Source organism: Salvia splendens, chromosome 6, assembly GCF_004379255.2.
Source record: "Salvia splendens isolate huo1 chromosome 6, SspV2, whole genome shotgun sequence".
Classification (NCBI taxonomy): Eukaryota; Viridiplantae; Streptophyta; class Magnoliopsida; order Lamiales; family Lamiaceae; genus Salvia; species Salvia splendens.
This window is the reverse complement of record NC_056037.1, coordinates 17,700,962-17,772,584: the sequence shown is the minus strand read 5'-3', so window position 1 is coordinate 17,772,584 and position 71,623 is coordinate 17,700,962. Positions and strand designations below refer to the sequence as shown.

The window sequence follows — 71,623 nt, the reverse complement described above, 5'->3', positions numbered from 1 at the left end:
TCCTTCAGTCCCACCAACTTTGGAGCTTGTCCAATCCAGCAATTCATTTTGTTCAAAGTAAAAACCAAGAAAGTTTCCTGGGCCCTGGTTTGCCACCACTAATTCCTTCTAATCTGAGCGTTCTCTTTGGCTTTGAGAGCAGTCTTTGGCTATGTTCCAAATCCATTTGAGCCAGGGGTTATTTAGCTAGAGAATACAAGCACAAGGTGGGCCCCTCCTGAAATAAACCTTGCTCTCCTTATCCCCTCCAACTCAATATTGCCTCCAGTCCAGCATATTTAGCTCCGGCCCCAGCTCAGCTTGCTACCGTGCAACTAGAGTTTTACCAACTTATTTCTTCTCTACATATTCGTCGTATCTGACATAAAGTAACAGATTATTAATTTATGATATGCTGATAAGGATCTGCACACACTTATTTGCAGTTCTATTCCCTCCATTTTTTCCGTTTTTTAATCCTTGTCTCTGTTTCCAGGTCTTGCGATCAAATTATGGGGATGTGCACACTTTTGCGGAGCTAAACCCTATCCAATGGACGTGTGGTGATATTCCCAAGGTTTACTTTGAATGTCTTTCTTCTTGTTTGATCTTCCATCAGTTATTATGCCTATTTTATTAAAAATATTATTGGCACTTGCAGAACATGTTTAATTGGTTTTGGTTTATATATGTGTAGTTTAGCTTATTGTGGACTGATGTGTCTTGTGAAGATTCCAAATAGTAATCAGTGACATTACAATGTGGTTCTTGTCAATCTTGAATGAGTTGACATATTAGACTGTCAGCTTCCTCCAATTTATTGCTATTAAAAGTAACGAACCATACACTGTCAGCCACTGCTAATCTAATTTCCAACTTTGCTTGTTGCCAGATTCTTGTGCCTATTGCTAATGGGAGTGAGGAGATGGAAGCTGTTATCATCATTGATGTACTCCGACGAGCAAAAGCTGAAGTGGTAGTGGCGTCTGTTGGGGAGAAACTCGAAATTGAGGCTTCTAGGAATGTTAAACTAGTAGCTGATGTTCTCCTAGATGACGTCATCAACAATTCATTTGACCTCATTGTCTTACCGGTAAGAGATGGTCCTCTGCTGTAGGTATCTTCTAATATGCAATGGCATGTTTTATCTGGTGCTTAACATTCTGTGCATAAAGGGTGGACTTGGTGGAGCTCAAGCGTTCACAGAGTCAGAGAAGCTGGTAAATCTGCTGAAGAAACAAAGAGAGTCAAATAAACTATACGGAGCAATATGTGCATCTCCAGCTTTGGTCCTCGAGCCCCATGGTTTGCTCAAGGTATGCTTTATGCATTATTTCAAATTTGAAATATTGGATTCAAAACTTTAAAATGGCTTGCATTTTGGCGACAACATAAATTTTATGCAAATTACATATTATTGCTTTTGTGGTACTGTGTATATAATCGAACAAAAATGGAAGGAAATTGATTTGATATAAGGGAATTCGAACACAATAAAATACTCAGGATTTGCCAGAATCCTCGAGTCCGCAAACCTACTACATTCACAATGAACTAAGCTAATTTTACTAGTATTTATTTGATGCCTTCCTATTTAAGATTGAGCTGTTTTGGATATAACCGCATCTAACTACTCCCATGTGATGTGGCTGCTGACTCATCGGTACCCAACTAATTCTTCTGTTAAGTCGAAGCACGTCTTTCCATTTCTGTGATTACATTTTCTTCCTCTTTCCTCAGTGCATGTGTAATACTTCCAGTTCCCAGCTAGCTCTAGCTTATTATTGTAACAATACCCTCACCTTAAGCATCATTGTCCACAAGGAAGAAAGGAAGATGACGTACACCAATTTTCTTCATAGAGATCGAATCCACTTCTGTCAAGCCATTTGATATTCCTTGTTCTTCCCTCCAGAGGCCTTAGAATAGAATTCCTCATGGCCAACTTGACCTCAATCTCCAATGGAAGCCTTCTCAGCCAACCCGACTTCTGCCCAAATTGCACACAGGGACTCACATGATCCTATTCAAATTCCCATTACTATACTACTGGCTCAGTTGCCTCACCTCTGCGCTCTCCAACTCAAGAGCCAATTGCTTCCCAAGATTCCCACCAATGGTCTTAGTAAACCAAACCGACAACCACTTCAATGCAAGATAGTTACTGAGCTTGCATTTTCTGAAGCTAATAACCAACCCAATTCTTTAAACTCACTGAAATTGTACTCCGATTGATCGACATCACTACCTTTTGCAATAACCTCCCACGGACAACTATATCTATAACCATTGCAAACATTTTAATATGATCAAACAAAGAATTAACTTCCTCAATTAGACCCGAATTAGCTGTGCAACTCATAAATATCCAAAAGCGCCAATGTTGTATAAAATGCTGACTTAGACAAAACTACATCAAGCTTTCTCAATGGGGCATTTATCGAGGTGTTGATAGGATTTCACCCTTCCTAAGCATCTTTCATATCAGAAAATCCCCATGCTCTGAAAATCAAAACCCCCAATTTCCTCCAACTCCTGGATATAGTCCTTTGATTCTTGAGAGGAACTCAAAACAACATATGGTTCCGAATCAACGCCATTCACCTTCACTTTCTCTTGATTCCATAGTGATTGATCGTCTATCGATTACATCCCATCGCCAGCGAATTCGGGAAGCTCCAAGCGAGTAGTTTTTCACCAACTCTTCCAGATTTCTCCCACAGTTAAACTACTACCTTTTGTTATCAATACCAATTACATTAGAGGAAGGGTTTGTCTCCTGAACTCAATTATCTTTTCACCAAGAAGGTTGGATGATTCCATGGAACCATCGAACCCATTGCTAAACCCTCCAACCTTTAAATTCTTAATCAATTTCTCATACCTTCCATAAAAAACTCTACCCATCATTCTCATACACTGCAGTAATTCGCCTGTCAATGTAAATTCCTCGAGCTTAGAGAGAGCATAAGCATTGGCTAAGGATTTGGGTTTAAACATTCGGACCGCAGCATCTGTAGTTCATCTACTAACCCCAATAAAAACTAACTCAATGTACCATCGACTCCATTACCAGTCCTAGAGTGTACCTCATCATTATAATTTCGAATAGTTGATACCTGTTTGAGATTCTGCAATTTGGCAAATGGATCCTCTTTACCCACGTGATTCACGGCTGCCGGAGTCTGTGTCCACTGTCGTTCTTCTTCCCTGGTTTGCGAAGCTAATATCTTGGATCAGTCGTGCTAATTCCCCTAAACACTGTTGAGGTGCGTTTGGTACCATGAAATTGACTCGGAATTGGAATTGGACTTGGAATTGGAATTGGAATTGGAATTGGAATTGGAATTGGAGGCTCCAATTCCAAATCCATTGTTCGGTATCACAAAAATATTTGGATTTGGAATTGAATTGCAATTCCAAAATTTTCAATTCCACAATTTGAATTCCATATCAAAAGTAGAAAATTGTAATTCCAAAATCCAAATAATCATAAAATTTCACTATATATCCACAAAACACACCACACACACTACACACACTAAACACATTTCACACACTAAACACATTTCACTCACTACACACATTTCACACGCTACACATAATTCACACACTACAAACACACATTTCACACGCTACACATAATTCACACACTACAAAAACTGCTCACATTTCACACATTTCAAGCATCCTATTTTTGAATTTTTTTTTCAGCTTATAGATATTTTTTTCGATCCAAACTGAACCGAATCGAAAAGCTAAAATTTTTCAAAAGTTTAAACTGAATCAAACTGAAAAATTGAACTAAACTTGAAATTTTATTTTTCGATCCAAACTGAACCGAATCGAAAAGCTAAAATTTTTCAAAAGTTTAAACTGAATCAAATTGAAAAATTGAACTAAACTTGAAATTTTATTTTGTGTGAAGTGTGTGATTTCATATAAAATTTGTAAGTGTGTGTAATGTGTGTGTAATGTGTGTACAATGTGTATAGTGTATATAGTGTGTTTATTTTGTGTGCAATGTATGTATTTTGAGTGTATGGTGTGTATAGTGTGTGAAGTGCATGAGGGGTGTGAAGTGTGTGAGGGGTGTGAAGTGTGTGAGGGGTGTGAAATGTGTGTAGTGTGTGAAATGTGTGTAGTGTGTGAAATGTGTGAAATGCGTGCAGTGTATGTAATATGTAAAGTGTGTGCACTGTGTGTATATTTACCAAACATGTCAATTCAATTTCATGTCAATTCTTCATTTTACCAAATGATTTGGAATTGAATTATAATTCAATTCCACAGAATTTCAATTCCAATTATGTGTACCAAACGGACCTTGAATAGTTTGTAGTTAGTAAATTTATTGGGGTCCTGATCTTTATCTTGCAGGGTAAGAAGGCCACTGCTTTTCCAGCCTTGTGCAACAAATTGTCCGACCCAAGTGAAGTAGAAAACCGAGTGGTGGTGGATGGGAATCTCGTCACGAGTCGAGGACCGGGAACCACCATGGAGTTTGCATTGGTGATAGTTGAGAAGTTTTTTGGACGGGAGAAAGCCCTGGAGCTTGGAAAGGGCATGATTTTCGTGCATTAGTAGAGATATTATGAGGTATAAATGAAGTCTTACTGGAATCCCATGAAGTGCTTTGCGTAAATGATGTTGTAAACACTGCTGCTGGTTGGTTGTCTTTGTTATTAATAGGCCTGTCAAATCGGGTAACCATGGATATCCGATCCGAAATTTTTGGGTACGTGATCCCGAAATCCCCAATACCCAATACCCAATACCTGACTCGGGTATCCAGTCCTGAAAAATGGGGTATCCAATCCTAATTGTGATTTTGATTTTTTTAGAAAATTAACTACTACGTATAATTTTTTAAGTTTATTTAATACTATTTAGTTCGAATTAAATACGAAGTTGAAGTAATATTCAAGGGAAAATAACTATAAATTTTTAGAAATACAAAATTCTTGTAGTAGTTCGAATTTAAGAGAAAATAATTATAAATTTTTAGAAATACAAAATTCTTATAATAGATTGAATTGTAGAAAAAAATAACTATAAACTTTAAGATATACAAAATTCATAAATAAATGAAATTATATTAAGAAAATAAATTACATATTAATATCTTTTATTCATCCACATGTAATTAAGAAATTAAATTATTTTTTCATCTTTCATCCCTCTAAAATAAGAAATTAAATTAAGAAATTAAATTAAATTGCATATTTCGTTTCATTCATCCACAATAAAAAATTAATACATATTAACATCTTTCATCCATGCACATATAAATAAAAAATTAAATTACATTTAATTATAATAAAAAATATGGCGAGAAACCTAATTTGTGTACTAAATAAGCCCTAATGGATTTGATAATTATCTACCATGTTGTAAATGATCTTCCAACGCATTCAATATTCCGTAGGAGTTGTTGTACATGTAATTTTATATAAGATGGTTAGATTAGATCAAGTGTAGACAAACATACCCTCTGAAATATGAACTCTCACATCCCAACACAAGCAACGTTTTTCTACAATGGAAAATGGATTCAAGAGATGGATTCGCTGCTCCTCACAACTCTCATCGAGAAGAAAAATTGGCGTGGTTGGGTCGATGCATGTGTTCCAAAATACGTGCTTCGTCAGGTTGTTAAGTTGATAAACTCTCGTTTCGGATCTGATCTAATCTACGGTGACATAATGAGATCCCCATCGAGTATCACCTGGTCTCTTCAAAGAAGTTTCTTGATTTTGGCCTCTACCAGTACCGATTTCCCCATTCTCTATCATTTCAACTAGTCTATCGTGCTCAATTTGTCGAATCATATCAGCCCTTTTGCAAGAAGAACCACATGTTGTGACAATCGAGATAAGATAACTGAAAAAATCACAAACATATTGATTTGTCTTGCACACGGCCACACATACCAATTGAAGTTGGTGGGCAAAACAATGGACATACCAAGCAGATGGATTTTCCTTTAAAATTAGTGCTTTCAATCCATTGCATTCACCTCGCATGTTTGATGTTCCATCGTATCCTTGGCCTCTCAATCTTGACAAAGATAACTTAAACTTAGCAAATACGGAGTCAATTGCCTCTTTCAAACAAACTGATGTAGTTTTTTTGACATGAACCAAAGCTAAAAACCTTTCAATTATCTGACCATCCTTGTTCACAAATCTTATGACAATTGCCATTTGCTCCTTTGTTGAGCAATCACGTGACTCATCAACTAGGATTGAAAAGTGTCTGTCTCCAAGTTCTCCCAATATATCAAGTGTGGTTTCCACCGCACAAGCATTAGCCATATCTTTTTGGACTGATGGAGAAGTCATTTGGTTATTTCCAGGGGCATTTTTCAAAATCACTTTACCAACTTCATCATTCCTCCAACCATACCATTAACTCAAGAAAATTACCTTTGTTCAAAGACGTAGATGACTCGTCATGTCCCCTAAAAGGCAAACCTTGAATCAAAAGAAAACGAACTATATCAACAGTTGCAGTCAATCGAATTCGATATTCCTTTTCTTTTGTTGTCATACCTCTACTTACAACATAAGTCACACTTTGTCTTTGATTGACAAAATTTTCATATTCTATCCTTGCTTTGTTGTGTGCACTACTTTTATCCCCAACATGCGCCTTGAATCTTTCTAGTGCTTTTTTCCAATTAGAAAACCCACAACTAGTGAAGGCTTCATCTCCCGGTGCCACATAACCATGCTTGAAAAGAAAACAGTAAAAGCAATATGCGGCATGTTTCGCTTCACTATATTCTAGTCAATCATAATCTTTGTACCAAGCGTCTCTAAAACTCCTATTATCTTTTCCTTGACGCGTTTTTTTGAAAAATATTACCCTTTGGTTGACAAGGGCCTTTTGCTACATATTCTCTACGAATACGATCCCGGATATTCACACCATATTCTGTAATTGGTTTTTGCAAACCAGGATCAGCCTTGATTTCACTTTCATTTATATCATCATTCTCCATCAAATTTTCTTCAGCATTCTGTGCTTCTAGTTCTGGACAAGAATCCAAAATTCTTGGTCTTTTTCCAAAATATTTCTTCATACCTAATGAAACAAAAAAAGGTATAATTATAAAATATTCCCAGAATATTATCGAGGATCAATACTCTTAGGAATAGTTAGGATGGAGAATATTACACCATGGGATTTATTATTTCAAAAACCAAAATATCAACAGAAAATGCCAGAAAAAGCAACACTTTAAGAACTCAAAATACACATACGAAAAACATGAAGAAAAAAAAAGTATCCAACACTCCAAACCATTCTTCAAAGAAATGGTAAATGAGAGTTTAATAACGAGGAAATACCTAAAAATTTCACGGTATGAGTTGCTTCACTGAATACAGGGGAGGAATGGTGGAATAGGGCATGGGGAATTGGGGATGCAACAGCCTCGCTGAAGAAGATTACAGAGGAGAGGAAACGGCGTCGTAGCATCCTTCATTGTTCTACTAGGCTTATCAAACTATTGGGCTTTCTTATTGGGCCTTCTATAATTATGTAAGTTGTGCATTGAGTGATCTTCCTATAAATATTTAAAACAACTTCCAAAAAAATAAGGGCAGACATAATCAATGCTGCTTTTTCGTAAGGATATTTTGATTTAATATTACAATTAATATTTTTTAATTGGGCTTGAGTTGAATTTTAAAATTTTATTTCAATTGAGCTTGGGAGATAATGGTTATTTTTTTTCGGTCAACGGGGCGACGTCGGAGACAACGGAGGGGGCGGATATGGAAAATATACATCCGAGATAAGGGAAAATTAGTCGCACGGTGGGGGCGACCGCCCACACCTGCCCCCTGGATCCGTCACTGCTTGGAGCCCCCTCCCAACTTGTCGTCGATCCAATTTGTAGTCTTTAGCATTATGAATGGTGTAATTTTCGTTTAGATGTGCACATGTGATGCACTTTAGGAAGTTCTATCGTATATGGCATTTCCTATGTTCTTATGCTTTGATAATGGGTAGCTTAAGTAGTGATCGACAAGTATGTATGTCATCGATGTATTAGTATTTTGGGGGTACACTTTTTTTAGTGTATTTGTTTGTAAGAAAAATGATGTAGTTGCTAGTATTTTGGGGGTACACTTTTTTTAGTGTATTTGTTTGTAAGAAAAATGATGTAGTAGCCATTGCAATTGTGCACTTACTAATCGTAATCCCTGATCTACGATATAGCTTCGATATTGATATGAAGATTCTTCGAGTTTGACAATATTTTGGAATGCAAAATTAAAAGAAGCAATTGATTGAGTAAATGGACCCTATTTATAATTCTATTCGATTTAAGAGCTTATAAGGATTATTAAAAAAAAATGAATTACCGCATTTACTTAAGACTCTATTATCATCTAGAACGTTTAATCATGATACTATCCACAACAAATATAGTAACTAAATTGGTGTTGATATGCAGTAGTATCACAAACTCTAGAGTGATGGTAATTAACCAAATTACACAACTTGTCCATGCTTCACATATTGCATGCGCAAAAAAAATACCAGTTGGCATACTACATAGTTCACTGCCACTATTTAGATACATGGATTGGATCATTGTTTAAACCATGTTGTATAACAAAATACACACAAAGACATGGACTCCACCACTATCAAATCATTCCATCGGTCTCCAGAAGATCGATAACAAATGTCGGTAGAGCAAATTCATCCTATCCCCTAAACAGATCCATAAGCTCAGGCTCCTTCACCAACTTTTTTGCAACATAAAATTGTTGTTTAATGGACAGTCCGAGCATACCTTTCAGTTGATTGATGACCTCAGTCCTCTTCGTACTAAGATCGAACTCATAACCAATTCGGGTAGAAATGTCCTTCAGGCACTCATTTGTGTCTTCATGGATGCGAGTCATCAGAGTAAGGACATTATCCATCTTGTCCTCAACCTTCCTCTTCTTCGTTACTTTGTTTGGCACCCTCGGAGTAACTCTCACAGGTGCCGAATTGCTCTCATCTACCATCTCTGGTAGAACACCGTTAGGAAAAACTTCGTCAGTGAAGAGTTCCTCTAAAGTCATTGGAGATGACCTTTGCAGAATTTTCATTCAAATCAACGTTAGAGCCATAAATTTTGCCAACCGCATCCCCTGTGTCCATAACCTTAGCCCCTTCCGCACGGTCCTTGCCGAAAATCTCTTTCCAGTCACCGAACATTGGCTAAGACTTGTTCCTCATATATTTGGCATTGTTATCTCTCTGTCAAAGATATTAACCAAAGAACACAAATTACAAATGTATTAACAAATAAAGTATGCATATGGTATTAAGTATGTAACCAACTTGACTCAACAACAAGAATTTGCATCAGTGGCATTGAACTGGAATCACCAAACTAACATAATCAAACAAACTAAGATAAACTAAGATAATCAAACAACATATTCACCAATTCATTCCATCGGTCTCCACCACTTTTCCTCAGCCAACATCACAACACCCTCTAACATCAACAAAGCAATCGTGGAAGACAATTTCCAGATTTTTGTAGTCGACTAAGCAAACAATAACATGTTTTCTTATAAACAATGTTATGGCACCCGAAACAAGGGAAAACATGTCAACATGATTGCCCCTACACCTAATTCAACTTTCCCATTGTGATCAATATTACCGGACAACTTGTGCCAATTGTTCATCATCGATATCTATCTTGTAATCACCATCAGCATTGAAACCAACATAACTACGGTCAAGTATTTGCAACAGCGAATAGTAGTAATTCTTTTTCCAGGCAGTGATCTTCGACTTGATGTGAGGGTGAACACAAATATCAGTTTTTGGAAATTCACGTTTGAGTGCCTCCAGTGCACGGGTGAGATAACCTGCACGAAAACCATTATCCGACCTCCATCCGGTTGCCGCCAACTCCTTCATGGTTGACAAAAGGATCGACTCCTCGCGTTGTGTCCAGCAACGTCTAGACCTATCTGCTATTACCCCTCTGTAGGTATGCATATCCGGGCTACCTGCAAAAAAGTATATTGTCATATGCCCTCTGGTGTTATCACGGGGAAGAAACTACGAAGAGTAAAAGCTCTTAAATGAAGCATTACCCTCTGGTAATGGACTGCCGTCGGTGTCATTACCACTCTGTTGTTGGGATGCCATGCGGGCAAAGTTGAATTGATAAGAAGAAAATATAACCACTACGGCCAAAAAAAGAAAGAGCAATTACGCTCTAATCAATGAACTATTATGAATTCTATGTGACTGAAATAAACTAAGACAGGCTAAACATAAGGGTGGCCACAAAGCGAAGATGAATTGACTGAAATAAACCAATTGCCCAACTTGAAACCATGAATGAGCGTCAACAAGTTCATAAAATGCAAACTATACAAGCATTCTTATGCAATTCAATTGAAGTCCAATTGTATAAAATCACGAAATGAGAGTGTCGAGTGTCAGAAGTAATATTCTACGGCTATAATCGTCGAATAAATATGAAAATAGATACCCACATCTACGAAAAACATACGAACTGATTAGATTAATCGTCAGCTCAGATGATAGCGTCCATCATTGTGAGTTTCGCCGTCTGATAGAGAGGGCTATATCTATATTTGGAGGAGACGTTGAAATGGGGGGCGGGAATTAGGGTTGATGTGAAAATTTGGGTTCACCTCCAAAAATAGGTGAATGGGGTCAATATCGGAAATATGAAATTTAATGAAGGATAAATTTGGGAATCCATGTATGTATCTAGCTTTTGGATACACCTCATACCAAACATAAAAAATTACAAACAAACAGATTAATTTGATTGCTATCACTAACTTAAAACATGATGTTTGAGTTTAATGTATATTGTAACATATGTTGGGCCAACATGAAAAACAAATGAGCCCTAAAAGAATTATGCTAGGATTAGGATTTGAATATAGGTCTCCAAGAAACTATCCCCTGCCTCGAAATCAACTGAAAAGTATGCAAAAATGATGTAAAGCATATGGAGTGATAAAAATATCATTTCATTCATTCTTAGTCAAAATATCATTTTATTTATTCATAGTCAAAAATATCATTTCTGCTATATACAGGTAGTATTATTGTTGATGGTTTGTTGTAGTGTCATTTATCCTTATTAATACTAGATTTTAATGAACACTTTGCTTGTTCGATTTAATTTGATACTAGTAAATTGCCCAACAAATCAGTTATGAGTTTTATTAAATGGCAATATATAGTTTGATTTGAATAACAATCAAACAACACTGCAACAACGTTTTATTTTTCATTCGAAGTGTATCATTTTCAATCAGCAAAATTATCATTTCTTACCACTAAAAATGTCACTTTTTATTTAAACAACCAATCAACACTGCAACACAATATCATTATTCATTCAAACTATATCATTTTCAATCATTTAACAAAATTACCATTTCTGATTAAAATACGCTTCCAATATATTTTAGACGGAAATGATAATTTTCCGGAATCAATATGGACCACCAATTTTCAAATTTTATACAATGTGTGTTAATAAATTTGATTAACTTTTTTGGTACCAAACTAATATTTTTATGACATATCTGCAGTTTTATTACTAAAAGAGTATATCCCTACCCACACCTCAGGTGCAGCAACTTCATTCAAGCCAAATTACAACAATTTATACCTAAAAATGGATACAAATCCGTCACATATTCGGGCTATATCGCAGGGGATGACGACGATGCAGGATTCGTTGCAGCCAGCGCCTGCGCGGCTCCGGAGGCAAGCAGACGAAGCACTCTCTTTCTCCAGCATCCTGCAAAATCTCGAAAGCATCCAAGTACATCTCGCTCGACTGAGGGATATCCTCCATCTCGTTCAATGATTTGAGAGCAGCGGAGATCGAGTGATCTGGAGCACAAATTGCCAATGGCTGAGGCGATAGCACTGGAACCTTCCCGCTGTTCAGCTCCACGAGCTTAGCTACACACGTCCTGAATTCGTTCATCCATGCGTCTCCTCTTGGCAGAGACTTCCCTGCAGGTTGCTGGGGGAGTTTACTCCGTAACGGCACAGGAGTTCCATAGTCATCTTCGGCTGTCTTGAACGACTGAAGTTCAAGATTACCAAGCCTCTCCGGTGGTAGCAGTTCGGCCTCAACATCCAAGCATTGCTGGGTGGAGGTTTCGTATTTCCATGGAATAGGGCCGTTTCTCTGATCCATGCTGCACCCTCTGGGATAGCTCGATATTGTCACCGTCTTATCCTTGTCTTTCTTATAGACGGGGCAGATCCGGGCGTCTATGTGGCGTTTCAGATGAGTCGTCCCACTTCTGCTCGAGCAAGTGAACAGCTTCCGGCAGTGATTACACTGGCATTTCTCACATGTTCCGTCCTCCAGGATAACCTTCGTGAAATGCAGCCAAACTTCGGATCTCAACTTCCCATCTCGCTTCCGCTTGTCCCCAATGCTTGCTTCGGAATTGTAGTTTGTCTCCAGATCAGTTTCATTATTCGCATCTTCTATCTACACACAAGAACAGAAATCAACCTAAGCAGATATCAAATGCCAATCATATTAACCTAGCAACATAAGATACGTTAGCCTTAACTTCAGCTCGCGCCAATGCACCTTGCAAATCACACGTTACAAAGATTGTTCTTTATTATATCACCAATTATGACCAGTCTCATTGATTTAGCAAAAATAAGATACAATAGCCTTAACTTTAACTCATATCACGGCAACTTACAAGTTACAAAGATTACAATTCGATACATCACCAATTATGACAAGTAGCATAAAATTCTGTACAAACCGATCTCAGTCTCAGCAACGTAGCAACATAAGAAACCATATCCATATCTTTAAATCGAGCCAATGCACCTTACATATTACAAGTTACAAAAATTGTTCTTCAATCGATCACTAGTTAGACTAACTATCTCATAATTCAACACAATATTTTGAACTCGAATGTTGTTTACTTCTGCTCATATGTTCAATCATGATTTTACAAACTACAAGTTTGGTCTTCGATATGCCAAAAACTATGACTAGTATGTTTTGAGCCAAGTCATTCTCAGTGATTTTAGCTATTATTCTTCTGCAATTACAATAGTTTTGAGCTCTAATAATTTTCACTTATGTGCATACATTCAAGCAAGATATTACTATTTCCATTTCTATTTGATTCAGAAAAAAACCACCAGATTTCTGCAAGTCACAAAACTAAGTACAGGAAAAAAAAATTCAAGAATACAATCGCCAGCAAAAAAAAATCAGATTAGCATGAGATAAATCAATCAGTTGGAGAAAATTTCAAAAATCTTACTTCAGTCATCCCAATCTTCATGATTTCTTGGCCATGATTTCCGTCCTAAAAATAAAAACAACTAATTCTGATTAAATTCTCAACAGTATAACATTATTCATTGAAACAAAAGCTTGATTCAGTTCAACTCTGTCAAATCCAACACTGAACAAAATAATCAGGTAAAACTACTTTCGAAAAAAAAAATCAGTTTCCTAACTACGATCACTAACAAAATCGCTGAAATTCAATCACACCGCATAATTCTGAATCACACACAAATTAGTTGGAACAGAATTCCACGAAAAGAGAGTGAAATTACCATGATGCGGAGTGCTACGAAGCAATAATCGGAAATCGAATCGGAGAAATGCAATAAGAACCCTAGTTGGATTTGCTTCGGGCCAATATGGCAGTGCGGTAATGGGCCTGAATAAGAATTCGGGCCCGGCTCGGCCCAATTTACTGCCCTCCATTCATCCACCAGTTTTCTTCTTCTTCTTTTTAACAGCTATATATATATATATATATATATATATATATATATATATATATAAACAGTCCATTTTCATCCCTCCAAGTTTCAAACACATCTAAATCTAATGAAGAAGAAGAAGAAGAGCAGGAGGAAATCTCGAACGGAAGAAAGAGCGGCTAAGAGCTTCTATCAAATGTCTATTATGATTATTAGTACTAACTTTATTTTTATTTTTTGAGTTAGTTAATTTTACTAAATCATATACTTTGTCCATGATTAACAATATGGGACAAATTTGGGACAAATTTGGGAGTGGATAAACGGATGTAGTCTAATTTTTATACTCCATATTATTTTTATAATAAAATATGCAAATGAGTTAATAAAATTGCAATTTAATAAAAGTGATGAATATAGGCTTCTAAATGCGAACAGATCGAAATGGTAAATTAGGTCTAACATCTTATACTAATCTTTTACAAAAATGACTCTTAATTACAAGATTTTAATATCAAAAAGAACACGAGGCAGCCAATTTTGTCCTAAATTATTTAGCGGCTATATGTCATGAACCTGAAGTTTAGTTATGATTATCTCAACCGGATAGTGATATATATACATAATTGTATATATATAATCAAACTTTTCTTAATATTTTATATTAAAAATAGACTTATAAACATTAATTAATTTGAAATAAATTTCATACTAATCATTTTGCAATACTTCAAAAAAAATTAAAATTTTAACTTAAATATTTGTATATTTAAAAAAAAAATCTTTCTAAATACAGTATAATTAATTCGAATCAAGCTCGAAATCATGTTACGATTTGACCTAAAATTTCTATATCACTTCTTACTCATTACTACATATAATACAATAAATAACAAAATTAATTTTTAATTAAATTCAATTAAATTAAAAAATTTAAGGATATTATGTACATGTACAATTTACGTACATTTATCTTTTCTCATTCCGAAATTCGCATTGTTCATACATTATTGATATAGTGCCTAGTTACCAAATAGTCATACTTCTTTTTATTTTGATTCATCCATAAACTTAGTTTTCTTATATAGTAGTATTAGATAAATTTTCTTTCCTATTAAGTGAGTCTCATTCATCAATAAAAATAATCCAATTATTTGTTTCTTTTTATCTCTCTCCAAATTTTACATTAAAATTCATATCGTCCCCAAAGCTCCTATTTACGAGACGAAGGAAGTACAATACTTATATCATACCAACACATTTTATCCATACAAAACAAAAAAATTTAATTCATTAGTTCATTAGGTTCTTATACTAAAACATTTTATTTCATTGGGTCATTTTACAATTTTTTGTTTCATTAGGAGTCGTTTGGTTACTAAGGCGGTAATGTTTATAAACCGGGTATCTTTGGGTGTATAATCTGTGGAAGTCGTGACTACTCACAATGCGGCCGTTTGGTTGAATATAGGTCCAATTACAAACAAGGCCAATTCCCTCATTTGGTTGACCGTATTCAAAGAGATTGTATACTTGTGATCCCTTTTTTGCCCCTAGGGTTGCAGAGGAATTTCAGGATTGCAGTCTAATAAAACCGCGAACCCCTTTTGGATGATAAATGATACTTTTGCATCATAGAATGATAGTTTGAGGGGATAAAATGATTGTTTCAAATGATAAAATGATACTTTTGTTTTAAAATGATAGTTTAGATTTTTTTGGATGATAAAATGATACTTTTGCATCATAAAATGATAGTTTGAGGGGATAAAATGATAGTTTCAAATGATAAAATGATACTTTTGTTTTAAAATGATAGTTTAGATTTTTTGGATGATAAAATGATACTTTTGCATTATAAAATGATAGTTTGAAGGGATAAAATGATAGTTTCAAATGGTAAAATGATACTTTTGTTTAATAATGATAGTTTTAGATTTTTTGGATGAGTTGGTTAACGTCCAATCCAACCCCCTCAACCCTCTCCAATGCTAGCTATATAGATTATCGAATAGTAGTAATTATTTTATTGATGAAATTTTGAATAAGTTTACAATATTTGCAAAATTAATTTAACATTCGGCAGTATTATGAAGATCATATATCTAATTCAATTCAAAATTAAGGCCATAAGCTATTTTTCATTAATTAGTTTGTGTAGTTGTTGACCTAATAACCACTAATACGACGTATTTAGACGTTTAACACATCACTATATTACTGTATTCCGTATTAGATTATCATTTTATAAGGTAAAAGTATCATTTTATTAAACAAAAATATCATTTTATACACCAAAAATACCTATCATTCTATCGGCTGAAAGTATCATTCTATCGGCTGAAAGTATCATTCTATCGGGAAAAGGTATCATTTTATCAGTTTTATGTCATTTTGTCACGTTAAAGTATCATTTTATCAGCTTATATGCAATTTCTCCAGCTAAACTATCATTTTTATAACCTAACTGTCATTTTATCCGCTTAGATTATCATTTTATAAGGTAAAAGTATCATTTTATTAAACAAAAATATCATTTTATACACCAAAAATACATATCATTCTATCGGCTGAAAGTATCATTCTATCGGCTGAAAGTATCATTCTATCGGGAAAAGGTATCATTTTATCAGTTTTATGTCATTTTGTCACGTTAAAGTATCATTTATCAGCTTATATGCAATTTCTCCAGCTAAACTATCATTTTTATAAGCTAACTGTCATTTTATCCGCTTAGATTATCATTTTATAAGGTAAAAGTATCATTTTATTAAACAAAAATATCATTTTATACACCAAAAATACCTATCATTCTATCGGCTGAAAGTATCATTCTATCGGCTGAAAGTATCATTCTATCGGGAAAAGGTATCATTTTATCAGTTTTATGTCATTTTGTCACGTTAAAGTATCATTTATCAGCTTATATGCAATTTCTCCAGCTAAACTATCATTTTTATAAGCTAACTGTCATTTTATCCGCTTAGATTATCATTTTATAAGGTAAAAGTATCATTTTATTAAACAAAAATATCATTTTATACACCAAAAATACCTATCATTCTATCGGTTGAAAGTACCATTCTATCGGCTGAAAGTATCATTCTATAGGCTGAAAGTATCATTCTATCGGGAAAAAGTACCATTTTATCAGTTTTATGTCATTTTGTCACGTTAAAGTATCATTTTCAGCTTATATGCAATTTCTCCAGCTAAACTATCATTTTTATAAGCTAACTGTCATTTTATCCGCTTAGATTATCATTTTATAAGGTAAAAGTATCATTTTATTAAACAAAAATGTCATTTTATACACCAAAAATACCTATCATTCTATAGGCTGAAAGTATCATTCTACCGTCTGAAAGTATCATTCTATAGGCTGAAAGTATCCGACATAAAATAACGAGGATGAGCAATTGGGGAAAGATCCAACAAAAACGTCAAAGATTTGTTTGAAGGTAGTCGACGGAGAACGGAATTACCTTGAGCAGACTAAATCAGACCTTTGTGCATTAGCTCCCGTCTCCGGGTGGTGAGGAGTAGCACTTTCTTCCCGTTTTCAAAAAGGGGTTTTTCAATTTGAGCTGCGAGATTTCAAATTCGATTTGAAATGGGGATGGACAATTGAGGAAAAAGGGTGTTAAACAGGCACGCCGTTCGATGTCAACTAATAAACTGCCGAAAAAATCCCGATTCCAACCAGTCGAATATTACATGAATAGTGCGGGCCTCAGAAGTTAAAAACGGGCCATGAACAATGTTGCTCAAGTAACCAAACAACGAGTATATTGCAGATAAAGATTATAATCTAGCTGAAACCTTACAACCAAACGACTCCTTAGGCTCTTATACTAATGCATTTTACTTAAATGTTTTTTTTGGATCTATTTAACAAATTTTACGATTTAATTATTTTTTTGTGTTAATTAAATTTATTTATTTTTCTTTTTCCCTTATTTATTTTGAAATTAATTCAGTTGCAATATTGATTCAAGAATTATTGAAAAATGAAAATTTGATTTATTAATAATGGGTAATATCAATACTTTTTAGCAAAATGTAATTAATTTACTCTTTCTACTTTATGCTTCCTCTTAATTTATTCTCATTCCATCTCTTTTATTTTATTCTCTCCCCACTTTATTTTCTCCACTTAATGTATTAAACATCTCCTCTTCATGCCAAAAAGAAACTCCTTTATTACAAGAAACAGAGAGAATATTTTTGTAGAAAACTTAAGATTAAAATAAGCATGAAACCATAACTAAAATTAAAAACAAAGCAACTAACAATATAAACACAAAAAAACCTTTGAACTAATGTCCAAAAAAAACGAACTAATCAAACAAAGAAACTAAACTAAAGCAAGCACATTACCAAAAGCAAAAATAATTCCGAATCCTAGAAATGAACTTAGAACTTAAGATAAAAACGATAAAATTAGTCATTCTTTTTATTTTAGTCTTAGAGCAAATTCAGTCAAAAATGACGAATTCAGAAGTCATGATTGTAATTACTCTTATTCATAACCATTCATTACTTAGCTATATTCATAACTTGACTTGAATTATTCTATTTTATGGTTCTGCGTAAATTAACCACCACCACACCTTTGACATCTGAATTACAAACTCAATTAACTAAAGAAAATAAATTATACAAAACCAGTAACTAATTCCATTCCAAAAATGCAATTCGAAATTTGTTCAAATTGACATATTTGAAGAAGACTGAAATACACTATTATCACTGAAATACAAAGATTTTCACAAAAAGAGCTCAACCAAAAATTGCCATATCAATAAATATATTCCAAACATTGTCTCAACTTAATTACTTCGATCATATATTGAACTGAAAGTCATGGTCCCATGAGACACACCTGTGGCTTCTAATGGAGAAGACCCATCTTGTGTTCCCCAGCCCGACGATGATCCGTGTGGTTCGTAGCTCGAACTCGTCAGACCCAGCAGCTGTGTCACCAGGGCCGGCTTCGTGATGTTCTCATCGTCCACATCTATCTCGCCTTTCAACATTTTCGCGACCACAGACATGGCGGGGCGCGTTTTGGGCATCACTTGGGTGCATAAAAACCCGATCTTGAGATATTTGCAAGCCTCGTCAATGTTGGAGTCCCCCTCCACCGATGAATCAACCAACTCGGACAGCAGGCCCTTCTCGTATAGAGTCCACGCCTGAAACGAGGAACTGATATTTCAAATGAAATCCAAACTGAAATAACCGTAACATTTTCGTACCAAGACGTTACGGTTTAAACAATCCAGTGTATATACTTGATCATAGTCTTCAAAAAATCGAATCATCACGAGCAATACAAACAACCAAGACTCTAATTGAAACACCGAATCAAAAAGTTCAAACCATTTCAAGGAGATTTTGTGCTCCGGCTGGTAATCTCTTGTCTCTGTGGCTCCTTCCGCAGACGATTTCCATTAGGAGAACGCCAAAGCTATACACGTCTGCTTTCCGTGTCAGCTTTCCACGAATCGCGTATTCTGGGGCTAAATAACCACTGCGCACAACGACTACTAGTTAGAACCGTATTCAAAATCACATGGTGATAAAATGAAGCATACAGAATAGAATATGAACAAACTTCTAACATCATCTAAGATGATTCATTTCCACTCGTTATCAAGATTAGATGGCGATGGTCAAGAAGCCCGCATTCTATGAAGGCGGCAGAAAAGGCGTCGTAAAATGATTTTGTATGTGGGGTTAGCTTCAATTTTGTTGGAAAGTGAAATAAGGACAAAATACAAACAAAACCACTATCAGAGTAAAGTTCGGGTATTTTAAACGAGTAAAGGTCAATTTTGGTCCTAAACATATGATCAAAATACGAATTTAGTCCAAAACATTCACTTTTTGAAAAACAGGTACAAATGAAATCCTTGTCGGAGTGGTCCTTTTTTGACGGTTCCGTCAAAAATCTAACGGTCATGCCGCTGTGCAATTAGCGTTGACCGTTAGTTTTTTGACGGAACCGTCAAAAAAAGGACTACTTCGTCGACATTTTCATTTGTTATGGACCAGCTTTTCAAAAAGTGAACGTTTGACCAAATTCGTATTTTGGTCATATATTTAGGACCAAAATTGACATTTACTCTATTTTAAACCAATTACTGAAAAATGCAGACATGTGAAGATCTCTAATGAATTAGACACCGTTAAACATTGCATTATCATCCACTTTACTACTCATATAACAGAGAAAACACAATTATACATCCAATTCCAAAAATAAGGAAATAAAAATGGGATAGGAATTCACCAACTTACTGTGTCCCAGCAACACGCGTGCTGATGTGAGTCGCGTTGGTCGGGAAAAGCTTCGCCAAACCGAAATCTGAAATCTTAGCCTTGAAATCTTTGTCAAGGAGTACATTGCTTGCTTTTATATCTCTGTGAATAATATGAGGCCGGACTTCCTCGTGAAGGAAGGCGAGTCCTTGTGCCACCCCTATGCAGATCTGAGACCGTATTTTCCACCTGAACTGAGCATGGCCGACTCGTCCTCCTACATTACAAGTTAATAAGCATTCCCTCGAATTACAGTAGCAAATCAAACGTGCACGACACATGGGAAAGGTCACCTAGAAGAGTTCGAGCAAGGCTATTATTTTCGAGATAGCCATATACCAAGATTCTGTGGCCCCCTTCCGTGCAGCAACCGTACAACTTGACGAGGTTTTCATGTTCGACTCCTGATATCGAAACTATCTCATTCAAGAATTCCTTCACGCCTTGCTCTGACTGGGCAGAGAGAACCTTTATAGCTACTAAAGAGCCGTCTTTTAGCCTTCCCTACTAGTTCGAACGAGTATTTAGTTGATCCAGCAGGATGACAAAACAATTTGCAGCATCAGATGATTCAGCAAGGAATTGTGCGCGTACCTTGTAGACCGAACCAAAGCCGCCTTCGCCAATCTTGTTAGACACGTTAAAATTTTGAGTAGCTATTTGTAATTCTCTGTAACTGTACAGCTTAGCATCTTCAACACTTGAAAAAATTTCTGCATTTGATTTCAAATTCCATTAGAAATATGCATCGATTCGTCCATGTTGTGACCAAATTGCTTTATGGATTATCCCACTCTCCAGTTTGAACAGTATGGATATGAGATATCTACCTTCGTTTATATCTGTCGTTCGCTTCTTAGGGGGAGATATTTTTTGCCCACAGCAAATGGTGAAGCAACTCATCCCACCAATCTCTATATGTCCATTAAAAAGTGCAATTTACATATGCATTTGTAACTAATGTTAACATACTTTACAAAATTCATTTCTTAGATAAAGCAAAAGGAAATGCTGATATTCTGAGTCATTACAAGGTACTACTAAATTCACACTTTACATTAACAAAAAGAGGAACTATGCATCAAATTCAAGAAAATCTAGGAAACTATGTAAAATATTGCTCCACAAAATTCAATCTCTCAGTTCCAAATTAAGTCCTAAAGAAAAGGGTAAGGCCTTACAATCTTCATTTACTTCATAGTTCATACAGCAATGCAAAAGCAAAATTCCAAGTAATTATGATATAGAAAAATGTCATCACACATTTCTCTAAAAAACTATGGTTTTATCCTGATACAGAGCGAAAGGCGGGTGGACCTTATATTCTTAAAAATATGTTGCCATAAGTAGATAATAATTTCCTTGACAGAAAGCCATCTTTCCTTCAAGAAAAGCCTCAGGCGCAAATTGTCGTTCAATACTACATTCAATGATGTGTCCCTTTCACTTACGCTTGCGGGCTTGAGTGAAAGGGCATAACAAAAGAATACCACAACGATCACGAAAGAACACTCCCTAAGGGTGCATTTACCATTGAGGATGAGGAATAGCCTAGACAGGCAAAACTAGCAAAGGTTAATCAATTGTTTACTAACATGGATTGGAAGTTTGAAGATATCCTGAAGGCTCTTGCTAATTCATAATTTGAGCTATCTAGCTTGATATTGACAAGGGGTAAATTGGACAGATTCAATCAATTCATGTGTATGATCAAGTAAACTCCTCCTAAAATAACAGAAAAACGGTTGAATACAATACAGGCAGGGGGAAAAGCCCTTCAATAATTTCAAGTAAAAGATTACAGAATGAGAGCAATATAAGTAAAGATGGAAACTTTCCACGCAACTCTAAATCCCATAACTAAAAAGGGAAGACAGCTCAGAAAGGGAAACATATTTCTTGAATAAACTAAACTAGTCCTACTGATTTGGGGGAAAGAATTTGGAATCGGAGAGAAGATTTCTGACCGTATCGGTGGAGGATGGAAGAGCACAAATCGGAAATCACGCAATTATGCAATTGCAATTGCAATTAAAATTTTATTTTGAGAGCAACTTAGTTGCTTCGCAGCAATGCCGGCCCACTCTATATTGCTTCCAAGGTCAAATCACGCCATCTCAGAGTCAGACTTTTCTTCTTTCGCTCCATTTCTTTCTTCCCATCCAATTTCACAGTAGTAAAATTTTAGGGTATCCACAGTGGTGATAGCCCAGCAATAGCCCATCCATAGCCCAACCACAAACTCCTCTTGCCATATCATCAATACTAAAAATCCTCCTGCCACATCAGAAATAGCCCAGCCATAGCCTAGCCATATCATAAATAGCCCAGCCACATCAATAGTCACATCACTAATAACACAATATACGGAATTTAATTTACGAGACATATACGGGAAACATTAATAATATTATTTTAATTTTAAAAAAAGTACAATAAATTTAAAAAGTACAATAAATTTAAAAAAGTACTAAAATTTTAAAAAGTACATTAATAATAAAAATTACATTAAAAAAAAGTACATTACTTAAAAAAAATCACTCGGTGGCTCCCTCGATTCCGTCGTCGCCGTCGCCGTCGCCACCGTCGCCACCGTCACCGCCGTCTCCGTCGCCTCCGTCGCCACTGTCACCGCCGCCTCCGCTGCCACCGCCGCTGCCGCCTCCACGCAGATCGTCATTCATGCTCTCGAGCAATGTGAAGAGAAATCTCTTCTCCTGGGGGTCCGTCGCCGCTCGCCATTCGGCTAACGTCTTCACCATCATCTGGCGCGTTTGTTGACGCGAGAAGTACTTGAGATCCTCTGTAGACTGGCGGTCAAAGGGGGATGCCGACTGGACCTCCTGGGAACCCCCGGCGACCCCCCTCGCCGCCCGTTGCGCCCGCTTTTGCCCAACGGGGCGAGGTCGGCGGCCGAACGAACGAGGGTTGGGGAGCACCTGGTCCGTCTCGGGGAGGTCGTGGGAACCACCGCTGCTGCCGCTGAAATCCCCGGTATAGTTCAATCGTTGCTGTTTCGGCCAGCCAGCATCGACACCTACTCGGAATTTCTCAGAGTCGTTCAGCACAAGATAGCAGTTCCAGTAGGTGAAGTCCCTATACAACTCGGGCTGGGGGAAGGCTTTCTCCGCTATCCACCTGCAGTCGTCCTCCATTTGGCCACTACTCTGCATGCGGAGGGCGTTGGCGTCCACTACTCCACGCCTTCCGGCAATCCTCCCCGTTGTGTGGCCTCCCCTCTGGGCAAAATCGCTGGTAGGTTGCTGCTACTTTGCCCCACATGTTGACGATCCTCTGGTTATTAGAAACAAGAGGATCGTCGCAAACACTCACCCACGCCCTTGACAGGGCAACGTTCTCCTCGTCCGTCCACCTTCTCCGTGCCGTGGGGTCATCCCCACCCGGCTGCGACGACTCCCCGACCTTCTTTCCCTTGCCCTTCTTCTTTGGGGCGCCACTACCCTGCACTGCTCCCCCCGTTTGAACGAGAGTTTCCGGAACTCCGAGACTATCAAACCCCAAATCCGCCAACGAAAATTCATCAAAACCGCTCGGCGTGAACTGCGCATCCGTTGGGGTCGATGTGTGCGACGAAGCAGTGCTGAAATCAAAACTGGCGCGATAGACGTTCCCCTGCGTCACCTGCGTCGCCGGTACTCCCCCCCGGCGTCCCCTGCGTCGCAGGTACTCCCCCCGGCGTCCTCTGCGTCGCCGAACCTCCCCCGGGCATCATCTGCATATTGGGTGCCCACCCCGACATCATCTGCATATTGGGTCCCCAACCCGGCATCGCCGGGAACCCCCCCGGCGGACTCCCTCCGGTCGGCATCCCGGGTAGCATCTGCTGCCACGGGTACATGTTGTAGTACCCGGGCATCTGATTCCATCCGCCTCCAACGGGGATTGGGGGAGTTTGAGAACCACTCGTCCCTGAACTAGGCTCGTTGTTTAGATCCATTTCTCGGTGTTGATCTTGTATAGAAATTAAGATAGAGTGAGTACTCGTTAATACAAGTGGTGCGAATGAAAATGAAGTGCAAATCGCGTATATATAGTGTCTCGAAAATTTAAAAAAAAAAACAAAAAAAACCGCTGGGCGATGCGCTGGGCGATCCCGACGTTGCAATGGCGCCGAGCGGATCGCCCAGCGCCCGTCGACCGCCTAGCGCTAGGCGATTTTTAATTCCGAAAAACCGCTCGGCGGTTTTCGGAAGCTGCAATGGTTCGCCTATCGATCGCCTAGCGCCGGCGCTCGGCTAGGCGGTGCGCTAGGCGCCATTGTGGATAGCCTTAAAAAAGTCAAAACCTATCAAACTAGTACTAGGAGTATTAAATTTTAATTTATTTTAAAATAATACTATTAGTCTTATTTTCACATAATAAACTTTTTCTATTAAACATATTTATATCACATCATAAGAGCATTTACAGTCGAGGTTAAGAAATTTCGAAATATAGAATTAAATTGGATGATCTTTTCATTTCAATTGTTCTTTTTCCTCTTTCTAGACAAGAGAGAAGAGGGTCACTTCTTGAGGGAGAGAGAGCAACATAGAGAAGATGAAAAGAACAATAGAGAGACAGGTAGAGGAAAAGAGGAAATAAGAAAAAAATGCAAAAAAACCCTAAAATCATCCAATTTGATCCTAAAAACTGAAAACTCATCCAAATTGATCTCAATCTAATACAAAGACTATATATGGATTAATATATGAATGTAGATAATGATGGTTGAAACTTAGCATTGTTATGATGATCAGTAGAGTAGATTGAAGTACACAATTTGTTGGTTGCCCACAAGCATCTAGGTGTCCCTCTAGTATCTAGTCTTCAGCTCCTAAAGCATATATGATAAAGTCCTGACACAAGATCTCAACTCTCTCATTTATATTGCTCAAAGTGTTAATTAAGATTTCGTTAGAATATTCATAAAATTATCTCTAACTTAATTCTCTATGATATTTGGTATATGAAAAATGTAATTTAAATTGAAAAAACTCATACCAATTTTAAGTTTTTGGAAATATTTAAGAGTTGCCGATTATAATTGATACTCCATCCATTTCACAAGAATGTACACTTTTAGTTGGGCACATGTTTTAATTAAGGTATTGTTAATGGAGAATGGATCTCATCTTATTAGAAAAGAGTTTCCAAATTTAGAAAGTGCATATTCTTATAGGATAAACTTAAAAGGAAAGTGTGCATATTTTTGTGTGGCGAAGGGAATATATGACATATAAACATATGACATGATAACTCATTTTTAAAATGATAGTAGTAACAAATAACTTGATACAGATAAATGGTGTTAGTCTTCATCAAGAATGATTTTAGCCAAAAATTGAATGATCCAAAGTTATATCTTGATTCTTTCTTTTACTTTATTTTTTCTTCACTTTAACTATTTATTATCAATTTTAAAACGAGGGTAAAAAAAGTGACTCAACTAAGAGGGAAAGAAGGGAGCATATCATTGAATGATAAGTAATTTATATTGCACTTGCTTCGTTCCATTAGTGTTGGCACATTTTATTTTCGTACTCGTTTTGAAAAAATTATAGTAGGAGTAATAAATAGTTAAAGTGGAGAGAGAGTAAAATAAGAGAAATAATAATGTAGAGAACAACCTTCACTGCATTCTTATCTTATATCTTTTTTACTCTATTATCTCTCCACTTTAACTATTTATCATCATCTTGCAAAACGAGTGTGAAAAAGAAATGTGCCAACACTAATGGAACATAGGGAGTGATATATAGTTCACCCGCTCAAATATGAAACATTTACTTTTTAGCAAGAGATTTATATAATGTTGTTTTATAAGTTAATGAAGAGAAAATAAAGTAAGAAGTGATACAGTATTATTTCTATTTTAAAAAGCGTTTTATTTTAAATGTGGAAAAAAATGATGTTGGTCATCTACATTGATTTTAGTCTAATAACCATTACCAGGAAATAGAGAATCCAACTATAGGAGTATCTTGTATTATCATTTTTCGTGTAGCTAATATATCATTGAGCGATGCAACTTTGTAATTCTATTAGTCTGAGTGAATACAATATTCATATTAACTATACTTAATAATATACTATTCACCCTCATTTTTTTTAATACTAACAAAAATTACATCAAATTAATTAAAAAATAATTAGAATACGAAAAGATGATTATTTGGTAAACTGAGAACACTAATTTCATACTTTCCTCTTATTCGTTTGATAGTTATTTTTACCACAAATGAAATTTACAAACGCTTATTAGCATGTTTTATCCACACTACTTTCAACCGGTAGTTAAATTACTACTATTAATTAGGTGTAAATTTTGAGTATGTGTAAAAGTGCAGGCTTCAAAACCTCATTAAAGATTTATTAATAACTAGGCCTGTCAAAATGGATATCGGGTATTGGATACCCAATATCCAAACCCGAAAAAGTCGGGTAATTGGATACCCGAAACCCGATTTTTCGGGTATCGGATCGGGATTGGGTAGTGAGAATTTTGGATGATCGGATATCGGATTACCGGTTACCCGATCGGGGTATACCCATATTATCCGATTTGTTTTTAAAATTAATAAATTCGTAGATTGCTATTACCTTTGCGACAATGCTTACGCAAACAGCGAGGGCATCATCACACCATATAAAGGTGTTCACTACCATTTGAAGGAGTGGGGTCCTGGAACCCAAGCACCGCAAAATCTCGATGAACTGTTCAACTTGAAACACACTAAAGCTAGGAATGTCATCGAGCGTTCTTTTGCAGTGCTTAAGATGCGTTGGGGAATCCTTCGCAGCCCGAGCTTCTATCATATCGAGGTTCGAATAGGGTTGATCATTGCTTGTTTCTTCCTTCACAATTTTAAACGTACTCAAATGGAGGTGGATCCGTATGAGGAATTGGTAGGCAGTCAACATGAAGACGGGTATGGGAGTGAGAACGATGACCCGATAGTGCCTACAACCACTACTATCTCTCCAACACCTGAATGGATGAAGAAGAGGGACGATCTAGCTGCTGCAATGTGGGCTCAGAGGACAAACGAGTGATCGATGTGGTTGAGTTTTATGTGTTAAAACTTTTAAAACTTGTCTATTATAAGTTGCATAAGTCATATATATGATTTGCATGTAATTCTATATGTGGAAAAGTATAATTACATGCAAATCATATATATGACTTATGCAACTTATAATATTAAATTAAATAATTTGGATAAGTTTTGATTATATAACTTGTACTCCGTCCCAAGATAAGTGACTCGCTTTTTTTGGGCACAAGAATTTAGGTAGTGTTGTTTCGTGGTGTAAAAGAGGCTGCTAAGAGCACCCGCAACGCTGTGCCGTTGCGGTGCCTATGCCGTTCCGGAGGAACGGTTCCGCGGCGGCACGCGTGGCAGGCTCTCATTCGACGCGTGACGCCCACTCTCTGCCCGGCGAGTGGGTTTCGTCACAGTGACGCAATAATTCATTTTTTTTTTAAAAAATTAGAAATTAATAAAAAAAATTTTGCAACGGTATTGTTACCGTTTTTTGTATCCGTTTTTTATTTTTTTTAATTTATTTACTCTATAAATACTTCTATTTTATACTCATTTCACTCACAAACACACATCTATTCCTCTCAAATCCTCTCTATTTCCACCTCAATTTTCATCTCAAATCAAGTCTGTTTTTCTTCTCCCAAATTTAATCAAACTAATGGATCCTTTTGAATAAATGCGTCAAATATTGGAACAATCACTTGAAGAAGATCGACGATGGGAGGCGGAAGAAGCCGCGCCGCCCCAACGACGCTCCCGTACGTACATCCATCGTAACCGGGAGGAAGCCGCCGCAAGGTTAGTACGCGACTACTTCTGCGATAACCCGGTTTGGGGAGATACGTACTTCCGTCGCCGTTTCCGCATGGGGAAACCGTTATTTCTCCACATCGCGAATACTTTTGCAGCCCGGGAAGAGTTCTTCCAGGAAGGGTTCGACGCGGTCGGCCGTCCCAGCCACACGACGCTGCAGAAATGTACTGCAGCAATCCGCCAGCTTGCGACTGGACAAACGGCCGACATGTTCGACGAATACCTCCACATCGGAGACAACACTGGGCGAATGTGCTTGCTCAAATTCTGCAAAAGCGTACGGGCAGCCTTCACCGACGAATTTCTCCAGAGGCCAAGCACGACCGATTGTCAGTTCCTGCTCGACCTTCACAAAACAGTGCACGGATTCCCCGGGATGCTCGGCAGCGTCGATTGCATGCACTGGCAATGGAAGAATTACCCGGTGGCATGGAAGGGGTCCTACACGAGCGGCCACAAAGGCACCCACCCAACCGTTATACTCGAGGCCGTTGCCGACTACCGCCTTTGGATCTGGCACGCGTACTTCGGGGTCCCCGGGTCGAACACTGACGTAAACGTGCTCCACCAGTCCGACCTCTTGACCGAAGTTTTGGATGGTAAAGCGCCGGCCATCAACTTCGTCTCCAACAACCAGCTTTATAAAATGGGGTACTATCTCGCCGATGGCATCTACCCGAAGTGGCCTACCTTCGTGAAGACGTGCAGTGGGTCTGCGAACCCAAAGCAGACTCTTTTTGCGCAGAAGCAGGAGGCAGCTCGCAAGGATGTGGATAGGGCGTTCGGGGTTCTCCAAGCGCGCTTCAACATCATCAAAGCCCCGGCTCGTACGTGGTTCATGGAGAACATGGTCGACATCATGTATACGTGCATAATCTTGCACAACATGATTGTCCAAGACGAAGGACCCGAGGCGGGAAATTGGTTCGACCCTGAATCCCCCGGAAGCTCAACCGCAAGTAGTCCGCCTCGAAGTGGAGCGCATCCGTATATACAAGAATGGTTATCTATTCGTGCAAGGACACACGACTCTAGCGCCCACACCCAACTCCAACAGGATCTAATTGAGCACATTTGGGCAAACTTTGACGGATGAAATTATTAAATTGTGTACTTTTATTTTTTAGGAAATTATTAAATTATGTTTTTTTACGAATTTTATGTTGTAAGTTTATTTTATTTAATAAAGTGTGTTTGTTTTAATTGAATTGGGTTGGAAATAAAAATAAGGAATGAAATTGAATGAATAGTAATTTAAGGAACGGATAAGAAACGGAGGGTTGCAGGTTCCGTTCCTTAGTTAAGGAATGGAGTAAAAAAGTACAGTGGGGCCCGCAAATAGTAGTTTAAGGAACGGTTTAGGAACGGTATAGGAACCGCGTTGTGGATGGCCTAATAAAGTAGAGTAAGTGATGTGATGTATTTTTATTTTTGAATTTAAAATGGATAGAATAATTGATTGTTTTTAACATTATTTATTTACCTCTACTGATAAGGATCCATGTAGTTTTAGACCCATAAACCCAAGATTTATACCCTTGATGATGTTTGACCTAGCAATTAAACACAAAACACAAAGTAATAACAAAAAGGATAGTGTGGATCTAGCCTTCAAAAACTAAATCCAAAATGATTTGATGGAAGACAAGAGATGAAGAAGTGTGAATTTGATATTAGCTAAATCCATTGATGTAGAAAACAACTCTAAGCAATCTTCAACTAATGGCTCCACTACTCAAAGGAATTCACAATCCTTTGATGCATATCTATACTTGACCATACTTGATTGAATCAATTGATGATCAAGCAACCTAGGAATCTAGGAATTGGAAGGAAATCCTCAAAGAGGAAACAAATCTCACAAGTTTCTAGGTTAATTCAATTCTAATTGCAAAAAGGGCAAAATTACTATTTATAGTAAAGGCCCAGATTCTACAAAATGGAAGTATCGGGTAATTCACTAGGTCGGGCGAAATAAGGGGTGCGAAACGCCCTGCCGGGTCTTCTCTCTGGGCTCCATCGCCATTTCGCCCGGTCGGGCGTTCTCACTGGACTCCGCTGCTGTTTCGCCCGGTCGGGTGATTTTCAGGTGCAAAACGCCCGACCAAGGTTTTTTTTTCTGCCTCGACGCTCCTTGATCCCCCCGGTTGGCCTTTATTCTTCAACATGATCCTCATCTCCGGCTCCTTCGCCTTCAAGGACTTTTCCCGCGTGGCCTATTGGATGAAAGTGGAAAGGCCCTCTCGAAGCCGCCTTGCCATGGACCTCGTCATGGGTCCTCCACGTGCGGTCGTATCATGTACTTATTTTAAGTTGTACATATTTCTAATTAGCTGTACTGACATTAAAATAATCAAACCAAATGTAAATTAAAATTTGAAATTGTTGATTCACCTCAAACATTGGCACCACACTTTCCAAGCCGCCATACAAAATTTTCATTCAAATTCATCAAAAAGTTGACATTAAAATAATCAAACCCAAAGTAGATTGAAATTTGAAAATTTTGATTCACATTAAAAGTTGGCGCCACACTTCTCGAGCTGCCATTCAAAATTTTCATTCAAATTCACCAAAAAGTAGCGCCATTTAGTTCACTATATATACATTGACTGACTTGATTTTACATTTACAACACAAAAACTCAAAATACAGCCGTCCATAAACTTTTCGTCAGGGCATCAACAAAAGGTTGTGCAGTTCATCATAGAAAGATGCGTAAACGGTAAACCACCACGAGGCACGATGAAGGAAGCTCGGGAGAAGTTTAACATATCAGCTTCTACCTGCACAAGGTATTGGTCAGAAGCTAAAAAATGACCAAAAGGAAAAACAATGCATGTAGTTAATCGTAGGAAGGATAGAACATATAGCAAACGTATTCATCTTTGCACTACACCAAAAGAGGAAGTATCAGGACATTGGTTGTTGGATTAGGATGCTCTAAGAGAACAATAGGAAGATGGGTGAAATCAAGGCTTATTAGATCTCATACATCAGCTATTAGGCCTGATTTAATAGGCCTCAACAAATTGTTGAGGATGAGATTCACATTAGAGGCCTTAGAATTGGATAGGATTTTGAAGATAATCAAGTTCAAATATATGCACAACACAATCCACATAGATGAAAAGTGGTTCTATATCACGAAAGGTACGCATAGGTTCTATTTAGCACTGGGAGAGGATGAGCCACATAGATCATGCCAAAATAAGAAGTTTATATCGAAAATCATGTTTATGTGCGCTGTTGCAAGACCATTATTTGGAAGAAATGGAGAGGTTTTGTTTGATGGTAATATAGGTATATTTCCATTCATAAAGGGGGTTCCAGCAAAGAGGAATAGCAAACACAAGGGCGGGAACAATAGAAACTAATCCAATCGAAAGCATCACAAAGGGGATGATAAAGGAATGTGTGATAAATAAGGTATGGTCTTCTAAACAACATTTAATATCTGCAGTGTTGTAATGCATTACAGTGATAACAAATCATTTAGTGCATCACCGAAACACATACTGCCAATGTTTTGTTGCATGCATTGAATGAAGTGCTTACAGTTCATATTTATTTTATGCATGGTTTTAATGTATGCATTCAAGTTATACATTCAATTTATGCTGAAAGTTGAGTGCATACAATGCAATTAATGCAAGACTTGAATGCAAACACGGATTATTCCAGCCATCATGTCAAAATGGCCGGAGGGAGCAAGTAAGCAAATCATCATACAACAAGATAATGCAAAGCCACACATTATGAGTAGAGATTTGGATTTTATTGCTGCTGCAAATCAGAATGGATTCAATATGAATCTAGTGCAACAACCCCCTAACTCACCCGATACTAATGTGAATGACTTGGGGTGGTTTCGAGCAATACAATCACTTCAAGTACAAACTGCATGCAATACATTGGATGATCTATTTAATGTTGTGGACAAATCATTTCATGACCTATGTCCTATAACCTTGGACAATATTTTCATGTCTTTACAGGGATGCATGATTGAGATCATGAAGTTCAAAGGGCACAACAAGTACAAGATTCCCCATATAGGAAAAGGTGCTCTTAGAAGATCAGACCAGCTACCTTAGAACTTAGAAGTTCCAATGGAGCTAGTTGTTGCTTGCATTGCTTATTTGGAAGCACAAGGGTATAATGAAGGAATTGAAAGGATTGTGAAAGATTTGGGATTGGAACCTACTGTGCGAGGAGCAACATTTGTGCATCTTTTGGGAATATGAGAATCTTTTGGCCAGAAATGTTTTGGTAAGATGTGAATCTTTTGGGAAGAAATATTTTGTAGAGATGTTGAGCAACATGTGATTTGTGTAAGCTTGTTGTAGCAACATGTCAATCTTTTGTAAAAGTGCTATAGTAGCATGTGTATCTTTTGAAAAAAAAAACTAATGTAAAGAAAGCTTTTGATGCAAAATGAAGGAATGTGTTTATGCATTACAGCCACACACAATTCACATAGATTCAAAATCAATTCACAACCTCCAACAATTCACATGGCTTTAACATAATTTACAGACAGTCCAGAGCCTTTGTCCTAGCAGCAAGGAGCTTAGACATTATTGCATGAGGTGCCGAGTTCGAGCCCTCTTGACATCAGTTGTAATTTCCTCCTATCTATAGTATAGAAGTTTATTTGTAATTTCCTCCCTTATATAGGAGTTAATTTAAAAAAAACATCAATTTACAGACACCAAGGATTCAAAATCACCAACTATTCACATAGAATCAGCATCCAATTCACAAGTCACCAACAATACACATAGATTCAACAAATAATTAGTAAACAACAACACATATATGCCACAAACTAACAATAATTAACAATAGCCAAGTTGAGATGAACCATAACAGATCTCACCAATATTACACTTTCTCAATCTCCTTAGAGGAATTAACTCATCATCATCAGGGCTGTTGAAACCAAAAAACCCTTCATCCTTCCTCTGTCGTACAGCCTCTGCCTTGCAAGCCTCCCAACTTTCACTAGTCATCTTCCAAGGAAAATATAAAGGTGCATATACATCAGATTCGGTGTCTGCTTCGGCAGCGGCAGCATCCCGGTCTAATACTAGTTGGAACCGATCTTTGAGATCTTGTAGTGTAACGCAACCGGAGAGCCCATCGCTCCTTAGCTTCTTTGCGGCGGGTGTCGCATCAGGACATGAAGCTTCTCCATCGGAATATTCGATCGGCACAATGAGGGGGCTGGAGGGGGAGGGTGAGAAACTTCTTGCTTTCCTTTTTCCTTGCATCACGGTGAGAGATTCTCCATCACCACCGCCTCCGACAGCGGACTTATAGCATCCAGGTACATATGACAAAATATGGCGAGTGAGGGGGCGTCAGGGGTTAACCCACCCGTCGTCGGATGGGTTAGGTTCCCCACTACTAGTAGATTCGTCGGAAGCCATTGATTGAGTGAAAAATGTTAGATCTAGGGTTTTTTTTGCAAGAGGCGAGAAATGAGAGATTGAGTGGGAAGAAGAAGAGACGTAAAATGTGAGTGACTTTGGAATTGGAGTGTTGGGTACCGAAAATTTTAGAATACATTATTTTAATGCTAATTGTAATAAGGGAATTGATTAAACTTAACCTAAATCATGTTTAAAATTCATAATTTTTACTATAAATAGAAATGACTCATGTATGTTGGGACACTCCAAAGTGGAATGTGAGTCGCTTATCTTGGGACGGAGAGAGTACGTGGCAATGTAACAATTTTTATGCTTAAATCAAGGCAAAGTTAAAAATGAAAATTGAGTTCATTTACCAATGCTAAGGTATGCTTAGTCATCGTACTTTTTTATAATTCATTACTTATGAACTTTGATATAATTTTAGGCAGTAAATAATATATTTCCAAATCATACATAGTTTGATTCATATAACAACCAAATTATAAAAGATCTTGACCTTACAAACGATCATACGAACCCATTGACCAAGCATAACAAGGGAAAAAGCAAAATTTGTCATGATCTAATGGGAATACAAACACCATATAACACTCATGCATACATTAGGAGATTTATAACCTTAGTGTTGCCTATAACTACTTGCATAATTCCACCATCTCTACGGACGCTCAAACCACACAAAGAATTGGACATCATCTGCATCAACGAGCTTGAAATGGCAGCACACTCCTTCAACCAGATGGTTATCAGTTTTGAATCGACCCCACCCGTGGTTCACCCATATCTTTCATGCACTGTGGTTGAGAGTAACCCGCCATGTCTCCCCTTCAGCCAACAAACATACATGGGCTTGAAGTGCTCCCATTCGGATATGGCGTAGCCAAAAGTGGCAGGGAATCTCAATGGTGCACTTGATGTTTGTCTTCATGAGAGTTATTACGAAAGTGGGATAGCTGTCGGCATCTAGGGCACCACTGTCGTCCTCGTAGTCATCATCTTGTGATTAATTAGTTTTTGACTCCGATGGATAATAGTCATTAGAAGTATCGACATCCGGGGAGTAGCTTCCTTCTAGGTTGTCATCTTCAACAACTAATAGGTAATGTCAATGACTCCATTAGGAATGCTCGGCCAAGTAACGTAAACTACGTAAAGTGGGTATAATTCCAACAAAAAAAACTTACGATCGATGTCACCCTGCGGGGGGGGTGGGGGAGGGGGCAGTGGGTGCCCATGTCATACCTCTTCACGTTGAACGTTCCAGCATCCACCAAGGTGAAGGTAAGGTAGTCACCATGTTCGATGCCATTAGCACGTATAAACTCTGGCCATCCGGTGGAGAAGTAGAACCCTTTAGCAAGCTTCAGTAGTCGCACAACATATCGTATTCCTTTCGGCCAAACAAGCCTACAATCAAACGGAAGGTCCCCTCCGTGGATCCCAACAAATTCCGAAGGAAGCCGCTACAAATACATAAGTTGAAGTAAAATGTTGATAACAATTTCGTACATAGATTGTTATCTAAATTGAAATAGATGATATCATACCAGTTCCTCCGTGTGTCGTTCTAGGCGGAACACCTTCACAAATAAAGGGAGTCTGTGGTACTCGCCATGGTCGTTCGGGGGGTAGTTTGAACCTTAGCCTCCCATGTGAACTTTATCGAAACGTACTTATGGAAGTTGATTGATTGAGGGTTGTATATTGGGTCACAGAAGCAATAACTTATACACCATTCCTTGTACTGGTGATGATATGATCGGCCATAAAAGAGAAGTGGTGGAGAAGGTGGGATGAATTTATGAAACCTGAATGGTGGGTGTGCAATTAAACTTGCGTGTTAATTCCTACATACATTGCTTCTCGCTATTCCTGATTCGATTGTTGAGAATTGATTGCTTTTGAGAACGAGCTCAGTTAATGGGTTAAATTATATAGGAAACATATTGCTATTTTACGGGATGAAATTGTCTCTAATAAAATACTCCCTTCGTCCATGATATATTGTCCAAGTTTTACTTGGCACGAGTTTTAAGAAATATAAAGAAAAGTGAGTTGAAAATGGTAGTGGAATGAGGGTCCCATATGTATATTTTAGTTTGATAATAGAATGTGATTGTAAAGAGTTGGTGGAAGGTGGGGACCATTTACCAAAAATAGAAAAAAACAAAGTGGACAACATTTCACGGGGGGAGGGAGTAATAATGAAGATATTCATTAAATCACCTCTTAAAAATATTATACAACAACTCCTAAGAAATATTGAATGCGTTGGAAGAGCAATTACAACACGGTAGATTTAATAAATATTTTTATTATTAATCTTTAAATAACCTTCTAGCCACTGTGTTCGGTTTGTTTGATGTAAAGGTTGAGGAGTCCACCGAGGTCATAACCCTATCCGACAATATCGAGATCATAGTCTTAAATGACTCCGTCGAGCCAAATCACACGGTTCGTAGGAACGCACATGCCTTGTCCCAGAGAAGAAGGTGTTAGGATCTTCACTGAAAGGTTCATCATGTGCTTCATGGAGCCCCCTCCCAACTTCCCGTAAAATAGCCTTATAAAGAGGTTTTTCGTCGATCCCATTGGTTGTCCTTAGCATTATGAATGTTGTAATTTTTGTTTTGTTGTGCACATTTGATGCGCTTTAGGAAGTACAATCGGGTATGGCTTTTTCTATGTTCTCATGCTTAGATAATGGGTAGCTTAAGTAGTGATCCAAGGGTATGTATGTCATCGGTGTATTAGTATTTTGGGAGTGCACTTGTTTTTTAGTGTATTTGTTTGTAAGAAAAATTGTGTAGTAGCCATTGCAATTGTGCACTTATTAATCGTAATCCGTGATCTATGATATAGCTTCGATATTGGTATGATGTCTTAAAGATGGTAATCGAGAGAAGCGAGAGTGGTATTGAGAGACCTTGTAAACAAGCGTATGAGAGAATTGGTTTTGATTTCAATGTATTTTTCATATATAATACATCCTAATTTATAAGAGAGGAATACAACGTGAATATGGAAGAATATAATCCTATTTTCAGCCATACCAAGTACATATTAATGCTCCAATCTTTTCCTCATATTCAGTGATTTGCCTCCTTCATTTACAGTAAATGATTTCCTTGATTATCTCTTGACACTTCCCCTCAAGTTAAGTAACGGCATCTCCGATACTTAACTTGTTCAGAACTTCCTTGAAGACTTTTGTGTTTACTGCTTTAGTCAGTATATCGGCAAACTGCTTCTCGGATCGCACAAATGGAAGTTCAATAATTCATCCATCAATCTTTTCCTTGATAAAGTGGCGGTCGACTTCCACATGCTTGGTCCTATCGTGTTGGACTGGGTTCTCTGATATACTGATTGCAGCCTTGTTGTCACAAAAAAGTCGACTTCCCTTTGTAGGAGGAAAACCGATTTATGTGAGTAACCTCCTTAGCCACATGATTTCGGTTATCCCACTTTTTACCCCTCTGAATTCTGCCTCCACGCTTGAAAGTGCCACTACCTTCTGCTTTTTACTCCTCCATGTGACCAAATTTCCCCCAACGAAAGTGAAGTAGCCGGCCGTGAACTTCCTATCATTTGGATTACTTGCCCAATCGGCATCAGTATACCCATGAACTTCTAGATGTTCCCCCTTTTTAAGCATTACAACATACCCAGTAGTCCCTTTTAAATATCGCACAATTCTCAAGGCTGCCTCCATATGATCTTTTTGAGGCTTATGCATGAACTGACTCACCACCCCTACAGCATAGGTGATATCCGGTCATGTATGGGAAAGATAGATAAGTTTCCCAACAAGGTGCTGATACTTCTCTCGGTCTGCCAAATCTGCTCCATCAACAATCTTTAGTCCATGATTTAACATCATTGGTGTTTCAGCTGGCTTACACTCTAGTAGCCCTGTTTCTGCCAGTAAGTCAAGGATATACTTCTTTTGCCTCAAAAAAATGCCCTTTTGTGATCTTAGTATCTCAATCCCAAGGAAGTACTTTAGAGCTCCAAGTTCTTTCATCTCGAATTCTTGGAACAAGCTTTTCTTCAGGCTCTCGATTTCCTCAACATCATCTCCTGTGATAATCATGTCATCGACATAAATAATTAAACATGTTACCTTTCCACCTTTCCTCTTTAGAAATAATGTATGATCTGCATTGCTCTGCATCGACATAAATAATTAAACATGTTACCTTTCCACCTTTCTCCCCCTGACTCCCAAGCTGGTGGAAAAAATATTCTGTCTCCACAAAGTCGCAATTCATGGTAGTGTGGAGGTGATTAGCCTTTGGATCATAACATCTATATCCCTTCTGGTTTTTTCCGTATCCCAAGAACACGCACTTTACGGCATTTGGTGAGAATTTTGAACGGTTTTGTTTTGGGATATGAACATAGACTGTACATCCAAAAACTTTGGGTTCAAGGGTAAGGGATGAAGGAATATCAGAGTGAGTGGCTAAAAATTCGAGTGGTGGTTTGAAGTTTAAAATGTGTGTAGGAAGTCGGTTTATTAGGTAGACAGATGTGGCTACAGCTTCAGGCCAAAAAGATTTCGGAATATGTGAGTCAATGATGAGGGCTCGAGTCATTTCTAGGACAATCCTATTTTTCCGTTCAGCTACTCCGTTCTGTTCGGGAGTGTAGGGACAAGAGGTTTGGTGGATGAGACATTTTTCGGTGAAGAATTCTTCCATTTTGGAGTTCATATACTCCCCCCCATTGTCGGATCTAAGGATTTGGATATTTTGTTTGTATTGTGTTTGGACTAGGCTATAAAATTGGGTGAATTTCTCAAAAACTTCAGATTTAGATTTTAAAAAATATACCCATGTCATTCTAGAACAATCATCGACAAACAATAAAAAATACCGAAACCAATTTTCACTAGTAACAGGAGCAGGACCCCAAACGTCGGTGTGAATTAAAGATTCACACGAGTATTATTGAGTTTAAATGAGTGGCGATGGCTTTTGGCCAAAAAACATGTCTCACAATTTAGAGGATGTGGGGAAACTGAGTTTGGATAAAGTAACCGTAGATATCCTATGGATGGATGTCCCAACCGCCGATGCCAAAGCCATGTCTGGTCCTCCGTAAGTCCTTGAGTCAGCATTGCAGTACCTTGATTAGTCATCCCATCCACATAGTACATTCCTTGATGTTCAGTGCCACGCCCAACTATCTTCCCCGTCTTCGTATCCTGTAAAATGTAGAAGCCAGGCTGCATTAGTAAGTTACAACGAAGTTCCCTCGTTACATGACTAACTGAGACCAATTTATGAGACAGAGATGGGACGTATAAACAGTTTGAGAGACTTAATTCCGGTGACAATTTAATAGTTCCAGCCCCTTGTACATAAGCTAAATTTCCACTGGCTGTTTTTATGTATTTTTTCGGAGTATGAACAATTTCCAAAAAATTCGAGACATCAAAGGACATAGTATCTGTAGCTCCACAATCAAAAATCCAATTATGATCTTTATCTCATGTTTCAGAGTTCGTGGAAGATAATGCCAAGGCCTGAAATGAATTTCTACATGATATATTGGGCTCGAAAAACTGTTTTTTATTGTCTGGATCTTCTTTTCCAAATTCTGGTAAATTTAGGGGTTCAATGTGCAATTTTGGGGCAGCATGGGGGATTTGATGAGATAAATAGTTTGGGTGGGGTTTCTGGTGTAATTTATGAGAGTCTAGGGGTTCTATTTCGGATATACAGGTAATTGAGGGTATAAAACATGATATAATACATTGTGAGGGGCTAAAATGATTTAACCCCCCGTTACCTCAAAGACCCTAGCCGCCAATGCTCCACTCTTCTCCTATTCGTCGCGATTCTGCTGCGGCACCGGTGGACTGACGCTGCCCGCCATAGTGTTGGTGTTAGCAGCCCGATTCTTGCCGCCTTTCCACTCTCCACCGGTTGTCACTACTTGTCCACCCTGAGTCCACGCCGGATTTCCTCCCCCAACTGTCGTCACCAAATTTCCACTGTGATTCCATGTTGGGTTTCCACTGCTGACCGCTACCGCCGCCTGTCCACTTCGGTTCCATGGCTGATTTTTGCCTCTAGAAGCAGCTCTCGCCTTCTTCATTTCGTCCCACCACTCGGGAAATCCTATGAGTAGAAAGCAGCCCTCGTTGGTATGTTTCTTTCCTCCACAATGTGAGCACACGAGTTTGCTCTTATCTTCTTCTCCTTTTCGATTGTTCCAGGCTTGATTTCTGTGTGGTGGTGAGCGGTTTGACGGTGGTGGTGTTCGGTTGTGGTTGACAACAGCAAGGCCTGACCCAATTCCTGTGGTCAGCGGTTCTGAGGGCTTGAGGATGCCCTCGTTTGTTGCCTGCCTTTGCACTAGTCCGTATGCCTTCCGGACAGTTGGTAGTGGGTCTTTATCCATAATCCCCCTCTTGATGTTTGCGTACTTGTCATCTAGTGCGCTCAGAAACTGATACAGGCGGTGGCGTTCTTCCTTCTTCTGGTAGCCCTCTATATCTGTCGGGCTTGGATCTCGGGTGTCAATCGAGATCCACAGGTCTTGCATTTTGGTCCACAACCCTTCTAGAGTCATGGCTTCTTGTTTTACTATCATGGCTTGTCGATGCAATTCGTATATCTGGAATGGATCAGATCCACTTCCATAGGTGATCGCCAGACCCTCCCACAAGTCCGCGGCTGTCGCGTAATGAGATACCTCATTCACAAGTCCGGTTTCGAGGTTGTTGACTACCCAGTTGAAAACACAGTTGTCACGTTGCTCCCATCTCGTGTAGCCGGGATCGTCAATTGAGGGGGGTTTTGAAACTCTATTAATATGAGACGACAATCCCTTTCCCACAATTGCGCGTTTCATGAGGTTAACCCATAAGGGGTAGTTTTCCCCGTTGAGTTTCGCCTTGATGGTGACTTCTCCAAATGATTCTGGCTGGTCTGGTTTTGTTGGTGATTTAGGGGCAGATGATGATTCTGGTTTATCAGGAATTTTGAGGCTTTGTTTGAGAAATTCTGCAAATTGTGCAACAAATTCTGTTGCGAAATTCATGGAGTTTGGCTGAGATTTTGGGGTGTTGTTGGAAGTTTCTGTATCAGAATTTTTGGAGTCAGACATGGCTTGGTTTCTGTTTATGCAGATTTGCAGGTTGTGAGATTTTGCAGAGTTGCAGGTTTCTGCTTCTGTTTCTGCAGATTTGCAGATTTTAAAGGGAATAATGAGGAACTCGGATTCGAATCCTCATTTGGTTGTTTGCCTGCTCTGATACCATCTTAAAGATGGTAATCGAGAGAAGCGAGATTGGTATTGAGAGACATTGTAAACAAGCGTATGAGAGAATTGGTTTTGATTTCAATGTATTTTTCATATATAATACATCCTAATTTATAAGAGAGGAATACAACGTGAATATGGAAGAATATAATCCTATTTTTAGCCATACCAATTACATATTAATGCTCCGATCTTTTCCTCATATTCAGTGATTTGCCTCCTTCATTTACAGTAAATGATTTCCTTGATTATCTCTTGACATGATGATGCTTCGAGTTTGACATTATTTTGGAATGCAAAATCAAAAGAAGTAATTGATTGAGTAAAAGGACCCTATTTATAATTTTATTCGATTTTCTTCAAAACTTTCCCAGTTGCCGATCTTCCCCAATGATTCAAAAAGTGAATTACAGCATTGAGTTAGGCTCTATTATCATCTGGACTGTATAATTATGATAGTATCTACAACAAATAGCAAATAAATTGGTGTTGATATGCAATAGTATCACAAATACTAGAGTGATAATATTAATTAGCCAAAATACACAACTTGTCCATGCTTCACATATTACATTTGCAAAAAATACCAGTTCGCATACTACATAATACTGCACTGACACTATTTAGATACATGGATCATTGTTTAAACCATGTTATATAACAAATACTAACAAACACATAGACTCCACCACGTTCAAATCATTCCACCGGTCTCCAAAAGATCGAGAACAAATGTCAGTCGAACAAATTAATCCAATCCCCTAAGCAGATCCATAAGCTCAGGCTCCTTCACTAACTTTTCTGTAGCATAAAATTGTTGTTTAATGGTCAGCCCGGGTATACCTTTCAGTTGATTGAAGACCTCGATCCTCTTCGTACTAAGATCGAACTCATAACCAATTCGGGTAGAAATGTCCTTCAGGCGCTCATCCGTGTCTTCATGGATGCGAGTCATCAAAAGTAAGGACACTTCATATCTTGTCATTAGTCTTCCTCTTCTTCGTTACTTTGTTTGGCACCCTCGGAGTAACTCTCACAGGAGCCGAAGTGCTCTCATCTACCATCTTTGGCAGAACATCGTTAGGAAAAACTTCGTCAGGGAAGAGCTCCTCTAAAGTCATTGGAGATGACTTCGCTGAATTTTCATTCAAATCAACCTTAGTACCATAAATTTTGCTAACCGCATCCCCTGTGTCCATAACCTTAGACCCCTTCGCATGGTCCTTGCCGAAAATTTCTTTTTTCCAGTCATCGAATATTGGCCAAGACTTGTTTCTCATATACTTGGCATTGCTATCTTTCTTTCAAAGATATTAATCAAAAACACAAATTACAAATATTATAACAAATAAAGTATGCATATGGTGATAAATATATAACCGACTAGACTTAACAACCATAATTTGCATCAGTGTCCTTGAACTGGAATCACCAAACTAATATAATCAAACAAACGAAGATAAATTAAGATAATCAAATAACATAATCACCAAATCATTCCATCGGTCTCCACCAGTTTTCCTCAGCCAACATCACAATCAACAAAGCAATCTTGGAAGCTAAAACAAAAGCTAAGCAATTTTCCAGATTTTTGTAGTTGACAAGACTAACATTAACATGTTTGCTCATAAACAATGTTATGGCACCAAAAACAAGGGAAAATATATTAACATGTTTGCCCCTATACCTAATTCAACTTTCCCATTGTGAACGATATTACATGCACAACTTGTTCCCATTGTTCATCATCGATATCTATCTTGTAATCACCATCAACATTGAAACCAACACCACTACGGTCAACTATTTGCAACAATGAATAGTTATTATTTTTCCAGACAGTGATCATCGACTTGATATGAGGGTAAACACAAATATCAGTTTTTGGAAATTCACATTTCAGTGGCTCCAGTGCACGAATGAGATAACCTGCACGGAAACCGTTATCCACCTCCATCTGGTTGCCGCCAACTCCTTCATGGTTTGACAAAAGGATCGACTCCTCACATTGTGTCCAACAACGTCTAGACCTATCTGCTATTACCCCTCTGTCGTTATGCATATCCGGGCTACTGCAAAAAGTATATTGTTATCTGCCCTCTGGTGTTATCACGGGGATAGTACTACGAAGAGTAAAAGCTCATAAATGAAGGCATTACCCTCTGGTAATGGACTGTCGTCGGTGTCATTACCACTCTGTTGTTGGGAGGCTATGCAGGCAAAGTTGAAGTGATGAGAAGAGAATAGAACAACTATGGCCAAAGAAAATAAAACAATTACGCTCTAATCAATGAACTATTATGAATTCTATGTGACTGAAATATACTAAAACAAAAGCTAAACATAAGGTTGGCCACAAAGCGAAGATGAATTGACTGAAATAAACCAATTGCACAACTTGAAATCATGAATGAGCTTCAACAAGTTCATCAAATACAAACTATAAAATTAATAGATACATGCATTCTTATGCAATTCAATTGAAGTCCAATTGTATAAAATTCCGAATTGAGAGAGACGATTATCAGAAATAATCTTCGACTATATCCTCGAATACATATGAAAATAGATACCCTCATCTACTACAAACATACGACTTTACATTACCAGGTGGATTTAACTTCAGGCGAAGATCGTCAATTCAGTTGATAGCGTCCGTCGTTGTAAGTTTCGTCGTCTGATAAGGAGGGCTATCTAATTTGGAGGAGATGATGAAATGGTGGGCGGGAATTATGGTTGATGTGAAAATTTTCGTTCAACGCAAAAAATGGGTGAATGAGGACAATCTCGGAAATATGAAAAATTAATGAGGATAAATTTGTGAATTCATGCATGTATCTAGCGTTTAGATACCTTATACCAATCAGAGTATTTACAAACGTGTGATAAATGTCTGTACAAACAAACAGATGAATGTGGTTACTATCAAAAACTGAAAAACATAATATTTTAGTTTTATACTCCCTCCGTCCCATGTTACTCGCACTTTTCATTTTAGGCCGTAAATTTAGGATTGATTTTTTAGTATAATTAAATTAGAATTTTAAGTGTAATGAGACATAACTTAATAAAGGGACTCTTAACTAAATCTAACATATTAATTAAATACATTAATTATAACTTAAACTAGAAATAATGTAAGTAGTTTGAGACGGACCGAAAAGCCATAATGCAAGTAACATGGGACGGAGGGAGTATATTGTAACATATGTTAGGCAACATGGAAAACAAACTAGCCCTAAGTACATAATAACAATGATGTACGTGAACCATGCCGAAGCAAAATACAATCAAGAATATAGCAAGAATAATACTACCTCCGTCCACCATTTAAAGAACCTTTTTGCCATTTTAATTTGTCCACGATTTATAGAACCATTTGCTTTATTCCACTTTAGTATGGGAACCACACAACCCACCAACTTTTTACACTCACAATCCAATATAAAACTAATACTTTAAATAGGTCATACATTTCACTCACTTTCTCCATTTAGTTTTCTTCACAAAGTCAAACAATTTCTTAAAATCCATGCCGAGTCAAAATGACTCTTTAAATGGTGGACGGAGGGATTATATTTCTATATTCATGTTTTATCTCAAGGGTATGAATTTAACATAAAACCAAACAAATACTCCCCCGTCCGCGGCTTTTTCATTTTAGTCCTAGTTCATTTTTACCATAAATGGTAATAAGGTCCCACATTCCACTAACTCAATCCACTCACATCTCATTTAAAACTAATATATACAAGTGCCCATATTCGATTAATTTCTTCCATCCAATTTTCTTAATATTTCTTAAAATCCGTGCCGCCAAGAAATGAGACTCCTAATGGTGAATAAATTGATTAGTAAAACCCAAATCCATTCAATCTCAACCGAGTCTCCGGTTAACCCAAATCCGGTGGGGCCCAGCCCAACTAGATGAAGTCGTCGGCTAAAAGATCAAATCTTCACCAAAATTAGGGTTTTTGCACTCTGCAATCAAATCCTCGCTACAATGGAAACAGTCAAGAAGCGCAAAATCGACGAAACCGGTGCCGACGGTGACCTTCTCATGCTAACCGCCGACGACGCCCGCCGCATTCTCGACTCGCTCACCCCCGACCAGCTCCTCGAAATCGTCCAAAACGCCCTACTCCGCCACCCCGATGTCCTCGACGCCGTCCGATCGCTTGCCGACCGCGACACAGCGCAGAGGAAGCTCTTCATCCGCGGATTGGGCTGGGAGACCACCACGGAGAAGCTCCGCGCCCTGACGAGGCGGTTGTCATCCTCGATAAGGTCACCGGGAACTCCAAGTGCTACGGATTCATCACTTTCAAGCACATTGATGGCGCGATATTGGCATTGAAGGATCCGAGTAAGAAAATCGACGCAGGATGACTGTCACGCAGCTTGCCTCCGCTGGGATTTCGGGAGGCGGGGGCCCTACCGAGGCTAGGGTGAATAATCCGGTGGACGTGTCGATGAGGAAGATTTATGTGGCCAATGTGCCGTACGATATGGCGGCGGAGAGGCTTCTGCAGCATTTCTCCATGTATGGGGAGATTGAGGAGTGGCCGTTGGGTTTTGATAAGGCGACTGGGAAGTCGAAGGGGTTTGCGTTGTTTGTTTATAAAACCGCGGAGGCTGCTGGGGCCCCGTTAGTGGATCCGGTGAAGAATATTGATGGCCACCAATTGAACTGTAAACTGGCAATTGATGGGAAAAGAGGGAAGCCTCCTGGTGTACAAGGGGGTAATGTGGGGAATGGGGATGGGGTTGGGCATTACGGTGGGCCCGGTTGAGTAGGCGGGCAGTATGGTGGGTTTTCTGGTGGTTTAGGCACTGGTGTAGGAAGTCAAGCCGCAGGGTCCAATCCTGGGGATAATTGTGGGTATGGTTCTGCAATGGGAGGCCATATGGTGGTGGTTCTCATATCAGTGGGAATGTTGGAACTGGATATGGTGGGTTGGGTGGAGCTGGGAGTGGAGTGGGCTCTGCAGCAGGATTAGGTGGTGTTCCTGGTGGTGGATTTCCTGGTCATGGAGCTGGGATGGGTGGTGGTGGTGGTGGGACTGGTGGTGGAATCGGTGCTGCAGGTAGAGGGTCATCTTTTTACGGTTTGCCTCCTAGCTCAGTTGGAATGGCGTCTGAAGATTACCGGCAGAGCTCACATTACCACTTTTCATCTGGAAGCTATCAAGGGCAGCATAATCAAATCCCAGGAGCATTGTCAACACCTAGAATCCCACCTGGAGGAGCCTACCAGTGGATGCTCCCTTATTACTGAGGTACTCTGACTTATTCTCTTATGCATCGGTTCATTATTCTTGTGATTGGGTGCCAGTGATTTTTGTTTATATGTGCCACTATAATTTGTTCTTGTGTAAGGGCAATATGTGCTTGGTGTTTTGGTGCATCATGGTTAAGATTTTCTTGATATTCCTTTTGAGCATCTGTTTGATTGACTAAGCTATATTTGACTGGTTATTGGTTCAGTTCTCATCATTTACATGCAATTGTTTGTCTTTTCTTTTCAATAACTTGGGGTTGGTACTTGATAGTCGACTTTTCTATGTGAGACGAACACCTATTATTCATTTGTGTGCATCATATGTTTTATTGGATTGTTACTTGCTAAATGCCGTGTTTTATGAAGATGTGTTAGCTTTTAGCTATTGATGGACTTTCTGAACATCTAGATTTGTGGAGAAGAGTTGAAATTCTATGTTATTGTTTGGGAGATTTGAATATTTGATGGCCAGCTGCAACGCATACTTGCACATAACTTACTATTTTTGCTTTTGCTAGCGACCACATACAGTTAGTATCATGAGTTATTACTTTATAGTTGATTTTATTTTGGTACAAATTCTGATGTGATGCATTAAATTAGGGACTGCGGTAAGAAAAGGCAGTTCTTATGTGTGGATTGCTATCAATCTATGTGTGAAGAGAAATTCATTATTAATGGACCAATAGTCTAAAATTATAATAAAGTTATATTTAAGCTGAACTTACTTTCGGGTGTTTTTGTTTGCATTGCTGAATATCCTACCTTTAAGATTCTTGATTTCATTTGGCTGATTGAACCATGAGAAGCATTCTTTGATGCATAATGTTTTGCTGGTGAACTTCTTTTTTCTTGGAGCTACTGGATTTGCTCTTGCTTTCTGTATTGATTGCTTGTTGGTGTAGATTTTGTATTTTTCTTGATATTTTTGGGCACACTTTTTTCCCCCATAGTGTTTATAGTTCCTAGTACTGTTGTGTAGTGAATGTTTGTTGGCTAGTGATTTAAAATGTGGCTGCTAATTACTATTTATGTGCCGTAATTGTAAAGATGCAATAATGGACTTCTCTGTTTTCCCTCTTCTAATATTTGTGACTTGATTTATTCATCGTGACTTGTGAGTGGTTGGCAGTTGTGCATGCTTGGAAGATTCTTTTTCTTGTTATCCTCCTGAATTCTTGCCAGTTGGTGATGGTCATGCATATGTGATAATGTGATATGCAAGATGTGAATGTTTTGTATCCTTTCATGAAATATGAAAAACCAGTTACGTGTTTCATGCTAATGTACCATCATTTGTTGTCTCAGCTCTTCTGATAATTTGCTTTAAGTAATTTTCTTGTTTGAGAGTTCATTTACGAACATCTTTCATTGTATGAAAATTTTCCTTTGTCGTTTGACACTGATTTGTATTGCTTTATTTCTAGCAATTGACCGTGCCGGAGACATTTCTTAATGTAATTTACATGACTCTTCTTATTTGGTTGGATTTATTCTCTTGGTGTTTCTTGTGCACTTTTTGCGTCACACTTATAATGAACTGGCTGCTCTTCCAATAAAATAAGCAAGTTTGCCACTTTGCTTAGTGCTTACATTTTTTTTTCTTTCCTCTATTATTTGTTTAGCTGTTTGTTTTGGTTGTATATTATCTTATTCTGAATCATTTTTGTTGGCTGTGTGTGGATTGATGTATTGAGTTGTGAATGAATATTGATTCAGGTTTACGACCAGCTTGTTGGTGCTAGCTTTAGTGGTTCTGGTGATTTTGCAGGCAATGGCTTCATGATATTGATTTGCTGTGTTATATGGCTTCTTCTTCACTCCACCTATGACTTATGATGTGGTCTTCTGTGATTGCTCATAGTTTTAAGAGAGTTTAGGCCTCTGTTCTGGAAATTCAGGGGAGTGTGGATATAGATGACCAAAAGAGGAGCACCAGACTAGGCTATATTTTCATGAGGAGCTTGCATGCCCCTCAGTTGTCTCATGTATGAAAGAATTTTTTTTGTTTGGTTCTAACTTTCTATAATGGGTTGTTTTGACAACTTGTATTTCTTTTTTGGTAGTAGATGCTAGTTAGCTTTCTTGGCTTTGACTAACCCCCCACACCCAAAAAAAAAAATGAAAATGCTTTGGCAAATGCATGTTTAATAAGTTTCCAAAATATGATACCGATTTGACGTCTGGAGTTCTATGTTCTGACAGTTTCTGGTCATGTTTGATGGGGAGCTTCAGCTTGTGTTCACTTGAATAGGCTAATTTACTAGATGTCTGACATCATGGTTGCAACACTGGCCTGCATGGTGGATGCTTTAGGACAGATCTAAATTTTAATTTGTGTATTTATTTTTTATTTAATCTGATGTGCCTGCTTCAATATTTTGAAATGGATGACGTTGCTGATTTTCTATGATTATTGAGTGCGATGTGCTCTAAGAATAATATAGTATTTACCAATTAAACTTGCCATTCTGACTTGTATGCTGTTCAACTAGTTAACTGGTCCAGGAAAGATCCTTTCCTATCTGTCTTTTAGAAATATGAGTGCTAGAGCTTTTTTGCCTATTTATTTTCCTAATTCAAATTAGTTTTGGGTTCGACCAAATTAGTATATTAGTGACCAACCTTCCTTGCAATAACCAGAAGCCTTGGTTATTTCTGATCAAATGCGAGCTGTTGATAATGCTACCTCTGTTTTTCTGTATGCCATTTGACAATGCTCACGAGGATTGAAAAAGTAGATTGAAAATTAGTTGGATGCATGTGTATTGAGAGATATTATGATGTTATCTGTGTCTTAGAATGCTTGTCCAGTGAAGAAATCTGTTTTGGGGGTTTTCTTGCCTCTCAGGGATGGTCAATGATCATTGTATGTTGGAAAGGAATGCTCTTGCATTTTAAAGCTTGTTTTTGCATTATTGATGAGCAGCCAACAAACTAATATGCAACCAAACGTTGGACTTTTGGTTTGGTATGTGAGTAGTAAATTGATTTTGTCTGTGCTATCTATCAATTTAAGAAATTACCTAGCCCTAGAATCTAGAATTCATCAAATCTGGCTTCTCTGCATGAAATATATATACTACATTTTCTCACTGATTTTCTTTCTTTGCTGTACTTGAGTTAAATTTATGTATCTTTTATATTCTTTGTTAAATTTGTGAGGCCAATCCTGAGAACTTAAATCGATAACGATGGCTATTTTGTGAGAGCTTTGGGTGAAAGAATATTCTTTAATATGAGTAGATTGGTGTTTAGCTGACGATTTGTGATGTTTGTAATTTACATGAATTTTTATTGTAATACCGAATTATGTTTGTTTCTGAATAATGGTATATCACTGCAAATCTTTGGTTGAGAGGGATTGTGGAATGCATTTTTTGTCCCAATTATCTTCTTCCTGTTGCCTTGATCTTTTCACTAAAGCTTTTTCCAACAGCATGTTGCTGTTCAAAGCTGTTGGATGTTCTATATGCATTCTTGAGCCTTAATGCATTTTCAGTGTCTCTTAAGTAGTGTTTTAAGTTTATTGATTTGTAGGACCTGTCAAGAGGTGGATGCATCATTAGGTGATATAATGACTAATTATCATATGATACTCTATCTAGGATTGAGTTGTGAGATTATTTTAATTGTACGAGATGACTTTGACTAATTTTCACATGATTATCCATCTAGAATTAACTTTTGAGATTCAATCTTATGAATCAAACACACTATATATTTAATCTCGATATCTAATCTTGCAAATCGAACAACTTGTATTGGTGAAATATTTCAATGTGCTTGGATGGCTCAGACGGTGTGAAAGAGCTTGGAGTTTTTGTAGATAGCTACTAATTTTATATTTCCACTTATCTTTTCCATTTGTAATAGAACATCTCATTTGGTTTGTAAACTTTCATAAACTGCAATGTAAGCACCAAGAAGCACAGAATTTAGGAAATAATTTCATATAATTACTCGATCTTTGTACTCTTTTATTGAAATGGATGTTTCATTAAATAGAAAAGGGAAAATAGTCACTAATATTACTGACTATATTTTAGTCTTAGGACTATTTTTTAGTGTTTCCCGTGAACTAAAAAAATAGTCAATGAAATAACAAACTTTTGAGTTTTGTGCAATTTTCCATGAATTTCTGACTTGTTTGTTGGAAAATTAGCTGAGGGGGAGAATCTATAGGAAGAACAGAGAAGGAAATGCGGAGTAAGTGTAGCTAGACCGAGTTAGTTTTTTTGAGGAAGAAAGACTTTTCTATTTTTATTTCGGACATGATATTAGAGAAATTGAAGTGTAAAGGTTAAGTGAAAGAGAATGTAGTATTTATGAATGAAAAAAAATTAGAGGCAGAAAGAGAAAGAGAAAGAAAAAGAAAAAGAAAAGGAGTGGAGAAATCAAAGTTTTAGGAAACAAAGAAATCGAACAAATAGTTTTAGACAACTCAAAATGAAACATGGAGCAAGTAACTTGGGACAAAGAGTACTCCCTCCGTTTCATTGTAGTGAAGGTATTTCTTTTGGTACGTGATTTAAGAAAAATTGTGTTAAGTGAATTAAGTAAATAAAGAATAAAGTAGGAAATGAAAAAGGTAGAAAGATGAAGAAAAAATAAAGTAAGAGAGAATAAAGTAAGTGAGAAGAAATGTGTTGATTTTTACTAAAAACAGAAATGACTTCACTGCTATGGAACGTACCAAAATGACAAAATGACTTTACTACTATAGAACGGAGGGAGTATAAAAGGGTGATTTATATCTTATTATTTTGTGATATTAGTGCATAATATCATGTAACTTTTCAAAATTTGTTTTTTACTCATAAAACTTTTAACTTGGTATACAAAATCACGAACCGCCTAACTTTACTCTCTCATTTAGTCATATCATTTCTCTTTCTTGCGATTAGGGTTTTGACCCTCTTGTTTCTCTCTAGACCTTCTCTCTCTACTTCTCTGATCATCTTTTCCGGTCATTCTCTTGTGTTTTTCTATGAGTTTTGACCAGTGCTCTAGCATAAGCAACTCCTTCGGTTGCTTTGCGAAAGTCCGACGCTAAATCGAACCCTACGACTTGATTTGTTAAGTCGGAGAAGATTCCTTCGGTGTTCCGTTGAGATCTGAGAGTTTTCTGTGTTTTGGTAGTCTTGTGAGAGTTTCATGTTTGTTTAAGGTGTTCCTTATGTTGAGAAGGTTGTGGGCGGAGGTAGGCGATGAAACTTAGGGTCTATGGCTCTGAATGTTCGTTGGTGCTCTTCTTATGACTTTTGGTTGAGATTAGGGATGTCCTTGGCCCAGTGCAGTCGCTATTGTGGCCCGAACCACATTCCAATCTTCCTACTTTCTTTAGTCCTTTCTATTTCTTAGATCCTACAAACTTTTGCTGTTGCTGCTGTTGTTGTTGTTGTACTAATCCAAGTAATTGAATGTGCATGTGATACAATAGGTGAACAACTGAGTTTCAGGATCAGTCAAGCGTCCTGAATAGTGCTAGGATTCTTATATAGCATTTGTACTCTTTGTGGATTATGTACTCGGTTTGTTGCTTGAGAAATTGCCCATCTCTCAATCCTAAATAAAAGAGGCATCGGTAAATAATGAATTCACTGGTGATTTGATCCCTACACCCGATTCTTTATCACTATATGGCTTTTTGATTGCAACAAACTTCTTTGTACAACTCCTCCAACTTTTTTGGACATGTATGTTATTTATTTTTAAAACAAACCGATTCATTTCCTGATCTGATACTATATTAAAAATATAATATAGAAAATAAAATATTAATGCTGAAAATAAAAAATGGAAGAACTGCAAAAGACTATTTATTTTGCTTGCGGTGCATACAATGTATCATGTGCCCTTTATATGGGGAGATCCTGATCCTAATCCTAATCCTAATCCTATTCGATATCTATAAAGGATATGATATAGATGTCTGCATGGTGTAGTCATTAATCTAAATAAACATTCTTATGGTTTGTGAATATCTTACGACAAATTGAGGGTCTTAGATTATCACTTAAAAACAACAACATTAATTTTCGTTTTCTAATTTACATCAACCAAACAAAATTCTAACTGTGTATCATACTTAACTAATGCAATATTAAATCTCAATAAACTCTTATTATACCTACCAATCTTCAGCCTCTAATAAATCAACAATTTTCAAAAATAGCAAACTTAAATCAAATTATTGCGCTGAATCACGATTGAAAATCCTAAATTTTGATGAATGATCAACCAAATAAACAAAAAAGGAAAAGAAAATGATAGTTAAAGTAGAAAAATAATAAATTATTCAAGTAAAGAAATAATTAAGTGAAGAGGAAATAATGACTGAAAAAAAGAAGTGTGTCAAGTAACGTGGGACAAATGAAATACGAATGGAGACAATCAAAAGAATTCAGATAATATTTGAAATGAATTGCAAATTGAAACAAGAGCGAAGTGAGAGAAAAATGAAAGACTAGTCCTAGAATAAATAGAATAGGAGTAGAAAAGACACAGAAACTATTTCGTATCTTTCTCTCCATAATGTTTAAAATTACAAAACCAATTGGACTGTGGATTCAGAATATAGAATTTTTAGGAATATGATAATTTTCATTGTATTTTTATTATTGCACGTGACAATAAAAATTTAATGAATGTGAATCAAATTACTTTTCTAAGCCAGAATCCTTGTTAAACAAACATGGCCTAAGTGAAAACTACGCAACGACTCATTTGGTCCCAGTTCTATTATTTTCTTTTCATTGTTGAATCTTGATAGAATTTCATGAGTTCCCTCCTAAAATTAATTGGTGATAGGAGTAATCTATGAGACTTATATTGTATTTTCAGATATCTCTTGACACCAAGGTGTGATAGTTATATGTTAATGTATTTTTTAGTTTCAATTCCGGTCAAACCTTTATTGAACAAGCCTATATGGACCTTGTCAGAGTGAGAGAGTTACTGCAGATCGTTGATTAGCTTTACTGTTACTTGTGATGTGTCATCTTGTAAGTTTTAGAATGCTATGCATCCTTAATAACGAAACTAGTAACAAATCGAATAGGTGATTAGAGTGTCCACTATAATACCAGTGCGGCTATAGCCCCGGCGGGGGCGGACTATAGTGCATGGGACGTCCGCCCCGCGGCGGACGAAAAAAACGGGCCGGATGGTCATTTGGCGAGAAATGTGCGAGGACGCCCCGGTCGGCCATCGCCGCGCCGGCGATAGGCGCGCCGGGCACCCCCTTCCGATTCTTTATTTATTTTTTATTTTTTTCCAAAAATTAACCCTATAAATACCACTCCTCCGCTACCCATTTTACACCCTTTTCACACACTCTCCATTCATTCACTATATACACTTTCACTCTCTAAAAATGCACTGTGGAGACGACGAATCACCAGGCTCGCACGAATAGGGATATGGCGGCAATCCTTTACAGCCGTTGGGATATGGTGGCTATCCTTCACAGCCGTCGGGATATGGCGGCTATCCTTCTCAGCCGTCGGGATATGGTGGCTCTCCGTCCCATCCGTGGAGTTGGAGTCAATCTCCCCCGCCGTGGGCATCGAGTCCAACTCCTCCTCCATCTCAGCCGTGGAGGTCTTCTCCCACGCCCCAACATTTTCAGTGGAATCTGAGTCGCTCGGCGTTTGGAGATTACAGACCCAACCTCGACGCGCTTAACCAGCCGCATCCGGAGACCCCTTTCCAATCCAGCTAATCTCCTTTCACCGAAGTAGATCAAGACGCACTGGATACCATGATGGGTCTGCTCAGTTTCGGCGTACCGGATACTGCGGGTGGAAGCAGTGGCGGTGGCGGCGGCGGAAGAGGCAGTCGCGGTGGCAGCGGAGGCGGCTCGGGCAGCGGTGGCGACGGCTCGGGTAGCCGCGTCGGCAGTGGCAGCGGCGAGGGCAGCGAGGCAGCGGCGTCGGATGCCGGCTACAAACGGGGTGTCCACTACACTAAAGCGGAGTCCATTGCTGTGGCGAGGGCGTGGGATGCCGTCACATCGGACCCCATAGTGGGCACCGATCAGACCGAGGGGAGCTTTTGGAAGCGCGTCCTGTTGGCATACAATGAGTTCAAACCTCCAGGAGCCAGACCGCGTGACGGAGAACAGCTTCGCAAAAAGTGGTCTAGGATTCTGCCGGCCACCAAGCGGTTTGCGGGCATATACCAGAACAACCTGCTCAATATTGAGAGTGGCCGAAGGGAAGCCGACGTGAAGGCACTGTCCATGGGCCAATACAACAAGGAGGGCTGGCCCAAGTTCACAATGTGGGAGGAGTATCAAGTTCTCGAGCACTATCCGAAATTCAAGGCCATCTGTGCGCAAGAGCAGGCTGGAGCTCCTGGGCCGAAGTGTACTAGACACAACATTGCCGGGGACTGCAGCAGCGGCATCGGCTCGCAATCATTCGACCTGAACGACGAGCAAGCGAAAGAGCCCTCCGCTACACACTCTAGGCGCGCACGCCCTCCGGGACAACATTCCTCTATCCGACGCGCTAGAGAAGCTGGAATTTCCTCCCGCCGATCGTCGGCCGCGTCTGGATCGCGTACCCCGCAGCCCGCCCCTATACCGCCGCCCAGGGTCGCTGTTGCCAGCGAGGTCTTGAGGGAGAACCTAGATGTGCAGTTGATGCAACAACTGCATGAAGTCTGCAGCAAATACGAGGCCGCAACGGACCCGTTCATCAAGGATATATACTTGAAACTCATACGTCGGATGCAGCGCCGTCAACGCTTGGATGATGAGGCTCCTGAGGCAGGGGCGGCCTGAAGGGGTTGGCAGCGGAAGCGTGCATGTTCTAACGGATCACATAATTTGATCTATTTAGCAGATTATCTAGACAAAATCTATTCTCGTAGTTATCACATGTATCATGCTCATAACTTGAATTAAAATATGCTTTAGCATATAAAATCCCTAAAACATGCTTACTACGGAATTAACCAATTTACCTCGTTGATTCAATCAAGAATTGATGATGGCTTGCTCCGTCTCCTCGTGAAGATCTTCTGTACTCGACCTCGGATCTTCTGACTGGTGTCCCGGACTGTATACTGATATTTGTGTGGGCAAATCTCACCAGAATACTAGGACTCGAATAATAAAGACAGAACTCAGCCCACGGAAGAAGTAATTTTCGAACTCTCTCTCTTTAGAGGGGGGACGGAAATTGGGAGCAATAATAATTGTTGTTTCTGTTTACTTTATTCTCCTATTTATATTAAGTCACATATTGGGCCCAGTCAGGGATCTAAGGAAGAATTTGGACATGGCCTCACCCAATTAGCTTTTTACTAATTAAATTGAACCCACAATTTAATATAAGCTTATATTGGAATATTACAAGCAGCCACTACAGAAGTAATATTGCACTGCCTTTCCAAATCTGAAATTACAAGTATTCCGGGTTTCCTTTTATTTATTTAATTCATTTCTCGCGCTGAAGATAGAAACATCCATTAATTAATTAATGTCTGCTATGCACTTAATTAATTAACATATTTTATTCTCCAAGAGTGGACTTAGCAAGAAACTCTTATTTATTATTCATAGAGTAATTAAACTCCAACTAGCTAGGTTCCGAATAATAAAACCTTGTTTCGAGCTCCTCTTGTGGATGTTATCAAACGAGACTCTCCTCGCGCACGATTCAACATAATAGCAATCCTAGCACCGCTAGATAATGATCACCACTACCCAATATACCTGGATCGTTGGGTGACGAAAAATCCGCACCTTTGGTAAGTCAAAGTAGTAGATACTCAATATCGTATGCTCAATGCTAACGTACATTGATTAAGAAATTAATTATCAAGACCTCGTCTTTCAGTAGATAGCATAAAGACTCGTCTTGCTGTTAGATCCATTCAGTGCTATACCACACCAACGTCATCATATTTCAATAAGGCTTAGAAATAATCGGACTGACATTGCAACCTTTCACGATAGGTAGTCTAGGTCTATCTGGTTGTGAAATTCTTATTTTTCTTTGTTCAGAACTGACCGCATACCTTAAATTGAGCGCAGCCCACAACCGGTCTACTAGAACAAAGACTTAGATTTATGTTATGTTCGCTTATACATTTAAATATGCAATAAACATCCATTAAATGTAATACATAACAACATTATGACAAAAATAATCTGTTGCATTCATTGGAAAATAATTATTAGAGTTTTACAGTATTCAATCACTCGAAAGGTGATTTCTAGTATACAAACCCTAACACGGCCGGCGGCAGCGAGGGAGACGGAGAAGAAGAGGAGGAATCCGACTCCTCCACCGATTAGACGGTGGCGGCGTTTTTATTTGTATTTTGTTTTAAATGTTCGTTGTATAATTTTACCGTTTCCAATACAACGAATATCCGGTCCCAATTACCTCGTTTTATAATTATTTAAATTCCGATGATTTTAAAACTAAAGGAAAAAATTAAAATAAAAATTGGTTATAAAATTTCGGGGCTATTGGAAGTGTCCGCCTATAGTGGCGGAAACCTTTTTTTTGGGCGCGGACAAAAAAATTGGGGCTGTAGACAAAAAGGGGGCGGGGCTATTGGGGACGTCCGCCTTATAGTGGACACTCTTACAAACATGTTCCGCTCAAATATACTGACACCAGCCATGCTTTATTTCACAAGTACTTTTTTTATGAGACAAAAATGCTCAAACCATTGAAGAATGATGAACTGAACAACAACAACGAACCACAAGGAGCACACAAAAACCTGCCCTAAACGAGGTGCTCGAGACAACACAGCATACTCAAATAGAATGAAACAAAAATAAAAAAGACAACCAAGGCATACATGGGTACAACACAACACAATACCCAAAAAAACAAGAAGAAAGGGGGCAGCCATTGTAATGATAACTAGACAGATTCCATAGTACAAGACCAACATGTAGTTATGTATTTCTAACTGGTACTAAGACGAGCTAACCAACAAAACGGGTAGTAAGAAAGGTAGCGTAATATCCTACTCCTTCAAGTGTGCGTACCGCAGAGTGGAAGGAGGAGTAGAACCATAATCGCGATGAAAGAGATTGTAGTGCTGAGCCACTTAAGTTTGCTAACAATCACGAATATCCCCGCTGTGAAAGCCATAGACATCATGGTAAGAGCGATCCCGAGCAAAGGAACAGCCAGCGTGAGAGCAGTAAGGGTGAATTTGAGATCATCTAACTGAGCCCAAATGAGAACCGAGGCAACAACAATTGAACTATACATGGCTAAAGTATCGCAGAAAACAAACACGTGGAATGCTTTATCTCTCAACATCGTTGCCATGCCTGAATTAGTGCCAACTTCAGGCATGGTGAAACCTGCTGCAAAAGTTATTGTGGCTACCAGAGTTGCCATAATTAATAGAGTGTTCACTCTATCCTTATAGCTACCTGATATCTTACTTCTACTTGAAGCCTTTTTTTTAGAGCAATTTCGTGGAACGCCAGCAGCCTTCAATGCAGCCCAAGTCAAGCTCTACAAACGCACACAAAGATATCAGTGCATTAGAGTCAACTGGTTCTAATAGTTATAAAGTAGTAGCATGCACACATACATATACATACATACCTGTCTAAATTCATATAATACTCAGCAACATCAAGAGCTGTCTGTTGGTTGTTATTAACGACGTCTATTTTAACTTTCGAGTTCCATGTCAAGGTATTGACTATCTTAGGGTGAAAATACATGTGTTTCCAGATTTGTCTTGCATGTTTATGAGGTAGTTGAGATGATGATTACTGAGAACAAAACTGAACACATTATATCTTCGGCTCTTTGCGGCAACATGTAAGATATTACAACCATCCCCATCGAGCAACTCATCTGGAGCAAAAGGCGAATGATTTCAACAACATGGAATGCTAGCTAGATGAATAGGTAGTATACCATTTTTGTCTCGTGTACATACATGCATATCGTAACGCGCTTCTTCAAGGTGGCCCAAAGATGCAGCAAAGTGAAGGGGATTTCTACCTTTGCCGTCTCTCACTTTGATTAGTCTGGGATCATCATCTTCAGTGGTTCTGCGAGGAGAGGAGATTGGCTCTTTTTCTTCTCTTTTTCCTTGGGTTCAAAGGAACCGCCAATTCCACTGTGGCGTCTTTCATAGGCGTTAGCGTTATCATGTTCAATCATTATATCCAAGTCTACCCATATCTTTCAAATTGCAAACACTTGTATATTTCATAACTGCATCTGCAAAATTTTAAACTACTAGTGGGCGTATGATAGACCATTGATATATCGGATTAGAGCACCAACGATTTATAGTGAGACGAAAAAGAAGATAAACCCTAGTTGGAGTTCTAGGGGTGATTTCTGTCGGAACCAAGAATGAAAATAATTTGTTTATTACTTCTCAATAAATAAAAGATTACATAGACCTCCAGTATATAGAATACTAACTAGACTCAATAAAAATAAAGATTGCATAAAAATAGCTAACTAAAATAAAAGCTATGTTAAATAAAATAATAATAAAGGATATGGAGAAACTTGGGGGACAAAGCATAGCGAATCTTGTTGGACAAGGAATGAGCCCCTATCAACTCCCCCGCGATAAAAATTCACCTTGTCCTTGATGCACTATTTTTTAGTACTACAATTAATTCCAAGTATGACAAGGAAAGAATAGTATAGCTAAAGGTAAGCACATGATTGTCAAACTCAGTGAGTGCTATCACAGATTGCCTAATACTTGACTTCTTTCACTATTTGGAAACACAGTTGGTGTTTGATTAAACTAAGAAAACTACAAATAAAACAATTAAAGAAAACAATTAAAACAGTTGCAGATTGAATACTTGAGGAAAACAAATGAGAATGTGGGAATTCCAGGGATATGTGCTTTCACAGTCATGGTGTATGCAAGACACAATTAGAATATCCTAGCACAATTCATACTAGACTAGAACGAGTCACATAAGTATTGCTCATACGGTACAAAGTAGATTACACACCCAGGTCGTCAATCTCAAATTAGTAACTTCAAACAGTTCAATTAGACTATCAAGATGTCCTCACTTTTAATTAACAATACAATGAACTAATTGTACTGTTAACTAAGTCCATCTAACATGCAAATCCTCTCTCGATTACTTTGAACAACTTAGAAAAAAACAAGCATGAACAAAATAGTTATCAATAAATAGGAATTGTATAAATCAAAGTCGTTACTAACACATCCCTAGAACTCTACAGATTTAGCTACTCATAGACAAATAAACTAAACCCATAGTTTGTAAGGAAAACATAGAAAACAAAAAACTAATAAGTTAAAACACAAGGGAAGAATCTTGTAGTCTTGATCTTCTCTCGAATCCAAGCTTCAAACTTCAAGTATGGGGAAAGATGATCATTAATGGAAAGGGACTCTAAACCTTGTATCTCAGAATAGAATACAACAAAAGGTTCATTTGATGAAGTTTTAAGGGGTATTTATAGCCTTCAAGTCGTGCTCCTCAATATGGAAAATCACCACCATTTTGTCTTCTCAGTGCAACTTTCAGCGGATCGCTGCGCACGTCCCAGCGGTCGTTGAGCGTATTTTTCTCTGTATGCACAATTTCCGAGGTGGAACGTTTTAACCCTGACAGTCGATGGGCTCTGATGGCCGCTGGCCGGCTTAATGCTCTAGACTTCTGAATTCGACTTTTTGCTATTTTTTTAGGATCTATTTTGCACATTTCTCACAAAACAAGTCAAAATATCAAAATTAAAAAAAATGTATAAATAATGGACAGGTAGTGCAACTTGACATTCAAAACGATCCAAATAATGACCTTAAAACAATACAGAATCCAAGCGTACCAGCCCTCAAGGTGGGTAATCTATACATATATAAAAGTTGAGTTTTGGGAGGTTTTGAATAACTATTTTATGCATAGGGTGTAAATGCAATAAACAAAAATGATAGGAATTTATTTGGACGGTTATGCTGATAGGAATTAAATTGGTTAATTGATTACAATCATAATCATATACTCCTATATATTTGGACGGTTATTGTGATGGGAATTTATTTCTCTAAGAATGCATAATTTCCTTCATCTTCCTTGGAATTTTTAGTGTTTCGGCAGTTATGGTCATTAGAAGTAACGTATCAATTAAAAGTAACGTAACAATAATTATGACATGCCCAAATTGCAATATATACACCAATGCTATACAAAAACGTGCGGCATTTATTACTTTATATTTTTTACCTATAAATATGTCTCATTTGCTATGTTTCTTTTTCACAACTTCATTAGCTTCTCCGGTTACATTATTGAATTTTTCTCCAACAAGATAAAATGTTTTATGGAATTCACATTCCTTAATTCCTTAATGAGTTGCCGCCTAACAATATTGCATATGTCATCAAAGTAAGGTTTGTATGTGTTTTTCAGATGAATGTGAAATTACGCTATCACATTTAAATCTGATTTTGAGGATCATTCTCTGTTTGAGTTATGTTAGTTCACATTTAAACTTTTTCTTAATGTTAATTTATTTTATTTTATTGTTAACTTTGTTTTAATTTCTTCTGCTTGAGCTAAAATAGTTCTTTTTTTACAAAAAAAAAGTCATAGAATCTGATTGTCTATAATATTTTGAAGCTAATGTTTTGCACATTCGTTGTCAACTTCATCACTTTCATGTTTTTGGTGCAAAAAAACACAGCCAAAGTCAATGATTGGCAAAAGGAAGCAAAGAAGACGAATCACATTGTTCTTGCACACATGCATAAATCTTCAATTTGGAGATTAAATAGACTGGAGGAGAAAATGGGGTAGAAAACAGTAGGAGAGAGAAGTTGTGGCGCTATGATGGTGTATATTTGGTTGAGTTCGTGCTTTACTATTTCTTTTTCTTTATTTTACTATTCCTATTATTGTATAGTTAATGTTGTTTACTTAATGTTGTTAATGAAGTATTTTTTTATTGTTCTAATGTTAAGTTTTATTCGTATTTCTATGTGTGTCTTTTATTTGTTTTGTGATTTATCATTTATCTTTTTATTGCAATATCATTGCCCACTTAACATTTTTAGGGTTTAGAGCCCATCTCAAATCAGTAGTATTGCACCCAAAAAGTCCCAAACTGAGAAAAATGGCAACTAAAAGCCTTCCATATGAACTGATGTTAATATGCAAAAATGATCATCTCAAATCAGTAGTATAGCACCCAACGTCCCAATGTTATTATGCAAGAATAAAAACCTTATTAAATAGGATGTTTTAAATACTAATATTTCATCAACGCAGTACCCTAGCATTAATTCATTTCCAGTAAACCATAATTGTTCTTACACGCCGGAGACAAAAAGGTCGCGATAGTGAGAATGAGAGTTTGAGGGAGGAGCCTCCCTTCTCAATAATCTAACAATGTTAGTAGTAGTTGGGTCAAGTTGCAATTACTTCTGTGGGTGTTATTAACAAAAATTTGGATGTATTGTCATAATACTAACAAAATTAAATATAGATTATTTATTTTGCTAAATTCACTAATCAACAATTTTGTGTGCATATTTTTTTTAATAGAAGTGAGAAAGTTTATGAAAATTAATACTAATACATATCTCCATGTAATTGAGATGAAGGTAACGGTTACATCCAGGGTTCAATGTTTAGCATTTAGGATTTATGATTGATGGTTTAGAGTTCAAGTGTATCGAGCCATTCTAATTGATCTCAAATCTAGAAGCTAATAGGGTTTTTTTAAGCTAATAGGGTTTAGGGTTTAGTATTTATGTTTAAGAGTTCATAGTTTAGTGTTTATGGTTTATGATTTAAATGTATCGATCGAGCCACTCTTATTGATCCAAAACTCTCTTTTATATATGTATAGATTTGCACAATTTTAAAAAAAAAACAGAATGTCATCATGTTTTTTTAAATTAAAATTGCAATTTCTTGATATGAGCATATAATCAGATTTACAACCAAGATTCAGGTAAAAAAACCTGCTATCAGTAAGGATTATCAAGTAGGCCGACCCAGTGTAAGATATCGAATATAGATCTAAAACCCTCAAAATAGAATAAGTGATCAACAAAGTAAAATTGAACTGGGACGGATGGAGAATTTTATTGATATTTGGCTCATTTGTTGGTCATGATGAGTATATTTTAAAGTTAAGGGTTTAGGATTTAGGTTTCAAGGTTTGGGTTTTTAGTGTATAGGGGCACTATATTGCAATGAAATGAAGCTCGACTAGGAAGTGTCTCACCAGTGCAATCTTAAATTATTGCAACGTAAACTTGCTCCTGCAGTTATAACTCAACTGTTAATTCATATTTTCACAGAATTAAAATGCTTTTTAATTTTAAGTCTGATATTTAAATGTCAAGACAATTTATTAAAATGTCAACACAAATATGTACTGAAATTTTAATGTGATTGTATTGACATTTTAAAGAAAAGTTAGCATTTACACACACTCTTGTGGCCATGTGGGGTTAATGTGATTGAAAAAGTATAATCCAAAGTAAGAGGATGTCGAATATTCTTTTGTTTATCATTTCACTAATTTTATTTCGCATAATGAAATAAATACGAAGAAATTAAAATGACTCGTGCATCGCACGGGTGTGATACTAGTTAAATAAAAGCATGACTGGCTCGTCCTCAAGGTGAAAGTACTCTTAAAAATGTCCTTGATAAAAAATACACACTCCTTTCTTCTCACCAAACCGAAGAATTTCACACCTCTCTCGTGTTGAAGCGGAGGGAGTACGATAATTAAAATCAGGTGACATATTTTAATTTATTCTACTACAAAAACAATCATTTCTAATAGATCCAAAAGAATCTAAATCTGCAAGATAAAACAAACATATTTGAATAATTATTTTTCTTTTAAAATTATTGTACCTAAAAAATCGTGCAGGCAATTAAGATTTGGTGACAGATTTATTGTACTGCATAGATAATTATTTCTAATATATCCAAAGAATCTAAATCTGCATAACAGAACAAACATGTTTGAATAATTATGTTTCTATTAAAAATCTTTTTTCTAAAAATCGTGCAGCCAGTCAAAATTTGGTGAAATATTTTTATTTATTTTACTACATATATAATTATTTCTAATGTATCTAAAGAATCTAAATCTGCAGATCAAAATTCAAAACAAACATATTTGAATGGCTTCAATTTGTCTAAAAAATACTACGCATACACAAATCGGTTTGCATCTCCCATTACTTGAAATTTTCTTTTCTTTTATTTGCTGTTCCAATTTAATATAACTCTTAGTTTTACTTTTTTTTAATAATTCGATCTTTAGAACAGTTTAGTAGGAATGATATTTAAACAAAACATAATAAGAAACGCACATTTTAAGTCATTTAGTCAATATAAATGAGTTATGAATCATACAAACAACTCCTTGGATTTAAGCTTAACTTTTACTACCTGAAAGAGTTTGTACAGGTGTCGCGTCAAGCAAATGATATGTCCTACTGATCAGGATGGACGTCCCAGCTAAGCCTGAACCTGGTATTAATAATTCCTCAACACACTTCTACTGACTAGTATAGTGGATGTAAGGGTCGAATCCCACAGAGATGAATGCGCTTTGGTAATTGTGGTGATATTCTGGAAATGTTGGTTAGCTACCACTCTTTGGGTTGAGATTCTAACTAGACTGAAAATTAAGGTGGTACTCTACTGACTAGGAGGTGTGAAAGAAGATTGATAAGCACCTGTGTACGTGAGAGTGGGGGAACATTATGTTTCAGAAAATATGTGGAAGGTACGGGGTTACTATAAAAGGCTAAACGGAATATCAGAGAATAAGTGGTAGTTAGGTGACTAGACTGACAGGTCTGTAGGTACCAGCAGAAAAGGTAGATAAAAGTAAGGACAAAAGCAAAAAGTAACTAAAAAGCAAAAGTGGTCTCAAACTTAGATGTGGATGTTTTTTTTTTATAAATTAACTTCATATATTTATATCATATATATGAAGGAGAAATTACAAATCAACTCCTATAACAAGGAGGAAAGACAAATTACGCCACCCAGGGTTCGAACTCGAGACCTCCAAGATGGACGCGGTATCCAGCACCCTTTTACCGCTAGGCCAAGGGGCTTGGATAACTTAGATGTGGATGTTATCTTCTCCAACATGAATAAACTCAGATCAACAAATCGAGAATTCATCAACGAGAGTTTCAGATTAACAACTCACGAAAACAGATCTAACAATTAAAACTCCAAATCAAAAGATTAAACTAGCGAAACTGAAATTACGCGCACTGGGTAGCATGCAAGGTGGCAGAATCTGAACCTGGAATTCACACTTAACCATTTCGGATCTAAATCTAGCATCAAACTCAATTCACAAACTCAGAACGATCAACTTAAAAATGAAAACATGCATTCAACACTTGGAAATTACAGTAGCAATTAGATCTACACTATCTAGGCAGAAAGAAACTGAATCAAACAGAAAACGATGCACAAAGACAACTTCATAGCATTAAAACGTCTGGATCTCAACCAAAGTACTTCAAAATCAGCAAGTATTGAAAATGCAACAGATCCAACGTAGGAAAAACAACAAAGATTAACTACGAAAGCAATTAAAGATTGTTTTGCCACTCCGGGCGATGAAACGACTATCACTACGCGACGAACTGGCTGGAAGGAGATAATGCGGAACTCCGGTGAACTAGTGAACTTCAGGTGACCATGGCTGTGGCGAGGAATGAGAAGATGTAGGACAATGCTGAAAGGAATGATCTACCGAGAGAGAATTCTAACTAAGTGTAGAGCTCCTAAAGTTGATGATCATTACTCTTCAAGTGGCGTCTATTTATATGTAGGCCTGCCCTTGATTTTTAGGGTAGACTTTCTTCATGTAATGACTCTTTTTCCCTTGTTGTGGTTGATCTTCCCAGCAATCCTTCTTCTCCATCTCGAGCCTTTTTGGCATGCATACTGGTCAGTATAGCAACATTCTGATGCCCTTTTCACCTAAGTTGTCCGACTCTTACCATACTGACTAGAACTCTTTCCCTGCACACTTTAGCAACTGTTTTGCAGATATAATCCAATTATGCACGTTATACTGACCAGTAACCAAGGCCTAGAATATGACTTATCAAACTGCTCATACTTACCACATGCTTGTCCTGAAGCGTGAAGAACAAACAAAAAGAAATAGGTCTAATTCTAGCTTGGTTACACCCCTGACCGACTCTGTCCTAAACTATACTCTAAACTAGACGCAAATAAAAAAACACATAAACACACAAAACACTTAAACACATTAATCGGGCTATATTTTCAACCATCCCTCCCCTTGTGATCAGGTGCAATCCGGCCTTAGACAGCCTTGAATTTCTGCCGCCCCCTTTTCCTTCCCAGTCAGTACATCTGCTCGTCAAGATCACCCATCCTCGCGGCCAAACATTAGATTCGCTCAGTCACTCATTCCTCACCAGGGATGTTAGGACTGTATTCTTTCATAATGCTGAACCACAGATGCTTCGAACTCAGATCTCATGTGCAGCTCCTGAAGGTCTTTAAGGCTTGTAACGGGGCTATTGGTTTGTAGCGTTTGGGGTGGATGTTCCTAAGGCTCTAAGGCTCAAAACTACTACTTATTTTGATGTGGGAGAACTATGCGCATTTGAGCTTTCGGCTGCTACTTCTCTCTATTGGACATTTTCTGATACTGGTCTCCAACTGGTCAGTAGCGTCTTGTGGCTCGCCACCCTTATTCCTTCTTTTCTCTTTCTTTTTTTTTGTGTGGTCAAGTATTTTCGACCATTTTCTTCAGCATTCTTTATGTGGCTTCTCCAACCTTATTCCTTCTTATCTTTTTTGGGCATGGAATTTTTTCCTGGTCAGTTTTCTCCTTGCTTCTCGATTTCTTTCTCCAGTTGATTTCTTTCTTGTATGTCCTTCTGGCCAGTTGCCTTCTTGCCTTATGCCTCGCACACACACAGTCCCAGTGGCTAGGGGGTTATATATGGGTGTAGATATGGCTTAGAAAAAAGGTTCTAAAGGTGGTTTTTTTTGGGAGGGGGGTTCCTACTGCCTTCAGGTCTTGCTACACACGGCCACCTTACCCTAGGCATCATGTGGCCGCCACTATTTTCTTTTCTAGTTTGGTGGAAAGTGGGTCCACTTAAGGCTTTTAACTCACATTTTAAGAGGGCTTGTGTTTGGCTCTAAGGATGGGTTTTTCTCTCATTCATGCATCATCTGTACTGACTAGGAGATACTATGGGGGGTGGTTTAGATTGTCCAGCATGTCCTATCTCCCTCAATTCCCCTCACCGTCAGCTCGAGACAGTTGAGTTTTAAGCTCAATCAACACGTATAAGAAAAAAAAAACTAGACCTAGAAAAACACTACCCAAACACTAAACACAGACTACACGTATACACATATGTCATACTGGCCATTGCATCCCCCCTCCCACTTCACAAGTGTCTGCCCTCAGATAAGGCTGTGAAGTGGAAAAGGTAATGGCTAGTATGGCTGACACACAGACATACCAAAACAGAACGACACATGCTGATACTAAAAACTTGTCACACTTAGACTATGCAATAGGCTAAGTGGGAGAGTTTTAAACCTAAACAGAGCTCAACAAAAACAAACACATATATACATAAACTCCTCACACTTAGGCTACGCAGTAGGCTAAGTGTGAGTTAACATGCACACGAAAAGAAAACAACATAAACACAAACAGATGCGTCAAAGTAGTAAACCTCGTACTTCTCACACTTAGACTATTGAATAGTCTAAGTGTTATGAATAGGGTTTACACTCACATGCTACACAAATTTACTCTACCTAAAAACAACAAAAATAACAAATAAAAACTTCAAATTAAAAAGAAAAGAAAACATACTAGTCAGTGGGGTGGTCATATATTTCTCCTGCTCCTCCGTGGGGCAGGGGTTGGTGCAGGTGGTTCTTCGAACTCCTCTCTCTCGGATTCGGATTCACTTCTCTCAGATTCTGCCGGTTCCTCGGTACTTTTTTCCTCTCTCGCTTCCACTTCTGTCTCGGTTACTTCTTTCTCGGTTACTCTTGGTTCATCAGTCTGGCCTCCGTGGCCACTCGGTCCAACTCCTCGGATTGTCTTCCCTTGCGCTAACTCCCTTAGAATTTTTTCCATTACATTGGTCAAGCGGGTCAACTCCGCTTTGGCCTGCCTATTCTCCTCTGCTAGCTCTGCCACTGCTCTCGCCAATCTCTCTTGCCTCTGCACTTGAGCTTTTGTTCCCTGGCCTGCTGCAGCTCTTCCAACCAGGATAGCTTCTTCTCCCATAGCGTAGAAACGCGATACTCCCCGCCTCATGTAAACAGTATTCGTTCGGACGAAGAAAGGTGTATCAAACAGACCAGAAGGGTCGACCATGATTAGGGGGGATAAGCCTTCATCCTGCGAGGTAATGATATTGTTCTTTACGAATGCTCCCAAGATATGACAGAGGGAGAGATTTCTCGCGGGATGGGTGGCAATGAGATGACACTGATAAGCTGTCCAGAAACCCAGATGTAATTTCCTCCCGCGCTTGGCGCACCAAATGAGGTATAGTTCTGTCATCGATGTTCGGACAGCTGAATTCGACTGCCCCAGCAAGTTGAAATCCAAGTAGAGTTGTACCAGGCGTAAGATCGGGTTGTTGAAGTGGATCGAGCGAGAGATAGTGGAAGCAAACTGCCCAGCGTCCGGGTGAGTTAATTCCCCCCATGCCTCCTGGGGCTCAAAGTCTAAGTGCCTACGGGGAATCCCCCGTTCCCTGCTTGTCCACTCCGGCCCTATGGCCTCCTCTAAACTACACATCCCTAAACGGACTGTCCACTCAATCAAACTCATGCTTATCTCTCCTCCAAACAACCTAAAGCTTATTGACTCCTCGTCCAAGTCTGAGGTGACCATAAATCTGAATGTAGTGAAAAACTCCTTCGCTAGCCTAATAGGGATATTCAGATCCCTATTCTCCAATAACCAATCAAATTCTAACGCACGCACATAAGATAGAAAAGGTTCACGGGCATCCAACTCATCGAGGGAAGGGAAATGGAGTACCTTTGTACCAGTTCCCGATGGTTCAGTGGAAGCTGTTGTTCACCATACTCTTCATCCTCCAGGGAGATGTCGCTGTCGGATCCCGACTCTTCACTAGCAGCATAGTCGCTGTCGTTTGTCTCCTGACGGTGCGGTGGGGTTCTCTGAGCTGGGTCTGTGATGACGATGCCTATGTTCACTGTGCGTTGCTTCTTGATGCTTGGCTTTCTCTTAACAGGGGCCTATGTTCCCTTTTCTCTTTCTCTCCTCGCGGTACCTGCTTTTATCTCTGTCTTCATCCTCTTCCGGTTTCTTCTCTTCTTGTGTTGAAGGCTTGTCCTGGGCAGTAAGGCAGGTCTCCACGCGGGTATGTGTACTATCATCTCTTGGCTCGACGTGACCTACTGACTCAGATGCGAGGTCCAGACCCTCAGCCATCTACTCAGCCTCATCCCTCTGGTCACTCGGCGTTGTGGAGACCACTTCAGTTGCCGTCGATGCATCTTCCAAGTTAGTAGCTGGAAAGGATTCCTCCCCAGGTTTTGTGGGAGTCACCCTTTCTTCGTCACTTAAAACTTCAACTGGATCTGCTGCTGTGTTCGCCTTCATCTTGCTGGATGCCCATTTTCCTAGGCATCTCTGCGATACTCTCTTCGGTTTTGGTCGTACTGCCTTGGGATCGTCCCTCAACACCAATTTCCTTTTGACCACTTTCGGTTTCAACACTGGAGGTGCCACTGATCCTGGTACCTCTGTTCTTGCTACTGTCTCCTCCTGATCAATATGCGCATCACTCTCCCCTGCGTCTGGCTGGGGAGTCACTGACTGTGGTACTCGTCCTCCGGTTTGCCTCTCTTCCACCTCTTCTTCTGGCTGATGAGCTGGGCCTTCTGGGTCGTTCCTTGTACTAGCTTCTTCACCCTCTCTTACTGCCTCCGATGCATCTTCTTCTTCCTCACAGGTTACCTCCTTCAACAGCGCCTCAAACTCCTCATCTGTCATAAGGCCTTGCTTTCTGGCCGTTTCATTCAGATCTATCTCTTCCCTCGCCATCTCTTGAGGGGTGGACTCCGCTGTCGGCGTTCTATCTGGTTCATCTCCCCCTTCCAGGCTCGTCGGATCCTCGCTCTTTTTTCTCCCACCTTCTCCTGGGTCAGAGTCGTAATAGGCGGAGATGGGGTCAATATCCATTGATTCGATTTCTTGGCAAGTCGGGGAGGGTTTCGAAGGTTCCGATGGTGCGGTTGTCGAGGGAGATTCCCATTCTGGTAGAGTTGTTGAGGAAGTCGGAACAGAAGTGGGTGGTTGTGTTGTGGGTTGCACAATCGGTTCTGATGCAGGTACTGTCGGGGTTTCTCCGGTCATGCTCCATTTGCCCCCGATTCGGCTAAAACTGGCCAACTCGGCCGCCCAATCTCGATTCGGGTCCTGCTGTCTGAGGAACTCCGTCATTACGTCCAAAGAAACCATTGCCGAACTTGAGGAATCGGCTCCTGTGGTTGTGGGTTCGGAGGCCGTTCTTCCGTTGGTGGTTGCAATTCTGGGTTTTCTTCCTGACGGATTGAAGGGGGTTTCTCACCGGTTTGTTTCTTTACCCATTTCATCTTCCCCATGGCTTGAGTTGGTGGTTTCTGGTGGTAATGTGGTGTTGGTTTCTGGTGAATGTTGGGAATTTTCGGAAGAGAGAAATTGCAGGCGAGGGTTTGTGAGATGAAGGGGGAAATGGTTTGGATATGAGAGTAGAATGGGTAGTTGAGAGTCTGTAACCGGCTATGAGCGGTTTCCAGGTTTGCGTCGATTCGTGTGGGAGACGGTTGAGAGCGCTGCCTCCTGATTGGACGTCGTCTGTCATTCTCTGCACACGCGCCCTCCCAGTCGCTGTCCGCCTGCAAAGCTGCAACAATCCCAATTCAAATTTCGTCCCTCAATGATTTCCCCCTATATTTTCCCAGATTAGTAATAAAGTAAAAAGGACACTTAAATAAAATTGAGAGTTTCACCAAAATGGCATTCTGGTGGTCAGTACGTACTCCAAATTAAATTTAAGGACCGAAAAATATTTTTGGATTTTAATTTTAATTGCATGCAGAGATTTAATTAACTACCACATATTTACAATATTTACATTTCCCTTAGGAAATTTGGAATTCTACTTGGCCAGTATGTGCAAACTTCGCTCAAAAGAGACTAGCCCAGTGGAACTCCAAATCCCTATACTTCCGGTCAGTATGCAACCTTAGTATGTGGTTGCAGTGGGATCTCATCCACTACACCCACATCACTATTCTCCCTAAACACTTTCAGCCTATGTCCATTTACGATAAAAGGTTCCGAGTTAGGAATACTCCCTGAAATCTCCACTGCTCCATTAGAATGGAGTGCGGTTATGACATAGGGTCCTGTCCACTTTGACTTGAGCTTCCCAGGCATTATCTTCAATCTCGACTGGAAGAGTAGTACTTTCTGGCCAACATGGAGGTCTTTGGTCCGTAGATTTCTATCGTGCCATAATTTAGTTCTCTCCTTACACCACATGGCGGAATCAAACGATTCCAATATAAGTTCTTCTAACTCCTGTAGTTGCAGCTTCCTTTCCTCTTCACAGGCCCTAGCATCCATATTAACTTTCTGTACTGCCCAGTATGCTCGGTGCTCGATCCCCGCTGGTAAGTGGCACATCTTTCCAAAAACGATTCAGTACGGGGACATTCCTATGGGAGTTTTGTAGGCTGTCCGCTACGCCCACAGAGCATCCTCTAACCTCACACTCCAGTCCTTCCTAGAAGGATTGACGGTTTTTTCTAGAATCTTCTTTATCTCTCGGTTAGAGATCTCTGCTTGACAGTTCGCTTGCGGGTGGTAGGGGCTAGATAATTTGTGGTACACGCCGTACTTCTTCATCAAGGCTTCGATTGTGCGGTTACAGAAGTGAGTTCCCTGATCGGATATGATGGCTCTTGGTACTCCGAATCGACTGAAAATATTGCTCTTGAGAAACTTGGCCACCTCCTTCGCCTCACACGTGCTTGTGGCCTTGGCTTCTACCCACTTAGATACGTAGTCAACTGCGACTAAGACATACAAGTTCCCATAAGACGAGGGAAAAGGACCCATGAAGTCCATCCCCCATATGTCAAACAACTCACAAACAATGACCGGGACTTGTTGCATTTCATCTCGTGCAGAGATCCCACCGGTCAGTTGACAACGCTCACAACCTCTACAGAATTCATAGGCATCTTTGTTGAGAGTTGGCCAATAAAATCCTCTATCCAAGATCTTCCTTGCCGTTTTCTTGGGACCGAAGTGTCCTCCACAGGCCAAGGAGTGGCAATGTATTAGTACGTCCATTTGCTCCCAATCAGGAACGCATCTTCTTATCACTTGATCTGCTCCTACTTTCCAAAGATATGGGTCGTCCCAAAAGTAGTATTTTGCTTCACTCTTGATCTTCATTCTTTGAGCTTTGGTGATGTTTGGCACTTCTGGAAGCTCTCCCGAAACTAGGTAGTTGGCTAGGTTCGCATACCATGGCTCCTGCCATACTTTTTCTTTCCCTTTTTCTGTCACATTCTGGCCAGTAAGCTTCATCACTTCCTC

General features: G+C 38.6%; 7 protein-coding genes and 2 pseudogenes across 10 annotated transcripts in view; 2 read left to right on the top strand and 7 right to left on the bottom strand.

Moving 5' to 3' along the window:
* LOC121809975 (protein DJ-1 homolog A-like) overlaps positions 1-4,883 on the top strand; it is a 6,577-nt gene extending 1,694 nt beyond the window's left edge. Inside the window, exons 5-8 of the mRNA XM_042210840.1 lie at positions 476-556; positions 872-1,072; positions 1,155-1,295; positions 4,360-4,883. Of these exons, the coding sequence (XP_042066774.1) occupies positions 476-556; positions 872-1,072; positions 1,155-1,295; positions 4,360-4,563 (627 nt within the window). The 3' untranslated portion in view covers positions 4,564-4,883. The remainder of the gene's footprint in view (positions 1-475; positions 557-871; positions 1,073-1,154; positions 1,296-4,359) is intronic.
* Positions 4,884-5,666: 783 nt separating this feature from the next.
* Positions 5,667-6,471, bottom strand: LOC121808906 (zinc finger MYM-type protein 1-like). Its single transcript, XM_042209467.1, has one exon. It carries the CDS (start codon positions 6,321-6,323, stop codon positions 5,667-5,669), a length of 657 nt encoding a protein of 218 aa, XP_042065401.1. The 5' UTR covers positions 6,324-6,471.
* Positions 6,472-8,421: 1,950 nt separating this feature from the next.
* On the bottom strand, positions 8,422-10,659 carry LOC121809835. 3 transcript variants are annotated; one of them, XR_006052314.1, is made up of 5 exons: positions 10,515-10,659; positions 10,107-10,199; positions 9,665-10,019; positions 8,795-9,249; positions 8,422-8,712 (listed from the first exon to the last, which is right to left on the bottom strand). XR_006052314.1 is itself a non-coding variant. In XM_042210641.1 (4 exons), the coding sequence occupies exons 2-4, from the start codon at positions 10,159-10,161 to the stop codon at positions 9,225-9,227; spliced, it is 435 nt and encodes a 144-aa protein (XP_042066575.1). In that variant the 5' UTR covers positions 10,162-10,199; positions 10,515-10,659; the 3' UTR covers positions 8,422-9,224. The 3 variants fall into 3 exon arrangements, 1 of the variants encoding a protein (XP_042066575.1); XR_006052315.1 differs by having other exon boundaries at positions 8,422-9,249; positions 9,440-10,019; XM_042210641.1 differs by having other exon boundaries at positions 8,422-9,249.
* An 852-nt stretch (positions 10,660-11,511) lies between these two features.
* Positions 11,512-13,781, bottom strand: LOC121806197. Its single transcript, XM_042206156.1, has 3 exons — positions 13,627-13,781; positions 13,326-13,370; positions 11,512-12,517 (listed from the first exon to the last, which is right to left on the bottom strand). The coding sequence occupies exons 1-3, from the start codon at positions 13,627-13,629 to the stop codon at positions 11,696-11,698; spliced, it is 870 nt and encodes a 289-aa protein (XP_042062090.1). The 5' UTR covers positions 13,630-13,781; the 3' UTR covers positions 11,512-11,695.
* Positions 13,782-18,418: 4,637 nt separating this feature from the next.
* On the bottom strand, positions 18,419-22,231 carry LOC121809883 (cold-responsive protein kinase 1-like). Of its 2 annotated transcripts, XM_042210724.1 has the most exons (7): positions 22,074-22,229; positions 20,937-21,020; positions 20,701-20,819; positions 20,400-20,610; positions 20,086-20,323; positions 19,165-19,315; positions 18,419-18,977 (listed from the first exon to the last, which is right to left on the bottom strand). In XM_042210724.1, exons 2-7 carry the CDS (start codon positions 21,007-21,009, stop codon positions 18,612-18,614), a joined length of 1,158 nt encoding a protein of 385 aa, XP_042066658.1. In that variant the 5' UTR covers positions 21,010-21,020; positions 22,074-22,229; the 3' UTR covers positions 18,419-18,611. The 2 variants fall into 2 exon arrangements, with proteins under 2 accessions (XP_042066658.1, XP_042066657.1); XM_042210723.1 differs by having other exon boundaries at positions 20,937-22,231.
* Positions 22,232-30,478: 8,247 nt separating this feature from the next.
* On the bottom strand, positions 30,479-33,512 carry LOC121810028. Its single transcript, XM_042210906.1, has 2 exons — positions 32,851-33,512; positions 30,479-30,754 (listed from the first exon to the last, which is right to left on the bottom strand). Exons 1-2 carry the CDS (start codon positions 33,242-33,244, stop codon positions 30,744-30,746), a joined length of 405 nt encoding a protein of 134 aa, XP_042066840.1. The 5' UTR covers positions 33,245-33,512; the 3' UTR covers positions 30,479-30,743.
* Positions 33,513-44,605: 11,093 nt separating this feature from the next.
* Positions 44,606-49,930, top strand: LOC121807776 (annotated as a pseudogene).
* A 6,978-nt stretch (positions 49,931-56,908) lies between these two features.
* LOC121808905 lies at positions 56,909-58,154 on the bottom strand (annotated as a pseudogene).
* Positions 58,155-68,461: 10,307 nt separating this feature from the next.
* Positions 68,462-69,475, bottom strand: LOC121808904 (proline-, glutamic acid- and leucine-rich protein 1-like). The gene has a single exon (XM_042209465.1). It carries the CDS (start codon positions 69,473-69,475, stop codon positions 68,462-68,464), a length of 1,014 nt encoding a protein of 337 aa, XP_042065399.1.
* Positions 69,476-71,623: the final 2,148 nt, after the last annotated feature.

Excerpts from the sequence above, each read along its gene's own strand:
- LOC121809835 (XM_042210641.1), bottom strand. The coding sequence starts at position 10,161 with ATGGCATCCCAACAACAGAGTGGTAATGACACCGACGGCAGTCCATTA. Across the intron at positions 10,020-10,106 it reads CGGCAGTCCATTACCAGAGG|GTAGCCCGGATATGCATACC; the intron begins GTAATGCTTCAT and ends ACTTTTTTGCAG. Across the intron at positions 9,250-9,664 it reads CAATTGGCACAAGTTGTCCG|AGAGATAACAATGCCAAATA; the intron begins GTAATATTGATC and ends TATCTTTGACAG.
- LOC121806197 (XM_042206156.1), bottom strand. Across the intron at positions 12,518-13,325 it reads TGAAGATTGGGATGACTGAA|ATAGAAGATGCGAATAATGA; the intron begins GTAAGATTTTTG and ends TCTTGTGTGTAG.
- LOC121808906 (XM_042209467.1), bottom strand. The coding sequence starts at position 6,323 with ATGACTTCTCCATCAGTCCAAAAAGATATGGCTAATGCTTGTGCGGTG.
- LOC121810028 (XM_042210906.1), bottom strand. The coding sequence starts at position 33,244 with ATGCAAGGAAAAAGGAAAGCAAGAAGTTTCTCACCCTCCCCCTCCAGC.
- LOC121809883 (XM_042210723.1), bottom strand. The coding sequence starts at position 21,009 with ATGAGTTGCTTCACCATTTGCTGTGGGCAAAAAATATCTCCCCCTAAG. Across the intron at positions 20,611-20,700 it reads GCTTTGGTTCGGTCTACAAG|GGAAGGCTAAAAGACGGCTC; the intron begins GTACGCGCACAA and ends TCGAACTAGTAG. Across the intron at positions 20,324-20,399 it reads CCTTGCTCGAACTCTTCTAG|GAGGACGAGTCGGCCATGCT; the intron begins GTGACCTTTCCC and ends CTTGTAATGTAG.
- LOC121808904 (XM_042209465.1), bottom strand. The coding sequence starts at position 69,475 with ATGACGGAGTTCCTCAGACAGCAGGACCCGAATCGAGATTGGGCGGCC.